The sequence below is a fragment of the Perca flavescens genome, chromosome 2, assembly GCF_004354835.1.
Source record: "Perca flavescens isolate YP-PL-M2 chromosome 2, PFLA_1.0, whole genome shotgun sequence".
Taxonomy (NCBI): domain Eukaryota; kingdom Metazoa; phylum Chordata; class Actinopteri; order Perciformes; family Percidae; genus Perca; species Perca flavescens.
In genome coordinates, this window is record NC_041332.1 from 20,952,635 (window position 1) to 21,020,544 (window position 67,910).

A 67,910-nucleotide genomic window follows, 5' to 3' on the forward strand; every position below is an offset into this window, starting at 1 on the left:
TGATGGAATACCAGAAGTAGCAGATATTAACAGTAGGTGGTCTGTGAATGCAAGCTGCACACACTCATTTTCTGGTGGTATTTTTTATTAAACTTATTGTGATCAATACACATCTGAGTCTCTGGAGGACTGAAGTATGAAGCGATGATAACTGCTTCAAACTCAATATAATTATAATAGATTTTCACTTTGTCGGGTTAGATTTGCTTTTCTGATTAGGGCTGAACGATTAATCGCATTTGCAATAATATCGCAATATGTTAAAACTAGAGATGTCCCGATACCGGTATCGGTATACCGGCTCCGATACTGCCTAAAACGCTGGTATCGGTATCGGGAAGTACTGGAGTTTATGCACCGATCTGATACCACGTAATAAAGCCCTAAAGAAAATCTACGTTAAAGTAGTTCTTTTTCCGTTATAATTGACTGTCAAACTGCATAATTAAAGGAAAGTTCTGTGGCATTCATTGTTGTTCCTGTTTCACAAAGAGTTTAACCTGAGCCAGACCAACAACAAAGATAGAAATAATATCACATACCACTATCCACATACAGGGATAGTGGTATACAGTTGTTAAAACATAATAAAATATATGATACATTGGTATAGGATCGGTACTTGTGTCGGCCGATACGCAAGTTCAGGTATCGGAATCGGTATCGGAGAGCAAAAATGGTATCGGACCATCTCTAGTTAAAAATGTGATTTTCTAATCGCAAAGGCTGCACTCTGCCGAGAAAGCATCAACTTGGCACGCTAACGCTATGCCGTACCTTGACCTGTTGTACAATGGCCTCAGGCTCGACAGAAACTTTAGTCCCAAATAGGAACAGTATGTCACTTGTGTGGGAATATTATGGTTTAAAAAAAAGAAGATGATGCGCAGCTTCAGGTATTGTGCAAAACCTGTCTTGCTAATGTTGCTACCTCACGGGGTAACACTACGAACCTGTATCAGCACTTAAAAAAACAACAACACAAAGCCATCTAAGACAGTTGCATGGCTAAAATGCCAAACACCAGTTTGTCAAGTAAGCAAACTACTACCCGACAGCCATCACTCAACAAAATGTTTGAAAGCATAACGTTAACTCCATATGAATGTACTTTAAAAAGGAACGAGGAAATTACTCAAGCAGTAACAGAGTTTATCGCCAAAGACATGATGCCCCTTAGTACGGTCACCAAGCCTGGGTTCACGGCTACACGGAGCGTATGTTTAGCGCCGGATAGATGGATAGATTTGATCGGAGCGGGGAATTGCTAATGGTGAGAAATTGCTTCCTGTGTGATCAGGATCACTATGGCTGGTAGTGCCATACTCACTGCACTTTAGTCTGCACTGTGTGTTGCTGTTAATGACTAGAGATAATTACGATTCATATTTAGATATTAATGTTCAGACGGTGATTACATTTAACTTTGAGTTACCTAAATATTTCCAAAGAGGTACAGGCAGATATTTCTCTGCTTTTGTTTTCTGCATTTTTGTTTTGTTACTGACTGGAGATCAGTAATATATACTATTTTTACTTAATTAACTGTCTAGTGAAGTTCAAAGACAGTGTTTAAAAAGTGCAACCCACATGTTTACATATGTTTATTACAGTAAATAATAATCTAAATACGGTAAAGCCACATATTTGTTTTTATATTTCTGAATCTGCACTTTAGTTTGTGTTATTTGTTTCTGACTTTTATATGAATGTTTCCACCAGGCTTGGTCAGTGCTCAATATACTACTGTGATTGAAGTAGTTAAATAAAAGATGTCATTCATATAAATTCATGCATCACCTAATTTCATCATCACTTACAGGCCTGGCCTCCAGGAAAGAACAGTTTGTTCAATCTATCTAATCTTGTGTTGTTCATACTATACAATGATTTATTGCTTGTCTTTGTTGAATAATACAGAAGACAAAGAGCTTAAAAGATAATCACATATTAAATCTCAATCACAATATTGGTGAAAAAAAAATTGCAATTAGATTATTTTCCAAACTCATTCAGCCCTATTTCTGATTTGAAATTCATTTTCACATTGAGTTGTCTGAGACACTGCTCTGGAAATAAAGACATCCCTTAATGAGAGCAAGCACACATATAGTGTAATGTAGACTAACAAAACATATCAACTATTATATATTATATTGTACATGCATGAAGGTAGAGGTAAGGATGTTTACTCCCTGTTTTTCGGTGTGTCCATACACTGAGTTGGATCAGAAACCTCCAGTTTGGCAACACTGTCAATGCCAGAGTGCAGAGTGCCTTCTTCACCTGACAATTCTGTGATTGTGAAATTATGGAAATATTTCAGAAACCTTGACAAATCAAACCATGGATTAAAGATGTGTGCTTTATCTGAACATGTGTATAATTACACATATTGAGGAAAATAAGCGCACACTGGTCATGGATAAAAGCTGTATATTAACATTTTTGTAGATTATCTTTGTTCATTTAGTGTGAACTAAATATTTGAGTTAACAAACTTTAAAAATATATTCATTTTTTAACAAGCAAAACATTAATAAACACATTGAACACACACAAAGACAGATAGAAGACAAGATCCTTCCCTAGTCTCTCCTTACAAGTTGGCTACACTATGTTGCTTAGTGTATATGCATATATACAAAATACAAATGGACATACGTATACTGTAAATATGAACAGACATGTAGTGGCAATCTGTCCACAAAAAATGCCACTGCAGGGAATTTGAAGCCATTTCCAACTCTTGCTGTTGCAAAAAATGAGGTCCGCCATCGCCGTGTAGTTAATCCTTTATTGTATAAATGTATTTAAAAACACATACAAAAAACTGACTTGAAAGATTAAAAACGAACAGACGAGATCTAAAACCATCACTATCGCACAGCTGAGTGGCTTCCCAGACTCACCTTGATTCCCTTACTACCCGGGCTAATTAGCACATACACACAGGTGCGCAGGTGACGTAAAGATCAAACCATTCACACAAACCTACCACCCACCCACACACACTATCCATGCACACACACATCCAAATTGGCTACAACAATACATACTTACAATTTTAGACAAAGTTTGACAACTTTCTGCCTTTATTGTTAATCAAATACAATCAATAAAAATATATATGTACATATTCAGGGTTTATACTGAAACTGTATTAAAATGTGCTTATACTTTGTTTAGCATACTGCAAGTTCTTGGTTGTTAAAGTCTGGAGATTAATGCCATATAACTATTTCAAACTAAATGAGATATGTAAGGTAAAATGTTCTTTTCAAATTTGAATCTCTTCATTCCTTATACCTACAGGGAGACACGTCTCTGAATATAACCGACTTTCCTGTAAGAGAGCTGTGGCACACACAAACAAACGTGCTGAAATCACAATGCACTTTTGGTTTATTATTTACACCTGTACTTTATCTGCTGTGACATGTCAAAATGTCCTACATGGAAATTTCTTGAAAACTGACATTTTTTATTAAAATAAATTAAACAAGAAGACTGGTATACTTATTACGGAACTTTGCTTGCTATACAGTATTATCTGCTTAATTGTGACCCTTCACAAAGATTTGTACCTTCCCAGATTGAATTTCATAAGAATATGAAATTATTAGTAAGTTCAGATGAAGCCAATTCACTATAAGGGAAATACTTGAATTTTTCTGTAGTGGTTGCATTAGGCATATTTTATTTTTTTATTATTATATCAAACATATTAACATGAGAGGAAACTCATAGGATGGTGTGTGGAGATAAGAAAATGGTCTTCACATGTGTTTGTAATCAAGTGAATTTATTTAGGATATGTCATTAAGAAAGCCTTATTTTCACATTTATTTAAGAATTTAAAGTTGGTTATTGTAGCTCCCATAGATACGCATGGGGGGATGAACTGATTGTGGATTAACAAGCAGTTAATCTGTCTTTCTGTAAACATGAAACATAATACTGTATGATAAAGACACATTCACTGTTGTACTGCAGGAAGGTTTTTATGATTATTCATGAAATCTCACATTCAATTTTTAACATCTGCCCTAAAGCAGTAACAGACACTGTATACGACATACATGTTATTGACACTGTGAACAGATATCATGTACCAAAGTCTCCTAAGCCTTTGGATCCTCTGTTTTCTCCTCAGTGTCTATCGCTGCTGCAGTGGGATTTGCTTTGGACAAAGCTCCTTGGTAGGATCCATCACAAAAGGTGTCGGCATATTCAGACACTCAACCTGAGCTCTGAACTCCTTCAACTCATTCTGGTCCACCTCCCTTCTTTTGCTGAACAGGCACACCTCCACTGTCTTATGTTTTGGTGTATCCATGACAAGCTTAAGCATCATACAGTCTGAACAGGACGTATTGAAAAGGGTCCCATTGTAGGTAGACATCTGCCCAATCTGAGCGTTAAAGGTAGGGCCTTCTATTGAAATCTCCTTGGACATAGAGTGGCACCGGTCACCATTACGATTGGCTTGGGTGTACGTTGAGTTGTAGAAATCAATTCGTAGACTTTCGGCATAAGGAAGAGAGAAAGTCAATACAAGATTTTCAGGTTTAATGATTTTCAGACTGCTTGCAACCATAGCCCATGTGCCCTCGTAGTGACGAGGATCCGCTTGATCCAAAGGCTGGACCAGGTCTTTACAGTCCAGAGGAGCTGAATGGCTCAGGGACATCAAGCAGAGGAGAGTGATGGCGAACACAGCAGACATGTCTCTTCTTGTCAAAATCATACACCTGTACAGCTGGACTGTGGCACTGCTGCGTCTGTCTGAAAGTACTGCCGGTGTAGATTCTTGTCTGGTTTTATAGCTGCATCAGGAAAAAAAAAGGAGATTTCACAATACTGAGAGCAGAGTCCACCTGTGTTCTCTGTGTTAGGACAATTAGAATCATTAGGGCCTGAGCGCCGACAGCGGCGATAGGCCCTATTGAAACTGAAGGAATTGAATTGAATTGAAAGCAAATGAATTGCCTTTTTGACATATTCAAAAACTCACCAAAATTGGCGGTCGCATCAATCCTGGTGAAAATGTATGCATTTTAAGGGTTTCGGGGATAGGCGCGCAAAAATGGCTCATTAGCACCTCCTACAAAAATTATAGAAATTGAGCCCCTGCAGTACGTTTAACGTAGACTCACAAAACTTGGTACACATATGTATCATGTCAAGATGCACAGAAAACGTCATGGGAGCCATACCCTAAACCCAACAGGAAGTCTGCCATTTTGAATTGAATATTCGAAATTAGTGCGATTTTGGCCATTTCCACATGTTGTACTTTAACGAACTTCTCCTAGAGATTTCATCCGATCAACTTCAAATTTGGTCTGTGCCATCTTCATCTAGAAAAACTTTTTGTCACAGAGCGTGGCCGTGGTGGGGCGTGGTGTGTTTCGCCATCAAAACAGGAAGTGGGTGTAACTTGAGTGTACATTGAATTTTATGAATGTCTGGTCTACATGTGACACTGAGCCGCCCCCTATACTTTAACCACGCCCACTTACTCAGGCCACGTCCCACTTCATAACATTTGAACCGTTTAAGGTAGAGTCTTGTGTTAGGTGTCGTTGAACTCAGCAGAGAGTTTCTTTTGATTGGTGATGGTTTGGACCACCCCCTATGGTCAAGCCACAGCCCCTTTCATAACTGGTGACCCATTTAAGGTAGAGTCTTGTGTGAGGTATCACTGAACTCAACAGAGAGTTTATTTTTGATTGGTGATGGTTCCACCCGTCTCCTATGCTTAAGCCACGCCCCCTTTCATAACTGGTGACCCGTTTAAGGTCTTACTTCCTTTTTTATCGGTAAAGGTTTGCCCTGACCCCTATGCTTAGGCTACACCGCCTTTCACAGCTAATGAACTGTATGACGCAGAGTCTTGTGTGAGGTATCACTGAACTCAGCAGGGAGTTCCCTTTTCATTGGCCCGTCCAACGCTGCTTGTAACTTTAATTTGATTTATAGTTTTCTAACTCTTTTCAAATGTGATTTTTGAGTTCACTGTAACTCAGATATTGTAAATAGCAACCAATCACGTAAACTGTTTCAATGTACAACATCAATAGGTGCTTGTTTGTTGAAATCACTATAAAACCTAATCCACTGCGGGTGCCCGGGAAGCTCAGTTGGTAAAGCGCACGCCCATATATAGAGGTTTACTCCTTGACACAGCGGCCGTGGGTTCAAAAAATAATCTTTAAAAAAAACTAATACACTGTTAAATGTATTGAGGATGTGTCTACCTTAACTCACTTGCACTGAGGTTTTAAAATAAGGTTTATGGTGACAATTGTATAGGAAAGTTCCAGTTCAATCCCAGTCATTGTTTTTGCATTGTTTGTTTATCGGCACCCCCGTGCAAAGGGCAATTTCTAGGAATGTTGTTTTTTAGTGGAATAATTCAGTGAATGTGGGATGTTATTATGCCTTCGCCATCTCAACTGCCAAAACACTAGTATCATCTTTGCAACAGTACACACAATCTTCCCCTTTAGATTCATTGCTTTTATGCTTAGAATTAGACACAATGGATCTACAAAAGTATCATCTGTGAATACAGGCAGCAACATCTGGTTCTTTTGTTCTCATAGTTTGTTGCAAATTGTATTATGAAGAATTGAAAAAAAAAAAAACGTTTTTGCCTTTTTTACTTCACTGAAGAAAATTATCAGTGATGTTCAAAGTCTGCTCATGAGAAAACAAATATGTTTTTTTTTTTTTTTTTATATGAAAAAGGTAGTGGCTCCTCATGCAATGGTTCTCTGAAAAATCCAATTGCTGTTGGGCAGGACCTCCTGGGAGTTCTCAGCTCAGCAGGACTTATTTTCAGAGTTACAGAGCCCATTGCTGCATCCTTTGTAGCAATGGCTTTGGTTTAGACCTTGAGATGGCAGCGTTTTTAGCCATGCAACTACTACAAGGGCAGGTGGAGCCACTGATGGGAGCTCAGGTGGCTTTGATTGACACTTGTGTAAGTGGAGGATTTATGACAAATGCAGAATGTCTCCTAGATATGTCCTGTTAGTTCTCTTCTTCCTTTCAGGGGACATTTACCACAACTAAAGCTGCATGGATAGATACATACCAGTTGTCTGAGGGTAACTGCAGACTCCCACTCCCCTGACAGAGGAAATTACAAATAAATAACATTATGAAATGAATGGTTAAACATTATCCAGTGTGTTTGTTTTTGTATGAAGCAATGTTGTTTTGGGACAAATTGACTGTTTGAAGAACAGATACTAGAGCAAATGAGAATGTGATGCCTTTCACTTAACTCTCAGGTAAGAAAAGTCCCTGTTTGAGAAATGAATTTGAATAATTAAAATTGAAATTCCAAAATACATTTTAATGTTGAGGTCCAGCTCCATCTTAGTTTATTTTGCACGTTTTTTGTTATTCATCGTGTTCAAAGTATCTTCAAATGATCTGAAAAACAAACTCTTTTCAAAAAGTAGCATCTTAAAAATGCATTTATTTCCAGTTTAAAGGTATATATCATATAGATTTGTATAGAAATACAGATGTGATGGTTTCCAATAGGTAATGTCTACTGTATTATGTTAATAACATAACAGAGAATATCTGTCAAATCAAGTCATTGACATTGTTAGATGGTGCCATGTTGTTGTGCATTCAGAAACAAAAGAAAAGGCAATTTAACATCTCCACAAAACATCCACTGATGGTGACATACAGTACATGTTATCAACAATATGGGACTACTGGTCTTTTTAATTGTCTCTCAATTGTTCTGTGCCTCTGTTTCCTCTTCAGTTGGCTGCTGGATCGCCGGCCGTCTCTTGTGGACAGAGCTCCTTGGTAGGATCCATCACAACAGGTGGAGGCATGTTCAGACACTTCACCTGAGCTCTGAACTGCTCCATCTCCTTCTGCTCCAGCTGTCTCCTCCTGCTGAACAGGTAGAAGTGCTGCCGCTTCCCAGACTCAACGTTCAAGCGCATCAGCAAGCAGTCTTGACAGGATGTGTGAACAAAGTTTCCGGTGAGGTTGCTGTTGTCTGTCCCATCATAGGTGAAGCTGCTGCCTTCCAGGGAGATGTTGTATGAATGGTACAGGCACTTGTTATTTAAATGGATGCTGCTAGAGTAGGAAATGTTAGTGTCACTGGTGTTGCTGGAGAAGTTAACGGTGGCACTGTCTCTTTGTTTGAATCGCTCTATGTACGTGAGGTTGTTCAGAGTGCCTGCAACCATAGCCCATCTTCCCTCCAAACGACCCAGATCCAGTTGCACCAAAGGCTGGACCAAGACTTCACAGACCAGGGGAGCTGAACGGCTCACAGACACCAAACAGAGAAGAGTGATGGCACACGCAGCACTAAACATGGTATTGTTTGAGGGAAGTCGCTGTCAGTCACACTGTTGTGTTTAACAGAGAATGTGGCCGGTAAAGAGATCTGGCTTCTTTTATAGTTATATCAGAAAATTCCAGTTCGATAATATGCAGAAAATACTAGAGAGCAGAGTCCCTTTTTTCCCCCTGTGGATTTGATGATTGTGAAATGAATGAATGTTTTGAGTACGGTCTGTCACTATCTTTTGTTTGTAGAGTTTTGTTTTTAGTTGTGGGTACACAGTGAGAAAACCATGAAATCCATTGCTTAGTTCTCTTTACATCTCTTGGATTGAAGTTCTGTAAAATTAATATTTGTGATGGAATACCAGAAGTAGCAGATATTAACAGTAGGTGGTCTGTGAATGCAAGCTGCACACACTCATTTCCTGATGGTATTTTTTATTAAACTTATTGTGATCAATACACATCTGAGTCTCTGGAGGACTGAAGTATGAAGCGATGATAACTGCTTCAAACTCAATAGAATTATAATAGATTTTCACTTTGTCGGCTTAGATTTGTTTTTCTTATTTGAAATTCATTTTCACATTGAGCTGTCTGAGACACTGCTCTGGAAATGAAGACTTCCCTTAATGAGAGCAAGCACACATATAGTGTGTATGTAGACTAACAAAACATATCAACTATTATATATTATATTGTACATGCATGAAGGTAGAGGTAAGGATGTTTACTCCCTGTTTTTCAGTGTGTCCATACACTGAGTTGGATCAGAAACCTCCAGTTTGGCAACACTATCAATGCCAGAGTGCCTTGTGCCTTCTTCACCTGACAATTCTGTGATTGTGAAATTATGGAAATATTTCAGAAACCCTGACAAATCAAACCATGGATTAAAGATGTGTGCTTTATCTGAACATGTGTATAATTACACATATTGAAGAAAATAAGCGCACACTGGTCATGGATAAAAGCTGTATATTAACATTTTTGTAGATTATCTTTGTTCATTTAGTGTGAACTAAATATTTGAGTTAACAAACTTTAAAAATATATTCATTTTTAAACAAACAAAACATTAATAAACACAGTGAACACACACAAAGACAGATAGAAGACAAGATCCTTCCCTAGTCTCTCCTTACAAGTTGGCTACACTATGCTGCTTAGTGTATATGCATATATACAAAATACACATGGACATACGTATACTGTAAATATGAACATACATACTTACAATTTTAGACAAAGTTTGACAACTTTCTGCCTTTATTGTTAATCAAATACAATCAATAAAAAGGGCTGCCTCTTGTACTTTATCTGGATATAAGTTCTGTAGATATTCAGGGTTTATACTGAAACTGTATTAAAATGTGCTTATACTTTGTTTAGCATACTGCAAGTTCTTGGTTGTTAAAGTCTGGAGATTAATGCCATATAACTATTTCAAACTAAATGAGATATGTAAGGTAAACTGTTCTTTTCAAATTTGAATCTCTTCATTCCTTATACCTACAGGGAGACACGTCTCTGAATATAACCGACTTTCCTGTAAGAGAGCTGTGGCACACACAAACAAACGTGCTGAAATCACAATGCACTGTTGGTTTATTATTTACACCTGTACTTTATCTGCTGTGACATGTCAAAATGTCCTACATGGAAATTTCTTGAAAACTGACATTTTTTATTAAGATAAATTAAACAAGAAGACTGGTATGCTTATTACCGGAACTTTGCTTGCTATACAGTATTATCTGCTTAATTGTGACCCCCTCACAAAGAGTGGTGTATTGAAAAGATTTGTACCTTCCCAGATTGAATTTCATAAGAAAATTAAATTATTAGTAAATTCAGATGAAGCCAATTCACTATATGGGAAATACTTTAATTTTTTTTTCATTTGTTTACATTTGTGGTGGTTGTATTATATCAAACATATTAACATGAGAGGAAACTCACAGTGTGTGGAGATAAGAAAATGGTCTTCATGTGTTTAAAGAAAGCCTTATTTTCACATTTATTTATTAAGAATTTAATGTTGGTTATTGTAGCTCCCATAGATACGCATGGAGGGGATGAACTGATTGTGGATTAACAAGCAGTTAATCTGTCTTTCTGTAAACATGAAACATAATACTGTATGATAAAGACACATTCACTGTTGTACTGCAGGAAGGTTTTCATGATTATTCATGAAATCTCACATTCACTTTTTAACATCTGCCCTAAAGCAGTAACAGACACTGTATACGACATACATGTTATTGACACTGTGAACAGATATCATGTACCAAAGTCTCCTAAGCCTTTGGATCCTCTGTTTTCTCCTCAGTGTCTAACACTGGTGTGACGTCTTTGCTCTGAACAAAGCTCCTTGGTAGGATCCATCACAAAAGGTGTCGGCATATTCAGACACTCCACCTGAGCTCTGAACTCCTTCAACTCATTCTGGTCCACCTCCCTCCTTTTGCTGAACAGGCTGTCCACTGTCTTATCTTTTGGTGTATCCATGACGAGCTTAAGCATCATACTGTCTGAACAGGACGTATTGAAGAGGGTCCCGTTGTAGGTAGACACCTGCTCAATCTGTAAATCAGGGCCTTCTATTGACACGTTACTGGAAAAAGAGGTGCACCAGAAACCATAACGATTGGATTGGGTTTATGTTGAGTTGTAGTTCAATCAATTCTTATACTGTCGATGGGTATTACAGGCTGTTCAGTTTCAATGATTTTCAGACTGCTTGCAACCATAGCGCACGTGCCCTCGTAGTGACGAGGATCCGCTTGATCCAAAGGCTGGACCAGGTCTTTACAGTCCAGAGGAGCTGAATGGCTCAGGGACATCAAGCAGAGGAGAGTGATGGCGCACAGAGCAGACATGTCTCTTCTTGTCAAAATCATACACCTGTACAGCTGGACTGTGGCACTGCTGCGTCTGTCTGAAAGTACTGCCGGTGTAGATTCTTGTCTGGTTTTATAGCTGCATCAGGGAAAAATGGTTGAGAGCAGAGTCCACCTGTGTTCTTCTGTGATAGGACAATTAGAATTATTTGATTTCTAGTTTTCTAACTCTTTTCAAATGTAATTTTTTAGTTCACTGTAACTCAGATATTGTAAATAGCAACCAATCATGCAAATTGTTTCAATGTACAACATCAATGGGTTCTTGTTTGTTGAAATCGCTATAAAACCTAATGCACTGCGGGCTTTGGGTAGCTCAGTTGGTAAAGCGCACGCCCACATATAGAGGTTTACTCCTTGACACAGCGGCCGTGGGTTTGACTCTGACCTGCGGCCCTTTTCTGCATGTCGTTCCCCCCTCTCTCCCCTTTCATGTCTTCAGCTGTCCTGTCAAAATAAAGGCCTAAAATGGCCAAAAAATAATCTAAAACAAAAAACAATAACTAATACACTGTTAAATGTATTGAGGATGTGTCTACCTTAACTCACTTACACTTAGGTTTTAAACTAATATAAGGTTCATGGTGACAATTGTATAGGAAAGTTCCAGTTCAATCAAGGTCATTGTTTTTGCATTGTTGGTTTATTGGCACCCCCGTGCAAAGGGCTATTTCTAGAAATGTTGTTTTTTAGTGGAATAATTCAGTGAATGTGGGATGTTATTATGCCTTCGCCATCTGTACACACAATCTTCCCCTTTAGATTCATTGCTTTTATGCTTAGAATTGATTACAAATGTATCATCTGTGAATACATGCAGCAACATCTGGTTCTTTTGTTCTCATAGTTTGTTGCAAATTTTATTATGAATTTACTACTAGAAAAATATTAAACACAATTGAACTTTTTCTTTAATTTACAGTATATATGAAAAAGGTAGTGGCTCCTCATGCAATGGTTCTCTGAAAAATCAAATTGCTGTTGGGCAGGACCTCCTGGGAGTTCTCAGCTCAGCAGGACTTATTTTCAGAGTTACAGAGCCCATTGCTGCATCCCCTTCCCCAGCAAGTCAGGCTTTGGTTTGGTCCTTGAGATGGCTGTGCTGTTAGAAACACAACTACTACAAGGGCAGGTGGAGCCACTGCTGGGAGCTCAGGCGGCTTTGACACTTGTGTAAGTGGAGGATTTATGAGAAATGCAGAATGTCTCCTAGATACGTCCTGTTAGTTCTCTTCTTCCCTTCAGGGGGACATTTACCACAACTAAAGCTGCATGGATAGATACATACCAGTTGTCTGAGGGTAACTGCAGACTCCCACTCCCCTGACAGAGGGAATTACAAATAAATAACATTATGAAATGAATGGTTAAACATTATCCAGTGTGTCTGTTTTTGTATGAAGCAATGTTGTTTTGGGACAAATTGACTGTTTGAAGAACAGATGCTGGCTGAACATCAAGTACATCAAGCAATGTATCACAATGTCAGTTTAATCATTAAACAATTAATCAATCATGTCAAAGCTGACATCTCAGACACTCTCAATTCCACATGTTTTTGTATACAGTTAATACAGCCATGCACACTGGGACCCCACTTTCAAAAGCGCATCTGATAAAAATATCAAATGCATACTTTCAGGCATTTTTAAATATTTTCTCTTTTAAATCTAACAACATCCCACAAAATATTCACTGTGGTTTATAAACAAAGGCCATTTCATACTATCAGTCTGTGTATTGTCAAAACGTGTATTACAGAGTGAATAAAATGTTCAGGCCCTATACTTGGATTAAAAGTATCTTTAACTAAAGTCCAAAATCAAAAATTAATTCAGCGTTATAGTCATTCAATTAGAAGAACATCCTCTCTGAACCTTTCCAGATCTTTGGATGTTGAATCTCATATTAAGATTATGAATATTACCCAATGAATTATACATGTAGATACAACAGTTTAAAATAATAAATCTTTAATATGTGGGTTTTATGATCCTATGTAGATTGGCTGGCTCATCTGCTAACCAGGAAAATTAAATCAAACTCAAACAATGTTAAAAAAAAAAAACAAAACTCATATTTTGGTCCACATTGTGTGAAAAAAGAATTTCAAAGTTTAGTTCTGGGTATAGAGCTCCTCAAGGCACTTAAACACCAACAAGTCCAGTCCATGCCACCCCCCCCGTCTTCATGTTGGAGTCGAGAGCCCACTTCCTCCAAACGAAGTGGGTATCCAAACTTGAGTGGGATTCAGGATGAATACAAGGAATGAGGACAGAAAGTAGGGGAGGAAAATGAAGTCGCTTGAAGACAGAAAAAGGATGGGTGCATAAAACAAAGAGACGAGGGAAGGAGTGTGTTATGAATTGAAGAGCAGAGGGACAGAGTAAAAAGGGAGAGTGGATATGAATGTACAGAGAGGGCATTTACATGACAGAGCAGCACTGGCAGGTTTTGTGTTTGGGTGCCTGGGTCTCCTCTCCCTGGCTAGCCCTGGTCGGGCTGTGTGTCTCTGTGCTGGCAGCTGCTGCTGGCTTTGCTTGGGTGTCGGCGGCTTTGGCCTGTGACAGAAGGGGTTCCCTCTCCTCCGGCCTTGCCTCTGTCCTCTGGATCTCCTGGGGATCGGCCAGGGGCACCTCCTGGAACTGGCTGGGCACGGGGGCAGGGTCTTGGGCTTTTAATGCTGCCTCAGCTTCAGCCTCAGCCTCTAGTTCAAGGGTGAGAGTAGAGGGTTGTACCTTAGAGTAGACTGGCACCAAAACCACTGCAGTGCCATCTGGAGCACTGGCTGGGGACTGCACCTGCACAGAGGTTGGGTCTTCCCATTGTCTGTGCTGTCCTTCAGTTTTCGTCTCTCGATCTCCTTTTTCGTTTGTCTTGGCGCCACGCTGCACGTCTCCATCTCCAGTTGCTGGTGGTGCCTCCGCAATGCGTTCAGTTGCCTCACTCTTCTCTGGTTGTGTGAAAGTTTCTGGAGCGGCTTCGGTTTCTACTACCTCCTCCACATCCTCCCCTCCATCTTGGCCTCCTTCAGGATTCGGCAGAGGGGTTTCCTCTGACTGCATGTTCTCCTGCTGATCTTCCTGTGGTGCAAGATCCTTCGACACATCATCCCCATCATCTGTGATGATCACACATTCTGCTCTCATCACCACGGTCCCTTCTTCCTCCTCCCCATTAACCTTGGCATTTAGAACCCGACCAGGCTCTGCCTCAGAAACACCCAGGCTTAACTCAGGCTCCAATGTCATGCTAGTAACGCCCTCAGAGGATCCAACTGGTCCGTTGGTGGTGGTAGTGTCGTGACTGGGGTCTGCTTCCATGTCTCCTCCGCCATTGGTAAGGACAGCTGCGGTTTCATCCAGTCGTGCGCTTTGGTTTGTCTTTACTTTATCTTAATTTAAAATAAATATCACTGTGAGTAAAGGAGGATATATGTGTAATTGCATTCATTAGAAAATGTAGTGCTGTTCATACATTTAAATGATATTGAGTGAATTTGCAATCAACCTGCCTCACCGTCATTTACACTTATTATTAGCTTTAATTGTAGGTAGTGTCAACGCACCGTAACTTGATTGAAATTATGAAAATTATTGAAATATGTCAGTGCTCAATACAGCTACTTTATGTATTGTAATGCAGTTAAAATGTTCTGCCAGTGATGAATCTTAATGCAATAACAAAGAAAAGTCATTCCCCTCTGCTTTAATATAAAAAGCAGAAGCTAGTAAAAGGGTAACCTGACTCCGCCAGATGGATTGCTTCGCATTTGCTCGGCATATCCATCTGGGAACTTTCCGTTGGAGAACTTTTGGGAAGGGGCAGAATACTGGTTATTTGATTGGATGAACCATCTGTCTATCACCTATGTTGGTGATAGACGGGCCAAATCAACCAATCAGATCCACGAAGCGTATGAAAATACAACCACAAGCCCGCCCCTGCTGCTGCAGGCCAAGCATAGCTCGTAAGCTCAGCATGCAAGCAACATGTCGGTAAAGGATATTTGCCGTTTGTGTAACGAGAATTTAGGAATAAAAGGCACCATTTCAGGTTCCCGGACCATATTCCAAAAGAAGGATCCAAGAGAAAAGAAGCATTAGCGAGCAGCTAACAGAATTAGGCCTACCGCTGGCTGATAATACTGGTTAGCTGATTGGATAAACCATCGGTCTATCACCACCTAACCCACCTCAAAACCAACGCTGATTGGCCCGGTCGTTTGGCTAACGGCTCCAAATTTTCTCTGCCTCAAGACGCCAGACTGATCTGGGAGTGGAAAACTGGAGCTCGCGAGATCAGGACGGTCTCACGAGGCTAGTAAAAGGGTAGCACGGTTTTAAATCCAGGCCATAAAGTGTCTAATAATGAACCAAGGCTTCTATTTGTTACAGAGCAGAATGTAATAACTTAATGTAAGTGGATATTTATTGTACTACAAGAGCAGTCTAAAGTTATAAATGCTAGATGATTTAAATACAAACGGATGGCTCAATTTCCTTTTGAGAACTCTCCTGTCCACCTCAGCAGCTGAGTAGCTGTCCACGTACACGCTGCCCTCTAAGAATGCAAGTTATGCACTTGAGTGCCTATTAGCATACATTTATATGCACAATTTCATTCAATATGGGTAATTATTCATCACAGCATGTATAAACTTTTTGTGAAGTAATAGGTATGCCTGCACCACTCCTGTCTTTATAATGCAAATTTCTTAAGGTCAGTTTATACAATGCATTAAGACACATATTTCTATTAGGGATTTATGATCTTTAAGGGGTTGTGGTAAGATGGTGATTAGAAAGGAACTAAGAGGAAGAATGAAAAGGATGAGATGAGATGTTGACATCAATAAGAATACAGACGTTACTTAATGTGTGCAGGATTCTCTTCAGGTTAATTGGAGCTTTATGAGAATATCGTTGCGAATGTCTGTGTGCATCTTATGACACATGAGTCAATGCCATACCCACCCGAACCTATTGCATTGTTGTCTCCGTTCTGCACAATCATTTCTGAGGAAGAAAAGAAAAAAATGTGTATTTATTGCAGGTAGCAGTGTTTTGCAGTCAGACATGCAGTATAGAAATCATGAAATACTACACGAAGGAGTACAGGTTTCCCTGAAAAGGACACCATTAAGTCTACTGTACCTTTAAATAAAAATATTCAAACTAAGATGTAACTGTATCATGAGGTCTACACTGAAGACAGAATTACAATGTGGCTTAATCAACACACCTGTGCTTCTTTGGAGAACTTCTCTTGTCATGATATCGATGCACAGGTGCAACATTAAAAGCTGACAAAATCCTAACTAAGAACGCGCGTCTTTTTAAAAAAAAAAATTGTCAAAAGCATTAAACAAATTAAATCTACTCTATTTTTAAATAGTTTAGCCAGCTGTGTTTTTTTTTTTGCTGTCTCCAGCTTCTTTTGAAACAAAATGTGTCTTCTGGCTGTGGCAGCAACAACAACAACAACCACACACCTTCGATGTTCTGTGTGTGTGTCGCGTTAGGTCACGGCAGTTTACTGTGGTGCCGCTATGATGACCAGCCACGCTGAGGCGGTACTAAAATCTGCAATGGAAAACGGACGCACAGTGCGTCGAGTCGAGGCGAGTTGAGCAGGTACTAGGTAATGGAAAAACGCCATTAGAAGCGCAGCTGTGGTGGTAGCCAGAAAAGCAGTGGCGTTCAGATCGACGACAGCAAGGCTTCGTTCTGCACTCTTGTCTTACACGGAGCTTGTCAAATTGCTTGAAAATGCTCATGTTAACTCATACAGTGTGCAATTTGCACCGGTGTATTGCTTTCTCTGGTATAAAGCTAATGGAAATCAAATTTTCTAAAACGTCCACTGTTATTTTAACATTTCTCCGTACCAAAAGGTTCATCTGATCTCACTTACCTGCTCCAGCCTCTGCCACTTTCACTGCCTCCTGTTGGGTAAGAGGGACAGTGGAGGGATTTAATTTACTGTGATTCAAAATGGTGAAACTGTGTTGTGTTGCCTAAACATCTAGTGTATTTCAAAGGGAATATAAAAAGACAAACAAAACAATGAAATGCAAATACTGGCACATCCACATCACAGAAGCTTTAAGCTTTAAAAGAATATTTTTCCTCATCTCATCTAAATACATTTCTATCCTACACTCTTAACAGCACAGACTGTACTAAAACAGTTAATGTGTCCACTGTGATAGTGATGAGTTTAGATGTTAAATGACCATGACATGCAGCTTGGTCACAAGGGGGAGTGATTGAGTTGAAAAGCCTGACCTGCCCTCTGAAAAGATGACCCCTTTCCACAGTTTGGTGTAGCACGCACTTAACTACATCAGATCTGTATACAGATAAATAGTGGTCATGTATATGTCTGTACTTTTTACAGTTAAAAGCTAACTTTTCCTGAACATATCATCACATCCCTAATCTTATCAGAAAGGATTAGGCAAACAAGGTGATAAAAAAAAAAAAAGAAAAATCTGTTTGAGTTGCAAGATATTAGCTGTCACTCACTCTCAGTCTGCCCACTAAACCAAAGCTTTGCTGGCAGGGCCTGTTTAGAGTGATGTATTTTCACACCAAGGATAAGGTCATACATTCTCCATCACAGGCTGGTAAAGCTTATAAAAAATAGGATCCTCTGTTTAGGTCTCCAGTGTATGTGAGCTAAACTCAAACAGACAAGATTAAGATGAATATATGACAACGATAAAAAAACTTCACTAAATAGACCCTGTAGTGGACGGCAGGAGAGGAAGGACAACTCTTATGTTCTACTATAAAGAGGTGAAGTAAACATTCTTGCGCTTGGCCTGAGTTGAAACAATAATTCCAGAGTGGATCAAGTGCTGAATTGTTTATGTAACAGGGCTGCTTACATTCACAAAGTTCCTGCTTTTGAACAAGAGGTGCTACATCAAAGGTACATTAAGAGAGGAAATGAATTATTCATGGAAAAAAGCCACAGACAGAAGTCGTGGGAAATTTTGAAAGCTTGTTCAACACATATTCCAAACCCCTTTGTGTCCAAAAGAATGATGGGCAATTTTTTGTGTGTGTGTGTGTGTGTGTGTTCCTCACCGTTTGGCCATGCTTCATCTGTTCCTTCAGCTTCTCTACCTCCTGTTCAAACTGCTGACTCTCTGACTGCAACCTGAGATATATACATACACACAAAAACAAACATCAAATCTATACTAAAAAATGCACTCTTAGTTTGTTTTAAAGTGATGCTTAAATATGATTATAGTCTTATTTTAGGATCTAACTAACACTACAGCAGGCACATGTTTAAATTCCCCTAGAGGCCATGTGCAGTGTGTGTGAGGAGTCTTCTTGGAAAGACGAGCAGAGCCTCGGACCTTTGCAATAATAAGATTGGGATCTTGGAGTGTAGACCTCAGGGACTAGACAACATTGTCCACTGCAATAAAGAAAAGTCTAGCCCTGTCTGGCAAGTGTGCAGGTAGGATCACCCTCTCACTCTCTGCCTGCGTTCAGTTGAGTACTGGCGGAATTAAAATTCTACTTTGCCAAAGCATACATATACATAATGTACAACAACAACAACAATTAGAAGAAAACAAAAATAGAAAAGGGAATGCTGCAACTATCAATTATACATGTTTCAACTATTCAAATACAACAAATATGTGTCAGTATTCTCCAGCTCTGTCAGCTCACAAACTGTGTTCACACACACACACACACACACACACACACACACACACACACTGTACTTGTCAATGCGCGTTTCAATCTCCTGGGCGCCCCAAAGAGGGGAGCGGGGGCTCTGGGAGGTTGGGGACAAGGGAGCTCCCTCCATCAGCCACTGGTCCCTCAGAGACTTCCTCTGGAGTAAGAAAGAGGAGGTGAGGAAGATGAACATGATGTTGAGTTATACAAGCAAATTGTAATTCATACTCTGAGGCAATATACATTTGTTGAGCGTCACAGATTTAGCTATACAGTTCCGTTTTACCACAGTAGATATACCTCTAATATCTCTGGTCGTATCAGAACATTGTGAGCAGCACTGCAAATCAATGAGCAAAAGGGCTTATTGGCAATATGGGATTTTTATGTTATTATCATCACTGTGATGGACTTTTTTAATTTGGTGCTTAATTTACTGGATAAGCCAAAACAGACAGACCTGGTTGGTGATTTTATTCATAAACTGTTGAATCAACTGAATTTTCTGAAAACCTATTATATCAAGATACACATATCAATATCAAGGTATAAAATTGCATATGAAAAGCATCCGGATTTTGATTTTACCAGAATATCCTCCATTATTGTGCCATGCACTTGACTAGGATTTATTTAATTTAATAAAATCTGTGAATGTAAAAACTTCAGTTATTATCCTAATTTTCCAGAGTACACCAGCACCATTTCCAACACTGGATATATCTATTTAAGGGTTAATGCTCGACGAGGTGTCCATTAGTTGGATCATCTATAGCAGTACCGTGACCGTGGAGAGGAAAGGTTTGTTTCTCACTGGATTTGTCATCTATGAAGGTTAAAAAAAGAAATTAGCCGAGGTGCCCCTCTCAAAAATGTGGGGAAATTTTTTGGGAGCCCTATATCCAAAATGGCTGCCGTCAGCCTAGCTGGAAATGAACTTTTTAATGGTTTTGCCCACAGTACTATATAATACATGGTTTCTGAGTCTATTTGGGTCAAGAAATTCATAAATGATAAAGATTTATTGATTTGACCTATTTTTGACCTTCAAATTCAAGATGGCCGCTAATTTTTGGCTCTATGTCATTTTTTCAAAATAGTCATAGAGCCTTAATATTAGGCTCAAATGAAAGCTCTGCTCATACTGAGTGCAGTTATGGACAGTGTAGAAGGGTCAATGACGTGACGCACATTTTTTTTGTGTCTATAAGGTTAAATTAAATTTAAATACATTTAATTTAAAAAAAAGACAAAAAAATTACATTAATACCTACTTTTTTAGAGGCCATATTTTAAAGAGTTTGGTTTTAATTAATTTTAAGAGAATAATTGGCGATTAATGGCAAAAATGTCTAAGTGGTGTAACCGTCAAAACTTTGTACCAAAATTTTTATCTTGCTTAAAAAGGTCAAATTTCTTAATAAAAGATCCCATTAACTACTTGGGCATTAACGTAAATTAAAGGTTATTATACATATTTACAATATATTTTAAAATTATGCTGATATTTATTTTAATAATTTAGGGAATCCTGTCAGTCATGCTAGCTTCCTGAAATGTCAAGTGGTGTAACCACCATTTAAGGTGCCATTTTGTTAAAATCAGCAAGAAGACCACATGACAGGAAGTTACATCAGAGAAAAGGACCCCTGATCAGCATAACTGCTGCATCACAAGGTTAATAACTCTCTGATAAATATAAGTTAATAAGACATTTTTAGGTTAAGTTCAGTTCTTTGGTTCACATGTCAAATGGTATGACCCAAGTAAAACATAGAAAAAAATTATTTTGAATAAATATTTGTATTTAGTGTAAAAACAGTGTTTTGATTATTTACACCAAGGCCATATGCTGATATATGTGTCCATTATAATGCCTGACTAATTTGATTTTACATTGAAATGTCAAATGGTGTAACCGGTTACACCATTTGACTCCTATTCTAAACCTCTCAATTTTTGGCCAATCTTTTCAAAATTTAACTAGTTCAGTTACTGGTCCAAGAGGTTATCTGAACTTAATTACTATTTAGAACTATTAGTATGTGTTCTTTGTTTGAATTTTTTAAAAGTGGTGGTAATTTATCCAACACTTAATTAAGATAACTTATTTAGCTTGGCTACGCTAAATCATTATAGTGCAAGGCCTTAGTGTTTAAAAAAAGTTTTACCCTTAAATTAAAATTTCCATATCATTCCATTGCAATGTTACAATAATTTCTTAACAATTTAATAACACAGAATGAGGCAGTTGAACTGTGACCTCTAATGTGTTACAAGAACAGCAGCTTTAAAATACCTAAAAAATTCAAGGATTATTTAATAGGGGTGGGGGAAAAAATCGATACAGCATAGTATCGCGATATTTCTCGTGGCAATACTGTATCGATACACAGGCGCCAAGTATCGATCTTTTATTATTTAAATTGCACATCAGAATTTAACTTTTTGGTAGTATAATAATAATAAAATCAATGGCTTATTCAGTCCACCAGATGGCGCTGTTTGTTTTCTGGTGAGGTCAGCGGGGTGACTGTCAGCGTGCAGGAGGATGTAGATAAAATAAACATGGCAGCGTCAGAGAAAGAAATCAGAAATGCACCATCTGCGTTTAAATCAAGTGTTTGGACTTTTTCGGATTTTTTTTTAACAAGGAGGGGACAACTGAGATGGACATGAGACATGGGATTTGCAAGGAGTGTCGTATGCAAATAAAATACTCAGGGAATACCACAAACATGAGGGCTCATCTCACACGCCACCATCCAGAGTTAGCGTTAGCCGAGGACGGTAAAGCTAATGCTAAACCAGCTCCGCCCGAAAAACCAACCAACACTGGACACACTTAGCTTGACAAAGCTACCTCCCAATTCAGAGCGAGCTAAGAAAATAACTCAAGCCATCGCCTACTTCATGTGCAAAGACCTGCGTCCATACAACGTTGTGGAAAATGAAGGATTTTGTCACTTGCTAAAAAACACGGAACCAAGGTACGTGACTCCGTCGCGCCGTTTTTGTACTCATTTTAATTGTAAAAATACCTGTAGTAGCACAGCAGTGCATACCTGTTGGTATTACAGTCTAGTCCACCTTAATTAAAAATGCAAACAGGTCAGTTTGCCAGGTGTATACAACATTTATAACATATTCATTAAAGTGCTGGTTAGTTAGTTAGCTTGACAGTCACATTTTACAGCAATAAAATTCATGTGAGATGAACAAACAGATGTTGACAAAGTTTTCCTTTGGGGACATAATAATGAAGTTGGGAAAAAAGGTAATAAATTGCAATATATTGCAGAATATCGCAATATGTTTAAAATCGCAATAATATCGTATCGTGACCTAAGTATCGTGATAATATCGTATCGTGGTACCTCTGGTGATTCCCACCCCTATTATTTAAGTATAAAATGTTACTTAAATATTAAAAATGCCATTGAAAAAATGCAGTTTATCAAATTGAATTCCGATAAATGCACCAGAATAAGTTAAAGAGGTCATATTATGCTCATTTTCAGGTTAATAATTGCATTTAGAGGTTGTACCAGAATAGTTTAACATGGTTTAATTTTCAAAAAATACCATATTTTTGTTGTACTGCACATTGCTGCAGCTCCTATTTTCACCCTGTGTGTTTAGCTCTCTGTTTTAGCTACAGAATAAGATCTCACTTCTATTCCATCTTTGTTGGGAGTCGCACATGCGCAGTAGCTAGGTAAGGGCTACTAGCCAGTCAGAAGCAGACTATGAGGGCGTGCCACGCTAGCAGCTAGACAAGCATTATAACGTGTGTTACAAAGTGACCACGTTTGTCTCTGAAGTAAAGGCTGGACTAAAATAGAGCTGTTTGGAGCAGTTTGTGAACAGTGTTTTCTGTTGGAGATGGTAAGTCCCTTTGGGGAGGACTTTGGGCTTTTTCACTTTGTACACCTATGACATCCCAAAAAGCATAATATGAGCTCTTTACCTGTAAACATGTTAAAGGGCATGCACAACCCTAAACAGACTTGCTTCTCCCTCTCTCTTTCATCTATCTACCTCTTTCTCACACACAAATACTGTTCACACACAATTTGTTAAGATGTTAGTTGTTTAATTTAATCTAATGAGTTATAATATATTTAAATATTTGTCATTGAAATGAAATTAAACGCCAAGTTCAGTAGTTTAGTTTCACTTACAAGCATCACGTCAGGTGGTGTAACTGGTTTGTGTCAAATGGGGTAACCAGTATTTTTCTTGAAAAAATGATAATGTGCACGTAAATTTATGTTTGATAAAATGTAATACTCTACTCCACTGTAGAAACACAATTTTAAGACTTTTTACACAATTTGTCCAAGATTATTTAGAAAACAAATGTTTCCAGCACGTCTTCCACTTGATATTGCAATAACAAATATAATTTAAATTTAGAAGTAATCCTAATCAAATCTATTTTTGGCTGAAATTTGGAAATAGGTAATAGTTTTATTTGTATGAGTGCACTCACAAACAATGTAGTGGATGAAATATTAAATATTAATCATTCCTTTTCATTTTAGGTCCATTTGGTCCTACCTTTGTTAAAAAAAATGGTGAAAATCCTATTTCAAATGAAATAAAATGTACAATAACACAAAATATACATTTTAACGAAACTCAAGGATGCCTTCAAAAAATCTTTTTCAAAGTTTTTTCATTTTTTCATCTGCCCAACCCTTATTTGTCACTGACCCAGAAAAGCAAAATTAAAACATACAAATATGTCATCAGATGTCTGGGTTGGAACCAATGAAAGAGAGGAGATTATTAGGGCCCGAGCGCCGAAGGCTCTATTGAAACCGAAGGAATTATTATTATTTTCTGCAAATTTATCGCCTTTTTGAGGGGCTTAACATATTCAAAAACTCACCAAAATTGGCGGTCTCATTAAGTCTGGTGAAAATGTATGTATTTTAAGAGTTTCAGGGAATAGGTGCGCAAAAATGGCTCACTAGCGCCCCCTACAAAGTTAAACAAAATGGAGCCCCTGCAGTGTGTTTAATGTAGACTCACGAAACTTGGTGCACATATGTAACATGTCAAGATGTACAAAAAGCTTCATTGGAGCCATACCCTAAACCCAACAGGAAGTCCGCCATTTTGATTTCAAAGTTTGAAATTAGTGCAATTTTGGCGATTTCCACATGTCGTACTTTAACGAACTCCTCCTAGAGATTCCATCCGATCAACTTCAAATTCGGTCTGTGCCATCTTAAGACCTTAAAGGGGTGATAGAATGATTATATAGGGTATTTCACACTGTTCCTTATGGTCTCCTAATGGGGTATGTAACATTGGTTGGGCTGAAAATGGCCTGGGTGATATTTTATGGGCCCTTAGAGCTTTTCTTCCAAATATGGTATGCTCATGAATATTTAGATAAGCTGCGTGTTGATTGGTTGAGCAAATCGCCATACACACACATTAGAGACGAGACAGCAGGTCTCACATTCCAGACACTGCAATGTTTCGTTACCAAATTCATTCCTGAGACTTTTTTATGCGAGAAAAACAACTATATTAAGCTCAAATATGGGCCGTATCACAAAAACTGATGGCCATTTGCAAATTTGGTAAGACGTGTCGGACTTTAGGAGCTCCACACAGTCTGATGAGAAAGTGGCAGCCTGCTGGGCTCCATACCCAGGGCAAAGCCACCCTTTGTGGATTACTGCAGTACCGACTATTACAGTTATGCCGGCCGGCTGGCGGCATAACTTTAATATATTTACAGTTTCTGTCACAGCACTTATATCACAGCTACCCCAAGGTCTTACAAAGCTAACAGTCTGATTTGAATTTAAGGCATTTTTATGAACGTGAGGGGTCTTGTTAGGAGGAGCAGCTAGCTAGCTAGCTATATGTCCCATTCAATACAATTGGAAAAGGGTGCGGCTAGCTAGCTACACTTTAATAACTATGGTATATTTACAGTTTGAATTTCGTCACGGCACTTATATTACAGGTTCCCCAAGGTCTAATAAAGCTAACAGTTGTGTCTGATTTCAATTTAAGGCATTTTTGTGAACGTCAGGGTCTTGTTATGAGGAGCAGCTAGCTAGCTAGCTAGCTACAGTACAGGCCAAAAGTTTGGACACACCTTCTCATTCAAGTGCGTCGCACAAAGACACCATGGTTGGAACCAAAGATCTAAAATTTGGACTATCAGACCAAAGCACAGATTTCCACTGGTCTAATGTCCATTCCTAGTATTTCTTGGCCCAAACAAATCTCTTCCGCTTGTTGCCTCTCCTTAGCAGTGGTTTCCTAGCAGCTACTTGACCATGAAGGCCTGATTTGAGCAATCTCCTCTTAACAGTTGTTCTAGAGATGTGTCTGCTGCTAGAACTCTGTGTGGCATTCATCTGGTCTCTAATCTGAGCTGCTGTTAACTTGCGATTTCTGAGGCTGGTGACTCGGATGAACTTATCCTCAGCAGCAGAGGTGACTCTTGGTCTTCCTTTCCTGGGGCGGTCCTCATGTGAGCCAGTTTCGTTGTAGCGCTTGGTGGTTTTTGCGACTGCATTTGGGACACATTTAAGGTTTTTGCAATTTTCCGGACTGACTGACCTTCATTTGTTAAAGTAATGATGGCCACTCGTTTCTGTTTACTTAGCTGATTGGTTCATTGCCATAATATGAATTCTAACAGTTGTCCAATAGGGCTGTCGGCTGTGTATCAACCTGACTTCTGCACAACACAACTGATGGTCCCAACCCCATTAATAAGGGAAAAATTTCACTAATTAACCCTGACAAGGCACACCTGTGAAGTGAAAACCATTTCAGGTGACTACCTCATGAAGCTCATTGAGAGAACACCAAGGGTTTGCAGCGCTATCAAAAAAGCAAAGGGTGGCTACTTTGAGGAATCCATAAAGGCTGACGTTGCCCTGGGTATGGAGCCCAGGCTGCCGTTTTCTCATCAGACTGTGTGGAGCTCCTAAAGTCCGACACGTCTTACCAAATTTGCAAATGGCCATCAATTTTTGTGAAACGGCCCATTTGAGCTTAATATATAGTTGATTTCTCGCATAAAAAAGTCTCAGAAGTGAATTTGGTAACGAAACATTGCAGTGCCTGGAATATGAGACCTGCGGTCTTGTCTCTAATATATGTGTATGGCGATTCGCTCAACCAATCAGTGGGGAGATTATCTAAATATTCATGAGCATACCATATTTGGAAGAAAAGCTCTTGTTACAAATAGGGCCAAAACACAGGGATGCATAAGAGCCAATAAAATATCAACCAGGCCATTTTCAGCCCAACCAATGTTACATACCCCATTAGGAGACCATAAGGAACAGTGTGAAATACCCTAATCATTCTATCACCCCTTTAAGGTCTTAAGATGGCACAGACCGAATATGAATAGATGACCCAACTACATTGTCAGGTATTAATGAACGACGGCGAGGCGTGCTGCACGAAGGACGGTTGCCTCCGCCGAAGTCCATTAATACGCGACAATGGACACCTCGAAGGGCATTAACCCGCTTAAACCATGGTCACTTGCCAAATAACATATTTTTAATACATTAGTTTATATTTAAATTAGTTTTACACTCGAAATCTAAAGTTTTTACAAACAATGCATCCTTGGTTACGCCTGACGGTTTGACTAATACCTGGAACAATCGTTCTTATGCAATGCAAACGTTGTTCACTCCTCCAGGAAATAGGAAGGACCTAGATACGACTTGCCTCCCTTAGCAACGGAAGATAATTAGTCCACTCAGCTACGAGCCAGAAAGCTAACGCTATGCTAGCAAGTCACTAACATTGTGTACAGCTGGCAATCAGTAAAGATTATTTGACAGTATGTTGAACAACAAGACAAGCTAGCTAGCTATTCAGCCATGTCATTGTCCCCAAAACAATATAACGACTTTTACGAACAATTTTATCCGCGATGTGTAGCGACCGCAATATGAGATAATGTTATTCGCCGTGAAACAAAGTCAGTTCTCTATGGTCAGTTCAGGGGAACAGTATAACTTACTTCTTGCAGTTTGTGTGTTAGCGCCATCCTGTGTTGAGAGGGCGAGTTGGAAATAACAGATCCACAAGATAGCGCATTCATTTAAAACAGTAAACAGTCAGTTTCACTGAAACTCCTTTAGTAGCTGGGTGTCCTACATCACTGCCGATTTACAGATCAAGCTCTAGCTATCTAGCTAGTTACAAATCAGAAACAAAGTATTACCTCAAGCTATCAACAGTAAATTAACATTAACCAAACTAGAATGTTGAGGCAATGGCCAGCTAACGCTAGCTTAGTACGTATGATATGGTTAGCCTGGTATAAGCACTTATAGCTAGCTAGCTAGCTAGTTGAACAGAAAAACATCCTTTAACATCTAGAATTACATAGCTACACGTGAAACAACTGTCATAAAAAAGCTGTAATACATGGATTACCTACAAGTAATGGTCCAAAAAGCGTATTTTTTCAGTAGATAGCTAAAAGATGCCTGTCAATATTTGCTTGTTCACAGAGTGGTAGATGAAGCTAAAAATCTCAGTTTAACTCCCAACTGCTATACAACTGTGCCAGTACTGTTCTCTTAATACATCCACGGTTGCTACTAGCAACAGAATGTTCAACTGAAACTAACTGCTGGTGGCAGAATGGTGAGAAGAGAGAGGCTGTGTCCATTATCACTCCTGATTTGTTAACTAGCTATGTGTATGCTTCGCGTCGGGGTCCTGCATCACCATGTCATGGTCACTATAATGAGAGCCTTGCTCTACATTTAATCCCGCTTATTACAATAGTTAGCCTACAATGTAAGCTAATTGTCCCTATGGCTGAAGTTACTGTGTAGACTGTAAATATGTAGCGATAGGCACTTTATTTACCTTCCACCATATTATTTAAGTGTCCAAAGTGTAAAATAAATGCATTTATTGTCCTCAAGAAAATACACAATAAAATGAAAAAACTAGTTCCCATACCATGACAACACCACTGTGTCCAAAGTTCATACCACATACTAACTATTTACACTATGTACTGTATAGCTACTAATCTTTATACTGTAGTACCGTTTTTGCAGTTATTATAATACAAGTCAACATTTATACAAGTCAACAATTCACGTTATCAACATCTGCCCCTGCCATTAAACTAAAGGATAAATCTAAATGTTTTTCCAGCTTTAAAGCTGCTGCTTAAATAAGCAGGTCTTTAATTGTTTTTGTACACGGGTCACTATGGGAAAATCATGTATATCAGCAGCAAACTCAAAAAAAAGAAGTTTTTTGTATGAACTGTGACTGTTTTGAATATATATATATATATATATATATATATATATATATATATATATATATATATATATATATATATATATATATATATATATATATTTATTATTATATAATTGTCACTTTTCTAATGTAAACTCACTACGTAAATTGCTTAGAATTTGTACGTAGTATGGAATAAGGACACAGCTTTCTGTGTCCTTATTTGCTGCATAGATACAAAAATTACAGTAATGCCACATTACAGTTATTGTTACAAGGCAAAAATGATGATGACTCAAAAATGTAAATCTCAATTACTCACTATAGAGTAAAATACAGGCCATTTATTTTGTGAGGAATAGTAAATGATTATCCAACAAGGAAAGCGTTGGAAAGTTATTTGCCCTTCAACAAAAGTTGGACATATTTCATGCTATATCGAGAAATCAAAACAAACGTGGTCGTATACTACTGCACAATCAGAAAGAGAACCCTGGTGATGAAAGTGACATGAAAATTATGTTATGATGATAGGGTTTACAGTGCCATTTGTCAGGCTTTTCAAACCAAGCCTGCCATTATTTACTCCACAAATTACATTGCTACTTGCATAACTTCTTCACAGACAAATAAATTCCACTTTTAAAGATGATCTGCTAAAAATTAATGGAAACTATTCAATGGTTGCACAAGGGAAGATATTAAACACTTCATTAACATAGTTGTAAGCAGGACACCGTCAAGGAGACACATTTTTCACTCAAACATAATAAACTATTTGTGTTCCCCTGTATGTCAGGACTAATAACCGGGGCTGCAGGGTCACTTAGTAGGTATGACAGCCGTGTTGCAAACAGTTGACCTTGGTTCAACAGCTTGTTTCAGCAAGCATCTGCACAGCTAAAGTGCCCTTGAGCCAGACAGTAAATTCTTGCCAGCTCTAGAAACGTCTGCAACTGACCCTGACAAGCGGAAATAAGTTTGTCTCCAGTGAACTTTTACTGTAGTAAATCTAATCTATAAAATTACCAAGATTATCATTCTTATTATAAGTGGCTATATGCAATAAAATCCAGTACAAAGTACTCACAGCAGCTATACTTTCTTTTACTGTGTAAAACCAGGTGGTGTCTGTAAGCTTCTCATTACTACAGAGGTGAAAACTGAAAAATCTGAAAACCCATACTCCCCTCCAGCCTATGGCCCAATGTTTCCAATATCTGGCAAGTGTTAGCCAGTAGCTACCTACTTTATAAGCGTCACAAAACCATCTCTGTGTTTTTTTTCTGCAGTGCAGAACAAGTCCTGCTCTGTTTCCCTCCCTGCGCCTTTGGCTGACTGGACACAGCCCTCTCTAAACTTCCGTGCAGGTCAGGAGCTGTGTATAAGCTGCTGCTCCCACCTATCACATCCTTATATCTACCCTGGGGTTAGAGGCAATGTCAAAGCTAATGAATGTTCTGAAAGCTATGATGATATCATGGAGCAAGCCTCGATATAATGGTTTTAAATTCTTCTATGAAGCCTCTTGCAAAATGATTATATAGATGCAAGTCATGTTTGGAGCACAATGCACAAACACACAAATAAGGTCAGCATATGCTAAATATTCTCCTGCATGACCACACCGGCACACATGCGTACCCGCTTGCACACAAACACACGCTGCACAGATTTCACACAATTTGAGGAATGTGCCCCAGGCCAGCGAGGCAGTGCAACAGTGGAGTAGGAAGTGGGAATGCTAGTCTGGAAATTATGTGAAAACAATAGAGCAGCTCTGTGACATGCAGTGTGTGTAAACACTCACATAAAAACTGATTTCAGCAAAGGAAGGCTTGCCTCTAACCTTGCTAGACACTAGCAGAATCAGGAAGTGTGGAAGGTTGTATTGTGTGTGTGTGTGTGTGTGTGTGTGTGTGTGTGTACAAAACACATTTTGGGGCTATCCTGCTATCAAACTGAAATGAGTCTCCAGAGGATTTTGGCTGAGTGAAATTAAGACTGCATGTGTGTGTTTGTGAACTAATGAGACGAGTTAGATCATCCTGTGTATGTGTGTCAGACCTTGAGCTGCTGTAGTCTGAGCTTCTCATCCTCCATGTCTCTCCTGGCTCTGTCCTGCTCCTCCTGCAGCCGACGCTTCTCCTGACGGAGGAAACGAACGATGGTAGGAGAGAAATTGTAAAAAAAAAAGAGAATGAACATATTGATAGTTTAGGTAGAGAGGAAATGAGAGCAAGGGGAGTACAATGTTATTCAAATGAAGAGAAAGATGGAGAAACTCAGCAGATCAGTAGTCATATACATATAAACAAACTGTTATGTAAATTAATGAACAGAAACAAAGAAAGGGAAGGGACGGCAGTGAATAAAACATCACTGGGAAAGAGTAAAATGGGGACACCTGGTCAACCATCTGTCACAAGGACACCGTCACCATAGACATCAGGTATACTCTATATCCCATAATGCTCAGAGCAGCTGTCCCCATGGCAACCTGGTGTTGTTTTCGTGGAACCAGGGACATCCTGGCTCACCACATTGAACACTCAATATATTATTTAGGAGTTACGGACAGCTCAGAGAACTAACTCTCTTTATCGTCTCCTTCTCTGTGTAGTCAAATCTGAAGTAGAAAGTAGTAGATACCTCGCTTGATGATTTCACTTTTTTGTTTTGTTGGCAAGAGACTGACCAGGATATCATGTAGAAATGGTTATATGTTAAAAATGTAGTGAACAAATTACATTAAAATGAAGGTTATACTAAAACTTAAACTTTTTAAACAGTTTTAACAGACAGCTGAGCGTCTTTTCTGTGCTGTATTATCAGTGGCTTTAATGGAATGTAAAAGACACAAGCCATTGCTCTATGAAGTGAATTTTACTTTCATAAATCTCCATTAAATTCTCATTTTATTTTTTGCATTCTGAGCAGCTTGCCGAAAAAGCACAGACCAGAACTGAGACTGAAACAAAGACCTGCCTACCCCAGGCCAATGGTGAACCATCACACCACTATGTTGGTACTATGTTTCGCAGCTGAAATATGACTTTAACGCTATTGCATGTTTTTGATTAAATTATGCATTTCTTCAGATTTCAATGCAAGAAATCATGGAAGTTGATGATTTCAATCATAAGCTAATAAGAAATTTCTGCTGGAATTAATCAGCTACTCCACACACAACTTTCACATTCAGACTAATCTTATTTTCTAACAATTTCGTCTATACAGATTCATCTATACACGGATAAATGTGTGTGGACTCACAGCAATGGCCTTCAGTCGCTGATTGTACTTCTCCGTCTCATCCATCCCGGCACCTGTGACACAACAAGACAGGGTTGAAGGTTAGAGGTCAGAGGTTAATAAATATGAGTACAAGAATCGGATCCATTTATTCCCAGGCCATTATTTCAGATACACCCTCTGCAATTCTCATAAAACCCTATTTAGCACTTTCTTATGTTGAGATATTCATTCAGAGTGTGTGAAAAAGAGAATCAAACAGCATTTCTCCTGGAGTCCCACCTGTGCTACATCAGACGATATAGAGGCAGCTGATTAGTGGTGACACAAGATCAGACACAGCACTTCAGCCTTTGCAATTTGTGAAGCATGCAACTGGACAAGCATCATGGCAGTACGTGCCTTCGTGAATCATGACCCACAATCCTTCACACCATTCCCACCCTTACCAAAACCTTTTCCCCCACACCCCCATTAAGCCTTCTGTTTTGGGCATCACACAGCCTATGGCATCTTGAAGAAAATAAACACAAGCAATATTTGTTTTCCCCTGCAGCTGAGACTAAATGGGACAATATTTGAGCTCCCAAAAGGCACATGAGAGAGCATAGACAAGAGTCATACATAGCAACCAGCTCATAGCAACTCATTCATTAGTGAATTCCTGCCATCACAAGCCATAACTCTGCTTTAGTAAACTTCCCAGTAGAGAAACAACACTTATTTTTAGCACACATGGAATTCTGCACTGGGTGGGTTTCATAAATGAAAAAAGACTTCATGTGATAAGAATAATTAAAGTGAAAACACTGTTATTGGAAATTGTAGCCTTAAACGCAATGGCAGCAATAATCTTCCAGTCAGTATCAATCCGGTGTGGTGTGTAAAGAGATCTGTCCAACACCAAAAAACACACTTTGCCATCACAGCAACTGGGGGAGACCTGAGAAATACGGTGCCAGCCTATTTCTGTAAGAAATACCACACTGTCACAATTGTTGTTCCTTAATCTCCATCACAGAGTTTTTAGTACTTGAACACTAGGCCTGTAACAATTATTAAATAGCCTAATTGTCTAACCGCAATTATTTTACACAATCACGGTTATTTTGTATAACCACAATTAAAGCATTTTTTTTTTATAAGATTGGTCACACTATTGTTTGGATCCATCAAACGCGTTTGCAATACCGGCGTAGCATCACCTAACAGTAACGTTAGCTAGCCTATGATAGGATTCCTACCAGATGACGCCCCACCCGCAGTTGCAAGTCTAGTCTAAATCCACCAAAGCACCTTTACATAAAATTTTCAATTCAATTTTATTTATAGTATCAATTCATAACAAGAGTTATCTCGAGACACTTTACAGATAGAGTAGGTCTGGACCACACTCTATAATTTACAAAGCCCCAACAATTCTAATAATACATGTGTTTAAGTAGTGTAGTTAGTTCGTCTGTGGTGTTTAATCTACTATGGTGCTTTGTTTAATTAGTAACGTTACGGTAAATGACGACACTGTAGCGGAAATGGCCGTCATTAATTAACGTTATGCTAATGTAGCTAGTTCCACGGAGATTTGTGCTTTTATTTTTCTAATCTGTACAGAACAACTTGTTTGCTAACTTTTGCTAAGGTCCTAAGGGTTATGACTGTTGATGGTAATTGTTGATTTTGTTTAAATGTGCCAAATTGTAATTATATAAGTGATTATTAGTCGGACTATTTGGCTAAAGCTATGCCATCGGCAGCTGTCACTCAAATATCCTGGGCTGTAGCTGTCTAAAGCCAGAGAAATTAAACAATTTTCTATTTTGTTTCTATATGTTCTAATTTCAATTTTTTGTTAATTTAAGCAAAAAATACAATGTTTTATGACAATAAAGAGGCGTGGTTTACTTTGTAGGCTGTGGACGATTCATCGGCGTAGTCAACGTAAATCGATTACATAAATGCGTCGACACAAATAACTTACGTCGACGCGTAAAGCATAGAAATCTATAAATAACCGTCTGCCTCCAGCAACTGCGCAAGTATGGATTCGTCGCAAGTTCAAAAACACATTGAGAAAAAGGCTCACACATGGTCTTCTAAAGTGTGGGAGTATTTGACTCTTAATGCCAACAACAACGTGATAGTCTGCAGACTTTGTAAAATGCCTCCCTGAGTCAGGATAACAGCAGCAAAACACCCTAAATTCTGCTCACCTTTTTGTCCCTTTCACTCACAAGTAGAGTTTAGATTCTCTGCCCGAGCCCAAACTTGACCCACGGGCCGGGTCGGGCCCACATGTCCCGCCACTATCCTCGGGCCGGGCCCTTCATCAAGTATTTGTGTTTTTTTAATCATTACTTTATTACCCCAATTGGGTGGGGAGGAAGCTATGCCTCTCCAGCTTCTCCCGTAGCTCTGGGTAGATGTCCTGCACTGACTTGAGTGCGAGATAAACTGTGCTAAATCGTGTCTCCCCCATCTGTAGCACTGTCTTCGATAATTGCGCAACCAGGCCAGATTGTTTCAGATATCTCACGAGTCCTTTATAATGTCGGTTATAACGGCCCATGTATTAAAAAATTGTCTGGTTAAAATCAGGCTCGGACTCCTAATTCCAGTTAATGTGTCGGGCCGGGCCGGGCTCGGACACAACGTGCACTGTAGACGTGTGCGATTATCAACATATTGACATGGAATGTGTTCCCAGTAGTAGCCCAACGGTACGTTAGTCCGTTGATTCGTTTTAATGCCTCGCTATGACTTAACATTAAGCATCATCAATCGCTGTCAGTCTGCAGTGTTATTTTTTTGGTTTACCGTCATCATGAGTGACCCAATCGATTACAGACGGTGGATGGTATTACCCTCTGGATGGTATTACCCTGGCCTCCAGCACTACTGTCAGAAATCTAGGAGTTATTTTTGATCAGGATATATCCTTCAACGCCCACTTAAAACAAACCTCAAGAATAGCGTTTTTCCATCTTCGTAACATTGCCAAAATTAGGAATATCCTGTCTCAAAACGATGCTGAAAAACTAGTCCATGCATTCGTTACTTCTAGACTAGATTACTGCAATTCTTTATTATCAGGTTGCCCAAATAAGTCCATTAAGACTCTCCAACTGATCCAGAATGCTGCAGCACGTGTTCTGACGAGAACTAAGAGAAGAGATCATATTTCTCCTGTATTAGCTTCTCTGCATTGGCTTCCAGTGAAATATAGGATTGAATTTAAAATCCTCCTCCTGACTTACAAAGCTCTAAATGGTCAAGCACCATCATACTTAGAAGAGCTCATAGTACCTTATTGTCCCACTAGAGCACTGCGCTCCCAGAATGGGGCTACTTATGGTTCCTAGAGTCTCTGGAAGTAGACTGGGGCCAGGGCCTTCAGCTATCAGGCTCCAGTATTATGGAACCAGCTCCCAGTCGGGGTTCGAGAGGCAGACACCGTTACAACATTTAGGAGTAAACTGAAAACCCTCCTCTTTGATAAAGCTTATAGTTAGGGACGAGGAGTTGAAGCGTCCACCTAACCCAGCCCACTGCTTCTCCTCGTAGTCATCAGTTTTTTTTTTTTTCTATACTGTATAATTAATAATCGAGCGAGAGTAGAGGGAGGCGGTCCAGTACAGCCCGACCCGGTTGGGGGGAGTTCTAGCCCGACCAGGCACCTCTCTTTAACCTGCCTCTCTTAAATTATGCTATTACAATTCTAGACTGCCAGGGAGGCTGTTCCTCCCTAAGACACACTGAGCTGCTCTCTCATCTCTACTTGTTACTTTTGTATGCATCCTGTCCCAGAAATGCTTGTTACTAATCTAGCTCTGGGGAGTTTACTCCCCGGAGTCCTTATGTTTCTGCAGAGAATGCAGGCTCACACATGGTCTTCTAAAGTGTGGGAATGCAGAGAATCGCAGAGCATAGCTCTGCGATTCTCTGCATTTCCCGGCTGCATCCTGCTGCGTCCTGCTGCATCCGCAGCCTCCCCCCGTGCTCTGCAGCGCCACGTTACATCCCGCAACGCCCTGCTGTGATGTTCATACGCACAGAGTAGTCAGGATCCGGTATAGGAGACTGCACTACTCAGTATGACACGATGTGCCCTGCTATGACATGAACTTCCACGATAACCTTCAAAGTCAATGTGACTTCTAATGTGACTGTTATCACCACTGTTCATCACCCCCAACCGGCCCGTCAGACACCGCCTACCAAGAGTCTGGGTCTGCCGAGGTTTCTTCCTAAAAGGGAGTTTTTTCTTGCCACTGTCGCAATAGCCACTGCTAATGCTTGCTCTTGAGGGAATTACTGTAATTGTTGGGCTTTTGGAATTTATAGAGTGTGGTCTAGACCTACTCTATCTGTAAAGTGTCTCGAGATAACTTTTGTTATGATTTGATACTATAAATAAAATTGAATTGAATTGAAAAATTATATTAGACACTCTGCAACTTGCCTTATGTTGGATTTATTTGATACATCTGATTTCATAGGTTGCTAAAATTGCACTTTTTTTACTGTAAGATTAAAGCAAATACAGGCTACTTTTTTTGCACTTGCTCAGTTTACTTTAAGTTTTTATTTTGTATTCCTCCTGAAAGTGACTTTGATGTTGGATTGATAGCCTACATCTGGCTTCAGGTTGCACTACAAATTCATTTTACATGTGCAGTGTTAAACAATTTTAATAAATAGAGACTTGAACCTTATTGAAATTTGTTTTGTGTAAATTGTTAATAATTGAGCAAGGGGAAAATAATTGCTAATTGAAAAATTAATCGTTCGTTAATTGTTTAAAAAAATAATCGTTTGGGACAGCCCTAGTCACATAACAGTGATATATAACAAAAGATATATCATGGGATTCATTTAAACTTTAATTTGTTTGAAAAAGTAATAACTAAATAAAAGATGTATTATTTCACTGGAAGATCCAATTATATTGTTAATCACAATTATTTCTGAGACAATTAATTGACCAGCAAAAGCATGTACAAGTGCGAATGAGGTTTCTCATTTCTCCTCAGAAGGCAACTCGGTAGAGCTGATACTATATTTGCTCTTCAAACATGGTAGATCTTTCAGGGCCTTAGGGGGTGATAGTTAGCACAGTGAGAAACTTCTCCTTATCAGACTCCTTCGGCACCATCAAGGTGTGGGGTAGTTGGCCATGTCGTAGGGCAAAAAGGCTTACATAAAACAATATAAATATGTAGGTGTAATGTGTAAGGAGTGGAAAACAGAAGGATGAAAGGAAGGGAACACATCTGGATGGGGAAAGAACCTAGCATGCCTTTTATTACACTGAAAGCCTCTCAAGAACTGGAGGTGGCGAGACAGGGGGGAGCAGAAAGACATGAGAATATGCATACGCAATATATATATACATAGATTGAGAGACAAGAGATACCCTTCAAGAGCAACAGAGGTAGAAAGAGACAAAATCTCATTTTGGCAGTGTTTTGAATGACTGGAGGTGCAGTGACAGCTTACAGTAAGCCTCCATAGGGAGTGAAGGCTTGTGTCTCATCAGGGCTCCAGGAGAGCGCCTAGAATAGCAGCCAGAGATAAACAAGCAAACACAAACAGAGGCTTTGATGAGGAGGTATTGAGGAGCTCCCCGTAGACACGCGCTGACTCCGATAATTAGAGATGATACAGGAGGGTAGAGAAGGAAAGGCTGACAAAGTCAAAAAGTTAAGAGGCAGAGAAAGTCAAGATGGTTGGAGAGAAGAGCGGCAGAGAAAGAGAAGATGAGGGGGGGATGGTAAATGTAGCAACTGGTTTGGGATTCAGATTCTCTTTATGTCCACAAACTGGGACGACCTGTGACAGGCAGACAGAAGAAAAAAAAAAGAGATTGTTCAAGAACTGGAAGAATAGAGACATTTTATATTAAGTCTACTCAGTTTCCCATAACACCCTGATCATTATCAAGCAAACTCAAGTCAACCTGCTCCCAGCCAGACCAAATTTTGCAATCTTGGATACTTTCATTTAAAGGGATTTTCAGCATGGCCGTATTCACCAGAGATCACCGAGGTCCGGATCGCTGCATTTTTTCGAGGTGAATTGTCTAAAAATAACTTTACTTTGGTGCAGCAAAATTTAGGGCTGGGCGATAAAACGATAACGATATGTTTCGTGATAGACACTTAATCAGTATCAATAAAAAATGTGTTCAATAAAACGTTTGATCATTTCTTCGTCGGAAAAGAAACCATTGACATATAGAAAATGGACCAACAGATCCTATTGCTCTGGATGGAGACCAGTGAAGGCTATTAGAAGCACTTTTCCAGTGATGGCTGAGCGTTACTGCACAGCCTCCAACTCAGCTCGAAGACTGATATGACGTGAGCGACCGGTCTGAAAGTCTTCTGGTAGCTGTGCCAAGAGAAATCTCAATCACTCCCAATCTTGCAGAGACGGAGAGCGTTGGTATATGTAAAGAGATAACATGGGCACAGGCTAATTATTGCTAACTAAAATGCTAGTTGACATTAGTAATTAAACTTAAACAGCTAATATGAGTCAAAACTGCCTGTGAGCTTCTCCTGTACTGTACGGTAATTTCTAAGTAAGTTGCATGGTTATGACACAATCGTTAGCCTATTTTTACAAAAACGTCTGCTACGGAGCCATAACGTGAGGTACAAGGTAATGGAGCCTTTCATAAATTGTCGTGTTTCTTTAGAAATAAACAATGGACAAATAGAATCTTTAAACGCTTCAGATGTAAAGTTATTTGCTGCCAAAGTGGCGCCAATGAATGGCAGTCAATGGAATGCTAACGGGAGGTGATGGCTTGTTAGCATCAAAATGGCGCCATAGGAGGTATGCTTTGCGGAGGCTCGCTTACCCCCTTGGAAGAAACCAGAGGTTGCGAAGCAAGTTTGGTTGCATGAACAAAAGGCACTCACTCTCTGGTAACCTAGCAACGTAAGGAGTGACACTCCCTCACAATCATGTAACAGTATCAAGTTTGGTTGCACCATATCGTTGTCTCGTGTTAGATTCTTCAATAACAGAACTGGCGTGGAGTGATAAGTTGAAAATGAGTGCTGCAGCGAGCGAGGAAATTGTTGATAAAACAGGAAAAGTCAGATCGCCAGTATGGTTTTTTGGAGTCTGACCGTAGTCAGACCAATGTCGTCTGCAAATTATGCAAGACCGTCGTCCCCACCAAGACTGGTAATACCACAAACTTGTTTGACCACCTTAGCCGCGCTTACCCTTTGGAGCACAGCCGTATTCGCCAGCAACGTCCAACAACATCGGCAGCTGCAACACCACGCAAGCAGCAGACCACCATGAAGACGTACTCTGCATCAGTGCCTTATGACAAAGCATCAAATGGTACAAAGAAATAACGTAGGCAGTGACATATCATATAGCCAAAGACATGCTTCCGCTGAGCACTGTCGAGAAGCCAGGTTACCACCCCCCAACCATGTACGGTTTAGGCTGTAGCGTGACTTTTAGACGGAGAAAAATAATAACTGTTACTGTACTGTATCAGGTTTGTTTTTTATGTTACAGATGTAAAGTCTACCTAAGTTTTATTTGAAATTTCTCCTATGTTAATGTAAGGAAGTGTTCTATATTGGTCAGCAGATGCGACCCTTGTTTTATTTTGAGTGCTCCTTTTCTGTTTGGCTTGCCTTAACAGAGTATCAGAGCACTGTATGACTGAAATGATTTAAATTATAAATAGGTTGGTTGGTGCAACGATTTTGTATATTACACCCCTTTGAAGTTTCACTGTGTAGATGGTTGAGCAGAATATGTGGACAGTGTGAGTCAATGTTTAAGAAATCCACAGCTAATGCTAGTTGCTAACTAAGTGTATGTGTGTGGCAAGCTAGCTTAATAACTAGTGCTTACTGCCAAGAGGGGCAGCTAAGGTTTATTTTATACTGTATGTGATTTATGGGCCAAATTCTAAACTGGTTGTGTCATATTCTCTTTTGTTTTCCGAAAGCTCAATAAATGAGGAGTTTTGCTTGTCTCAACCACCATTTGGACTCCTGTTTTCCTGTCCCTGCCACGTGCCCTGGTATATCCAACATCCTAAATAAACACAACGCAGAGTCAGACTTTGCTGGGGCTTGCGGCCTGACAGATAGGGTTACATTTACAAAACACTGCACATATTTTAAAACACTTTATTCACCAGAAGGTGAATCAGCTTGTGAACTTCCTAGCACTAAACTTGCAGAAAATAGTTCTTCTCAGGTCTCAGGCTTCTCTGTGTTTATATTTAACACTTTGCACTATTTTATTACACTTTATTAAGCATTTCTTACGTATTCTTTCATTTTGCACCTTAATGTTAAAGGAACACGCCGACTTATTGGGAATTTAGCTTATTCACCGTAACCCCCAGAGTTAGACAAGTCCATACATACCCTTCTCATCTCCGTGCGTGCTGTTACGCTGTCTGACGGCTCCAGCGGCATCAGGCCAGCACAGAACATGCAGGTGACTGGTTCCAGCAATCCTACTGCTCCGAATAAGTGACAAAATAACGCCAACATGTTCCTATTTACATGTTGTGATTTATAGAGTCACAGCTTGTACAAAAAACAACGTAACATGAGACACAGCCGTCTTCTAACTGTAAACAAACCGGGAACTATATTCTCAGGCGGAAGAATATAGTACTTGGGCGGAGTGATATGCTCGCAGCAAGCCTGTCTGAGAATATAGTTCCCGGTTTGTTTACGGTTAGAAGATGGCTGTGTCTCATGTTACGTTGTTTTTTTTACACGCTGTGACTATACAAATCACAACATGTAAATAGGAACATGTTGGCGTTATTTTGTCACTTTTGTCACAATAAGGAGCAGTAGGCTAGTTGGAACCAGTTACCTGCAGGATCTGTGCTGGGCTAAGCTAATGCTGGAACTGTCAGACAGCGTTACAGCACGCACGGAGATGAGAAGGGTATGTATCGACTTGTCTTACTCTGGGGGTTACGGTGAATAACCTTAATTCCCAATAAGTCGGCGTGTTCCTTTAAGAGATAATTGTTAAGTGTTCATTGTGATTTTAGACTTATGTTTACATTTGAATTATTTGAGTGTTTTCCATGGTTGTGTTGACATTTCTGCCTTTATAACCGAGGGGATTATTATCAAAGGAAGGTTAAGTTTAAAATAAAAAATGTTTAAATGTGATATATTTTTCTCCTGGTCCTTATTTTAAATAAGTCATAAAATATTATATAAATATATTATATTATAAATAATTAGCGATATTGACCGATATGAAACACTTATATCGTGATACAGTTTTCAGCCATATCGCCCAGCCCTAGCAAAGATATTGTACAATTGATCACAGTCACTGCTGCCAGAGACAAACCAGATCCTCCCCCCTGAAGCGTTAACCTCATGGCTAGTTAATATGCACATAATTTATACTGTTTATCGTTTGTTGTATTTATGAATGACGTCACCGGATCGTGCCGGTGATATATGCATTCTTTATTCTTTCTCCTCACTCAGTATTAGCCTTCTTAAAATGTGTCCCCCTGAACAGTGTAGTTGAATAGCTCTGATGTAAGCTTTGTACAGTCACCTAACAGTTACCTGAGCTTAGTGAACAGCTCTTTTGCATATCCAGTGTAAAGAGCCAGAGGCAAGAAGGGGAAGAGGGCGAAAAAGATTTACATTTGGGCCACCAACATTTTTTTTGCTTTTTCTATATTTACTATTGCTGTTTACTACAAAGCAAAAGTATTTCTTATCCGATTACTCAATTAACGAAGAAATAATCGGTAGAATACTAGATTACTAAAATAAGAGACTAGGAGTCAGAGAAAGAGACAGTGAATACAGAGGGTGAGAGAGAACAAAGTGGAGGGCAGAGAGAAATAATGTAATGTTGAAGGCAGAGAGATAAGAGGATATGAAAGAGAGAGGGAGTGTCTAAAAATGCATATCTTCAGATCAGGGAAATCAAAAATGGGATAAATCCCCCTAGCAAGCTCAGTTTTTGGACCTCAGTATTTCCAAAACCTTGCGTACGGCCCTGATTGTCAGTGGCCCAAATAGGTGAACATATTCAGCTTTTCACAATTCTGAAATGTAGGGGGACAATATTATAGATACTTAAAATCCTTCAGGATTTGCTATAAACCATGCCTGTTTATTGGGAAGTGTCCACATTATAAAACCAATTTTTGCACCTAACTGTGAATTTTCACACAACTCCCACAACCCTCTTGTGGTATTGTGGTAAGCACAGCAACTAACAAATGTGATGTGGGACTGGTTTCCTGCACCCTTGCCTCTGTTAATGCACACTACTGTACATCCAATATCTCAGCTATATCTTGTATCTCAGAACCAAACAGCAGCAGTAAAACACCAATATGGCAAATGGCCACAACCCTAGATGACTAAAATCAGCTTCACTTCCATTAAAAACATACTTACTGATTTTTGGTTTTCAAGGCAATAACTTTATGTCCAACACACAGTTGGGTCCGTGTGGCGGGCGCATGCTTCAAAAAGGTATTTAGTGTCTTCATTAATTCATAGGTGTGTTGGGCGTAACCAATCAGTGTCATCTCCCATTCCTTTTAATAGCCAGGCATGTTTGTACCTTGGCGCATTGCTATAATGATGGTGGATTTGCACAGTAATATTTTTATTTGTAATCTTTTGCATGTTTGTGTGCTGCTGCGCTTCCATGTGTGTGTGTAACAAACATAGTGTGCGCGCGCTGTGCATAAGCCTAGGTGCATTTTACTCATGCGTTGTTAAAATAACAAATGAAATGCTATTGACTTTAGACCAGGTTTTTGTTGGTCAATGGCGCGATCACTTCCCGCTGCCTCAAGATAGCAATACGCCAAGAATTCACCTGAACACACCTCCCTGTAAGACCATCACGCCCATGGGCGCAAAGATGGGCACAAGTGCATTTGCTATTTAAACGACGTGGGTGCTAGACGGTCTTAAATTAGCAAAGACACTTTGCGCCACGCTGCGCCAGGTGCAAGATGGGGCCCTTAGTTACACAGCTCCAACCGACAGACTCAGATGACATCATTTGAGGAACTACTGTATGTGCAACCACAAAAGGCTTTATACACTTCTCTACACCTGTAAACAGACTTTGATGTATACAATTGGTGGTTTCCCTTTAAGAAGCTGGAACTAGGGAATCTTTCGCATTTTTGCATAAAAATGATGTAAACAATTATCAAAACAGTTACCAATCAATGTTCTGTCATTAATTTATTTGATTAATCCAACAACTATCACAGCTCTATTATCTATAATCAAAAATAACAGATGGATGACCTGAAAATAATCAGATTTTTTTTTATTTTAAATTCCGGGAGCTCAACAGTATAGGAAGGTCCAGGAATTTCCTAAGTCCAGCTGCCTCTCAGTCTTCCTGCAAACTTTCACCATGAAACATTCCTCCAGCCCTGGTGCAAAAGAATGTATATTTGCCTTCAGTGTATGTGTCCATGTTTATATAACAATGTATATTTGCCTAGTGGGGTGCCATGAAGTCTGTATGCCGAGTGCTGGTGTAGTGACATCAGCTCTGTGTGAACAGATGGAAAAACAGTGGGGTGTCTGGAATGAAAAACTATAAGAATCATTTAGTATCACAGCTCACTGATCTTTGATTTCTCTGAGACATTCACAGACCGCGCACAACTGAGTGCATATAAGAATGACAATTTTAAGCTATACTACTCCAACAAGGCAAGTGGCTGCAGTCTTTTTTTGTTGTCGTTTTTAAATAAAATGATCATCAGCCCTTCTCCACAAACTATGCTGGTGTTCAGATAAATTCAAATTACAGTGCATGTAACGAAAAGTATTCATTATTTTCAAAATGAGCAAAACAAAGCATTAGCATGTCATTTTGGTTAAAAGACCGTACCTACAAGCCTCATGTTGCTCTGTATTAACTGGCATGTGCAGTATAACATCAGATACAGGAGCTATGCCAGATAAAATGTAGATAAGTTGTCTATGAAAAGCATGTTTCAGGAAGTCAAATCCCATTTCATGATATGTGACACTATGGAATCATGGACTAGCTTATATTCAAATTCGATACACCACTCTAACATAGTTATGGATGCACTTATTAGAAAGGTAAAATTGCAGGGCTGTTGACTTTGACTTGACAGGGATAGACATGGGCTGCAGTGGAACACGAAAGTTGTGACCTTTCGGTCATGAGACTCTAGTCTGCGGCACAGAGGAATCTGTCAATCCTGGCACTGCTTGCCAAACTCTGATGGAGAATCTTTAACAGAGCAGTCATTATATCATGAATGCAAGATCAATCTGCAGATTAGGCTAATCAGTTCCCTGTTCTGTCCATAAAATGTCAGAAAGTGACAATGTTTTAATTTCCGTCAACCCAAGGAGATGTATTCAAATTGCCGGTTTGATTCAGTACAAAACCCCAAGATATTGGGGTTTACTATCATACAGTATATGATGCATTTAATGTCAGGAAGGTATGTAGAAACATCAAAGAGCAACAGTATCCTGAATTGGCTGATTCTGTAAATAATGGCCCCTGAACACACAGTGTACAACCAGTTGCTGAAAGCTTTAGGTCTATAGGTCTATAGGGGTTGGGGGAGAAGGCGCAGGGAGTCATTAAAAGGCCACCCAATGACATTTTGTTTTTGTGTAATGATGAAATTACACTGTTTTTAGACCGCTGGCCACCCTGCTTCTCTGCACTTTGAAGTTTCTGCTCCATTTCTTGGAGAAATTAGGGGATGGAGGTTGGAAACGATTGTAGTGAAGACAGAGGAGAGAAAGAGAGTGGGAGGCAGCGGTAAGGTTGGAGTTTTAGATTGTATGCCCTAAATCACATACAGTGATGTAAGCGCATTTGAGTACTAACTAGGGATGCAAGGATGCATCGTGAATCGGTTAAAAATCTATTTAAATGTTTAAAGATTACAACTGGTTGAGATTTTAAAAAAAAAAATCGCAATGCAATTTTAATACGTCTTAGGGCATGACGCTAGTTAACATACAGCAGGTAATGTTAGCATATCATTAGCGTACCGCTAGTAACGTTAGCTGGCTTAAACACAGTTAAGATGCTGACAGCTAAACAGTTTAAAGTGTGACTGTATTCCACTATAAAGGATTCCAACAACGGAATGTACAACAGTCTGCAGCTGAGAGAAAAGCATGGACACTGCCACAGTTGGATAAACAGTGACGGGACTTAGTGGGCAAGCACACCAAGGAAAAGTGATCCGGCAATTTGCCGCAGGGTGGTGCGGCTGGGGGCCCATTTGTGTGGCGTTGTGTTGTGTTCTTAAACCCCCAACAAAGCACAAGTATACTTTATATTTCACAAATCGTTTTCCGTCAGATCGAACATTTGAAGGCAGCTTATTTCACAGGTGGAGAGAGAGAAAGAAAAGGGACGAGCGAGACATAGCGAGTGCTTTGTTGTTGCAGGAAACATGCAGCTATTACACAAACTCAGTACTTGTGTTTAATTTTTTAGACCTCATAGTGTTTTTCTTGTGGCAGCGACAAAGGAAGTGAGGTTTCCTGTTTACTGTACGGGATTCTCACACTGCCTCAAAACATAGCTCAAAACACTGACAAGTTGGGTTACATGATTGGCATGCAGTGGGGTTGCATTTCAACTTTTTGCCGCAGGCAACCCCCGCCGCAGCCTAAACACACTACCCCCATTCAAAATGAATGGAAAGACCTGCGTTTTTGCAGGACGTCGGACGGCCGACGCAGGCGGTGTAAACGCAGCCTTTGTGTTACGTTTGGGTCCGGCTCTGTAAGCTTGTGTTGCATTCAATATTGTTGTAAAATACCCTTCTGCCATCTAGGATTTCTTAGCAGTAAACCTAGCAATAGCCGTCTTTAATCTTTAATTTATTTTTTGTTTTTTTGTTATTTAAGATAAAATACTATTTCAGTTGCACTTCTGATAAGAGGACACATAATGCTATTTTGCACAGTTTTTATACATAAAGGAATATTTTTTTTTGTCATTTCATTCTGTTAAAAATCATGAGAAAACTGTATTGTGAACTTAAAATTGTGAATCGTATTGTGTTGTGAGTTGACTGTATTGTTACATCCCTAGTACAATCTTTAATAGTTTTATTAATTTCTAATACCAGTATTAGTGATGCCACACTGGAATCATCTTTACTTTGAACTGGAGTTCATCTGCTAGATGCTCATTTACAGCGCTGCTTCTACGTGTCCTATTATCCTGCTTCTATTCAAAATTACTGTCTTTTCAACTCTTTGGGATTACAGTACTAGAATGTAGGATGTAAACTGCAGAACTAAAAAGAGCCAACTGAACAAGATAAGAGCTGAACTGACTGAAGGACAGTTTCAGGCCTGTAAGACCGAGAGAGAGATAGAGAGTATTCCAAGGCCAATGCAAATTGAAAATATCCTTCCACCCATGTGTCTGGGAACAGGATGAGTACAAACATCGCCGTCCTGCAGACGATTAGAGACCATTAATGCAATCGCAACAACCCTGATCTCTGAACTTTCGCATTCTCTGCTGTCGTCACTGGCCATCGCTCAGGACGAGTCTGACAACAGAAGAGGATGCACATTTGTAAAACAAATTCCTAGATATAACTTTTCTTTGGAGACGGGGCACTCAAAGTGTGCGTGTGTGTGTGTGTGTGTGTGTGTGTGTGTGTGTGTGTGTGTGTGTGTGTGTGTGTGTATAATTTGTGGATGGTGCTGCTGCTACAGCATACAGCCAAGTTCCTCTGATTGACAGTCCAGGTCAGAGGAATGAAAACTCATGCATTACACTGCTGTGTGTGTGTGTGTGTGTGTGTGTTGATTATCATTGAAAGATGGAAGGTTAATGTGTGATATGTGTGCAACTCCTACGTCACAGAGCTAACAGTGTAGTCGGTTTTGGAGCGTGTTGGGGATAACCAAAGTCAACAACATACATCACAGTTATTTATCACTTCTGCCCTTCACAGGCATGACAGTCCTACTTCAGTCTAACCTAGGTTCAAGTAATGCGTGCAATTCAAAGCATAAAAATGGCATTATCCTACCACGTAGTAGTAAATGTGCAGATATGTACAGTAAGCTTGCACAAATGATCACAACGAGACACATGCGCTCGGGAGCATCAAAGGCATTGCTGCAATGGAATATCAAAAGAAATCTTCCAACAGTGTTCAGACTAAAGCAAGTTTAACGTGCTGACAATTTGACTAAATCGTGTTGAGAGAGGAGAGACTATGATGAAACAATAGCGTCTCAAAGGAGCAAATTCCTTTGCTCTCATTTTGTCTCTACGCTAGACAGCCATAAAAAAAGGATTGAGAGGGGATCAGTGGGGTTCTGTGAGATACCACACACACATCCACTACAATAGAATCTCTCTGTTCATCGGGAGGTAGGCTGGTCTTAACCTGGCTCTGCCTACAGTATCCTATAGTGTGTAAAAGAACACTTATGAGCTCTGTTCATGTTGCTTTCACACATGCAGTTTGGCCCATTTCTTTCCTTTTAGTTCTGGTCCATTGTGTGTTCACGCTGACTGAATAAACCAGGAGGTGTGAAATTGATGTATGGACGGACAGGGAAAGCATTCATTGGACAGTTATCTGCATCATTACCGCTACATGGATTCACGTGCGGAAATGCAAGGGGCTGCTTGGGTGGGGGAGTGTTGCATCAGGTACATGTACCAGTGAAACATGACATATGATACATGAAGTCCAGTTTCGGTAAGAGATCACTGATTTTGGAGGCAATTCAGATGCCAAAAACACTGCTCAGGATTTTCTAATACTTTGGGACAGGATTGTACAACTCCACAGTAATTATTTTAGCTTTTGTTGCGATGATCACCAAGTAAACAGTGGAAATAATTAGGGCTGCAACAACAAATCGATAAAATTGATCAAATTTGAATAAAAAAGTTGTCAACGAATTTCGTTATCGATTCGTTGTGTTGTGCAACTATTACGCCACTCAGTAATAGATAAAAAAAAAAAATTTAGTCGAGCGCAGAGCGGAGCAGCGCAGCGCAAAAGAAAAGAAAAAAGAGCAGAGCGGGGGTAGAGGAAATACGGAGAGAGACCCGTAACGTTCTGAAACAAACGGCGGAGGCAGAGAAATCAGTACGACCTAAGTCATCCAAGGTGTGGGAGCATTTCACACTAAATAAATCGAAAACAAGATAAGCAAAAGCGACATGGCATGGCACGGGCGCACCACGGTGATGATTCAGCACATAAAACGTAAACATGTTGGAGTCCTTGATGAGGAGGAAGGGAGTTCAACAGCAGGGTAAAGTCACTACACAATCCTACTTTTGTTCCGTTTTGAAGTGAGGAACGTACCGTCCCTTCAGTAGCTCTTCTGGTGCTGCCGTTTACTCGTTATCCAGCTTCACAAGCATGACAAGCTAGCGTTAGCTCCTTAATAACAGTAATAAAGCAGGGGTGGTATAAATTGCAAGACTAAAGACACGTTTTTATTCACTCCCCTTTTGTGGTCCATTCATTTTTCAATCTGTTGTCATGTATATATTCTGTACTTTGTCCCGTATCAGGTTATTTTTGACAAATATGTGTGTGTGTTGTACTTTTTAGTTTCATTTTAAAGTTCTTTTATAGCACTTGGTCATCTTAAGCGGTGTTTAAATGCGGTGTATAAATGAACTTAACTTGCACTTACTACAATGATGGTAATAATTTAATGAATAAGCTTCAAGTGAACGTGTGTGTGTGTGTGTGTGTGTGTGTGTGTGTGTGTGTGTGTGTGGTCTGTATCTGCTCTTTGGGTTACTTACCTTTACACAACTATTAACTAAAACAACAAGTATGTATGTAAGTATGTATTGAGTTGATGTAAATTAATGCTTTTGTTTTTTTATCCAATTCATCGATTAATCGAAAAAATAATCGACAAATTAATCGATTATTAAAATAATCGTTAGTTGCAGCCCTAGAAATAATCTGTTCATGTTGCATACAATTACAAAGTGTTTGACTGACAGTTTTCTGACTAGCCAAAAAGAACTGACCCAAACAAGCAAATGCACCAGAGCTTTTGTTGAACCGAACCAAAAAGGTTAGGTGTAAAAGTAGCCAAGACAAAGACTTAATATGGTCACCTTCTATCCACTAGGTTTGTCTTACTGTGCCCATTGACATATTCTACGCTGTCAGCCATTATTTCATCAGCCAAACACAATTGGTTGACGTAAAGTTAAATATTGTTTATGGCTGCCTACAGCTTGATATTGTCCTCTGCGTGGTTCCCAATATGGGCAAGATTCTGATCACTAGCCATGTCAAAATCACCATCTGCTGCACACATTTAGAATATTAAGTCTGGAAGGATTTGGGGTGAGAAAATCAGTTCCGCAGCCATTAAACTAAGCCTCAGATCAAAAGTGACAGCATGGTGAAGCCTTTGTGAAACCTTGTCATCCAACCATCAAATCAGCAGAGGGCTACAGAGATTAACATGGTCATCCGGAACATACATATGCCCGGTGAAGCTGAAGAATAACGTGCTATGCACCTTGCATGAGTCATCTTGCCTCACAGAGTATGATTAACATGCAGGCTTATCTATTCAATCAGACTGTGAAGAAGTCACATTGCTGAATTGGTCTAAGTGTATGCATTTCCTAGAATGGCTCAATTTTGGATGTGTCAATCAGTTAAATGACATCAGCTTTGTGAACAGTGAAGTTGCTCTGCTTCTGTAAAAAGGTGTGTATGCAGTCGATTTAGGGAATCTTTAGAGTAAAAATTCAAAGGGATAATTTGACTGGATGTACAAATACTCACGATGTTAACAGATTATTTCAAACAAAAAACAATGGCTGATATGTGATGAGAAATTAATATCATTATAATCTTATATATGAAATTACATATAATGCTACATTTTATTGTTCAACCAAATTTTTGACTTGCACATATTTACATTATAACATAACAACCAGACCTGGGGGATTAAATGTACAAACATGATAGTATTAGTGAAGTGTTGGTGTACTGCCACTCTTAAAAGCAGGAGACAAAGGGTTATCAACTGTCACCCTTATGCTGCAAGACATACTGAATCACTGTGGTCTTAATGTTTTGGCATTCATGAACTCTTCTATCCACAGCTTCATCTCAAACATTGTGCACAGGCAGTTGAGGCACATATTAGCGCTTATGATAAGATGGGAAACACGGTTTTTAACCCTGACTTGGAATGCAGAGTATGCGTGGGTGTTTAATGCTTTGCAAAGGAGTGAAGATTACAGGCTAGCTGACGCTTCACTGGAAACATAGACAGCATGACTGAGGGCAAAGCTGACCTAAGCGACTAACTGATGTCAAAATTTGTCTTTTTACAATGTATTTGACTTCAGTAAATAGTGCCAGTGTCATGCATGACATATGCTATGTATATACACAATGTCTCAAGCAGCGTACGTGTACCTGTAATTTTAGGGAATCTCAAGACAGTTTGAATTAAGTCAAGTCACCATGTGATGGCATCAAATGGCGAGGTAACTGGATGGGGAGAGAAAAAACAAACCGATAAGGTGTAAGTAAAAGGTCACCACTGTAGACTTTCAGAGTCTCTGTTCAAACAAAACCCAGTGCAAGAACCTGTACTGACACAAGACAGAGTCCTCATAACCTGCCTCAGCTGCCACCTACAGCTGACAAGCCATGAAGAGAAGTGAGAAAATATAAATCATCATATAAATGGAAGATCCTGCAATGAACCAGAGGTTTAAAAAAAAAAAGAGAGAGCTTGAACTAATGGAACCGGTGGGAAGAAGGGGATCAGAGTTTGAGACACCTGTTCTGACAAGTCCTGATGAGACACTTGAGGCTGCGACACAGCATAAACATTCTGCCCGCATCTCCACCAAAAGCCAGCTCAAAGACTAAGCCACCGAGACGCTTTACAATATGTGCCAGTCTCCATTTTGTCAGTATCTCACATTAGGGTACGATTATGGCCAAATTGATAATCACGATTACTTTGATCAATATTGACCTCAAGATTATTCATTGATTTTAGGGACAACATATTTTAATTGCACTTTCACATTTAAATAAACGAGAGCACTGCTTTCCATCCATGTTGAGCTATTTTTGTTTAACATTTTTATATGCTACACAACGCATCAAACAAGACTAAAATAATCAACATATTAATGGATTATGAAAATGATTGAGCTGATGTGACCGGAAGGATCCAACAGATCCCCTTCAAGTAAACATGGTTGTTACAGCAGCACTTTAGAGGCATAGTGCACCTGCAAAATGCCACAAAAAAAAAAAAAAAAAAAAAAAAAAAGCAAAGCGACCTTTTTTTAAAGCCAAAGTGGCTCTGCCTCCTCTGCTTAGTGACGCACTCTGTCAGTGTCGGTCTTCATTGAAACTGCTGGCTGCAGGTTATTCGTCCGTGCTGCTTTGTGGTTTAATCACTCACCATGCTGTGCACGAGGAAGGGGTTCAACTGTGTTAATGGAAAACAGGTTTTGACGGGTTCCCACAGTGCAATGGCTTACAATAAACAAAGGGTGTGAATTGGATCTGGCTTAAACAGCAGTCAATTAAAAAAATGCCTTGTTTGACAATACTGTGAATGCAGATTGGCTTAGGAATGATTTTTTTTTTTACTCATTAAGTTAGCACACAACAGTGCCATAGCAGATATTTTTCAATGATTTGGTCCACTTTTGATAGAACTATTCTAGTTTTTTTTTTTTTACTAATATGTTTTCTGATTCCCCATGTCCAAACAAGCAGTTAGTAATTTTTCTCTTTGCACTTTCAGAAAGTGTGTGTAAGACATGTATTGACTTGCTTCGGTGATTTTTCTGTCTGTGTACACAGGATAAGTGTGTGTGTGTGTGTGTGTGTGTATGTAGCCGGTTTGGAGAGGAATGCAGGACTGGTGTAATCCAGTCTCGGTTCATTTTCGCTATTGTCATGGAGTCAAAAGCCTGAAGGCCTGTGTGCCTCTGGGCCTCACAGCTCAGTCACAAATACACCCATATCGGCTAAAACACAGTGCAGCCTAAATCCGAATCAAACCACATCACAACAACGCAGTACATTACAAACACATCTGTAGGTCATTTGCTACCAGCTGATAAGACCTTGCAACGTCGAGCTATAGAGTTTGTGTCAATTTGCGATGCAAGAGTGCTCAGCCACCTTCTGAATGTTTAGTCGGGCCACCTAATGTTTAACTTTCCTACAAACAAACTGAATTCCAGCCCATCATTGAAGAAATTATAGAGGCAATACACTTGTCTTTCAACCCACAAATGTTCACCATCTCCGAGATTCCAGTTGTGAAGGCGATGTAGGATGAATTCACAAAATGATTTGTGAAATATAAATGTAGAAAATGTTTATTTCAGCGCTGATTGAGGAGTATTGATTTAAGAGACATGATCAAAATCCCATTCATAGTGGCCTAATGTAAACAGGATCAGACCCAATCTCAGCTGTGCATTGATTTGACTTCACCTTTGGGAGTACTGTAGATTAATATTAGACATCTCTTCCTTAGGTGGCAAACCTAGACTTGTTGTTACCATATAAATGAGAATGTAAAATGATGTAAAAAAAAAAAAAAAAAAAAAAAAAGAATCTCGACTGCTCTCTTTGTTTTATATCTCACTTGGAGCTGGTATCTCGTTGGCAATTTCCCACCGAGTTATATTCCATTTCAACAGAATTGATGATCTCTTTATATTCACAAAGGTTTTATTGAGATTCTTGGTACGCACTTAGATTTACATTATTTTCAGGTTTCCCCTCTTCCTCTGCTCTTGACTTTTTCATTTTTCTCTCACTTACTTCTCCTCTCATCCACTTCTCAGTCTCCCATTTTTTCTTTGATATAACCAAGGTTGTGCCTTTATTTTGTAACAGCTCTTTCTGCAACTTTCCGATTTTCTATTAATTTTATTTGATCTTAATAAAAACAAGGAGTTGGAATATTTTGTTTAACCGAACACCAGAGAAAAAGAATGCCTCTGATGATGAAAAGAAAAGGTTTATACTGTACATGTGGCGTGCTTTTCAAAACCACAGCTACCAAAACCACACAGAAAAATCGGGTTGTCAAATTAGTTTGTTTCAGTGTGGGATGCGGATCTGTCGTTGGCATTTGGAGCAATTCAGCAACAGGTGAATGTCTTCCAAATTAGTTGTGAATTGGCAGTGATTTTTTTTTACCATTTAACTGACAAGACAACAACATTACAAATTAGCTGCAGCTTTGGAAGAACGTGTAACATTAGACAGCTTGCTGGCATCGCTAAATTGTGACAACACACACACACACACACACACACACACACACACACACACACACACACACACACACACACACACACACACACACACACACACACACACACACACACACACACACACACACACACACACACACACACACACACACACACACACACACACACACACACACACACACACACACACACACACACACACACGGCCTAATCCTGCCATCCATTAATTTGTTCTGTTCAATCAATATGGTGCATGAACCCAAAGCATGTCTAAAGTGCACTCATACTTTGCCAGCAAAATACATTTTAGTAAACAAACATCATTCAGGTAATTGTTGGTCACTGTGCACGGAACCTCTACGGCTAACCAGACATTGTAACCTAGTAACCACAGCCATGCGTATTTGTTTTTGTGTGGCGTCTTGAGGTTGCATTATTTACAGTAGGTGGTCTTCATTCATAATCACAAGCCACTGAAGTGCAGGGTAAAGCTTCCTTAATGGAGACTGCAATCTTAGACTTTCATGAGAAAAGGTAAATGCTGGGAAGCTGAGAAGCTAAAATACTGTGCTGTCAGACAGAGCTCAAGTTATCTCCATAGACCATTACCTTCACAGCCACAACACATTACTTAACTGTATAATCCTTGTCTGCTTGATTAATACATTGTTGCCGGTGTCAAAAGAAGGGCATGCGTACTGTGTACAACAGACATAAGTAAACTGAAGATGGAAAATGTTTGTTTTTTTCTATCCTACTTCTCTCACTAACTGTTGGCCAGGATTACGTAGGCTTTGAGTCAACAGATTATTGCAAATGAAAAGGAATACCACACACAGACAAACACAAGCAGAATGATTTAAAGAGCGGCGTCTCTGAAAACAGCCTCCTGTGCCTAAACAAGACACAAGAAGGAAAAGAGGACAGACAAAAAGGACGAGTCTGTGACTATAGTTCACACTTGAATGTTGGGGCATAGCTGGTATTTTAGGTATGTTAAGACTGACATGGTGACATAATGCAGAAACATGCTGTGGTTCAGAGGGGCTCACTGGGGAGCAATTTATGTCTCAACGTCAATATTTCTCACAAAAAAAATAAAATGAACCCGTCGCACATGTCGCTAACACACACTGCAATATTCTTACACATGAATATCAGTACACTCATCATTGTGAGTACTACGCAGCCAAATAAAGAAGCTTCCTCAAGTCTGAGAAAATAACGCTGGTGATGTAATAGTGCAGCCCCGTCCCCTAAAAATGATATTCCCTTACTGCATTCACAATTATGTTTCGAGGGGAACGTATTTTGTCCCGAATTACGTTTGCTTTTGACGTATCATAAATGCAGTTCTAATCAACAAAGTAAATGTAGGGAGGAGGTCGGGGTGGATGGGAGGGTCAAACACACCCAGGACTTTCATCCAGGAGACCACTGCTCGTGTCCCGTGTGAAACCAAAAGTCAACGTTGACTTATTTTTACTTCCGTATGTAAATTAAATTAAAATAATCTCTGCCAAGATATCTCTGCCTCTAGTACATTTTGAGCTTTCTTTTTGAATTTCTCTCTTCACAAGTCTTCCAATTTGATAGAAGTGAAATACAAAATTGATGGAGTAGCACTTTCAGATAGAAACTCCAGTATAAATAGCATCTCATCTTAACACCAGAGCAAAGTCATAGTTGGAAGAAGCCTAACAGTGTTGCAGATTACTCCACTGTCAGCTGCATTAACAAAAAGCATGCTGCATAATGTAGTCTATGTACTGTACTGTATATACATCAAACCATGACTAGTGTGAGTTTTCTTAGCATTTTTGTGCCAAAGTTGATCCACTGAGAACAAATTATTATATATAATTATTACTTCCATTGTTCCATTTCTTTACCACTAAAAACAAAATAACCTTGCGGCCTGTGTCTTCCTGATCTCTTGTTTCCAGGTGAACCATCTGTGTCTGAGTCTAATCTCTTGTATAGCCATAATAATAACAGCCTGAAGCACAGTCCCAGACAGTCAGAGTACTGTCATGTTCACAGGGCATCATTAATCAGGCTATGCTTCTTAACCCATGTAAACAACTTGGTTGAAACATGGAAATGTACCAACAGTCACAGTTGAGTGTGTTTCTGATGACAATGCTGAACAATGTTAAAGGTAAAAAGAGATGTGAAAATGAAAGACCACTTCAACTGAGAATGGACAGATAGAAATGCTGGGGGCAATGTGGCAGTGAGGAATTTCCCTCCTGCTAAAAATCCATCCATCACCAGTTTAGCACACGTGTAAAGAAGTGGTGGATTCCATCTCTCCCAGCAACTCTTTTGTCTCCTCCTCTTTATCTTGTTGATTTTTAATCTCCCTTCACCTTGTTAAAGTCCAACTAGTCTGTCTCCTGCTCCCTTCAACACAATTTAAAAAGATAAAACTCTCTGCTGATTGGTGGTGCAGACGACCACACAGTTTCTCCTGCCCTTTTATCTGTCTTTAACCGCTATCTCACCCACTCTACCAGTCTCTCTTCCTCTGTACATTTGAGTAGATTTCGGCAGATTCAAAACCAAACTGCTTTGCAAGTGACTGGCACGTCGGCCCGGGCTCTACGCTATATTTTGCATGCATCAAAGAGGAAAACATTTCCGCTGAACAGCAACAAACAGGCCAGCAGATCAGACAGGGAAATCACTCTGAATTTGGCTTTATGCGCAAAGCAACAACAACAGTGTTAGTTACACAAGCAATATCTTATTTGATTGATGCACAATACAATACAATACAAGAGAGGTATGAGGTATGACAACATCGGCAGTATTGACGGCAAAATAGGCTACAGAATATTTCGTTCTGTATTGACAGGTGCAATATTAGAAAAATCTGTTGTTTTTTTTTAAATTACATTTATATCTGCATTTATATAAAAACCTAGAGAATTTCAAACATCAACATGTCATTTATTAATATGTATTTGTCTCAAAATGATATATAAACATCTTTTTGTATTCTAGTTTGCCTGGAAACACTTCCAACACGCTTGCGTGAAAAAATAGGCGTCGGTTGTATTTCTAGCAGGCACATGTTTTCGGCACAAAGACGCGCGTGTCACGCAGGCAGTGTGTAAGCTCTAACCTGTTAACACGGGAGCCGAAATATAAACGGACAGGCCGCGCAGCTGACACGCTCGTGCGACGCATCCAGTGTGTAACCGGCCTAAGTCATTCAACATGAAAAAAGCATACATGACTGATCAACTAAAGAAATCTTAGTCGACTAAGACCAAAACGAGCGATAAGTCAACTAATCGACTGAGATGGGACAGCCGTAATGGTAACGCTGATATCATTACGACATCTCTGCACGGCTGTTGTGACGATACATTTTTTTTAATAAATCCAGCGTTCTAGAACAGGAGTGCTTGTCTGAGGCTGACACTAACTGAAGTTTATTCCATATGTCATATAGCCTATTCATTATCCTATTTATTCAGTCATTAAACAGCAGTGCTGATCTGTAATCAGTTTGCTTCTTTGGCTACTGTGACATTTATATATATTCATGTATCCTGTGCAGTGATCCTTTATGTGCAGCTTTTCTTTGAACCCTCAAGCATAAGTATGCTTGTTAACAAACCCTCAAGAAAGTAACTGTATCCTGAAAGTCAAATTAAGCCAGAGGTGAGTAACATCCCCCCTGATATGGCCCCAAGGCCCTCAGTTCTTCAGCCTGACAGAAGAAGAGCCGTGTCAGGATCTCCTGCTGGGATCTCTGCTTGTAAATCAGTATACTCAGCTGCATGTTAAGCATCATTTGTTTGATGGCCTGTAAGGCAGAAATGTTTTTTTTTTTTAGCTATAGCACAGCATAGCTGTGGTTGAAAGTGATGAAACAGCGGTGCCTTTTGCCGTAAAATAGGTGAGTCATACATATATGCAAATCAGACAAAAAATGTGTGGTTAATCTGATGTGCAGAATTTGACATCTTGACTGCATGGTGCATGTTTTGTATTTGTGTTGGTAGGGAGGTGCAGCTGCAACAGCAGCTAGGAAAGTGTCAAAAGATTGCCCCACTATCTTAACCACTGCATCATAAAACTGCTGTAAATGCCCTGTAGACTTGAGGCTTTTGGACTTAATTACTCATAAAACTGACGAAAATACTTGCAGAAAAGAGCCACAGCTAGTCTTACACTTATGCTGAAAGAAATGTAAGATGTGTGCTACTGTACACACACCACGGCATATCTTTTAAGATAAAAACTACAATAACTATGATAAGGTGGCCACTGTAAACTCACAACTGTGCACAATGAAAGTTGTTCTTGTACCAAGGGCAAAATGCACTTTTTTAGTGAAATTAAGGTCAGCTTTAAAGAAGCCAAAGAGTGTCAGAAAACATCCCTTGTGATATTTGAACTGCCACATGATATCTCAAAGGGTTTATTAATCAATACAGGACTCTTTGGTTTGCAATGCTTAACAGAGGTCAGACAAGTCAACAGCTGCTGGGGCTGTCCAACACTGGCTGGGCTCACTTCCACCTATTGGCCCCGTTTCAAAAGGTGTCAACCGACCCCGTAGGCACCACCAAACGTGTTAAAATTCATGCAGAAAAATGTTGGCCGAAGATCGGCTACACTTACCTGTTCAAACTTGGCTACTTGATATTTTAAGTCCAATAAGCAGAAGGAGGAAAACGAAACCAAGTAGAAAACTGGAGATATTGGACACGACAAAAAAGACGGAGAGGAGTTTTGCTTCTAACGTTAGCGTAATTAGTAATTAGTTAGCAAGAAAGCTAAAATACGACACAAAAAAATTCTCCGTGAAGTTGAACACCTGAGTAGCCTCTGCGCTGAGCTCACTCCTAACAATGTTAAGCTCGTGGACGTAAACACCCGGACGACGCGTTGTTAAGTTTATCAAAGTTTTACAATAGAGTAAAGTTTATTTTAAAAGAGAAGTTCGCGGGATTGATTAAAAAAAAAAGTGAAACCGTCCCGGCAAGCGGCTCTCACACCGCCTCCCTTCGTGTATAAACCCGTCTGTGTGGAGGAATAGAGAGTGTGTCTGTCCGGTGGTTACCTGACTCCAGTTATTACCGTGAGGCCAGCCCTCCAGACAGCAGCAGCAGCAGCCTCATGTTTCCTGTTGTTGTCTCTCTGAATAACTGCAGAGCAGATAAAAAGCTTTTACTCGAATGTCGATGCTTTCTGCTTTTCCTTAACGACCAATATGACATCTGGTGATTGAAACCAATTTTGTAGAGAGACATTTAAAAGTCACTGTACTGACTTATTTTTGGCTCCGTCAAGCTGTAAAACAAAGTACGGTAAGCTATATACAAATTAACTTCATTTTTGTTTTAATTTGAGCCGTTAATTTAAGTGTCAACATGATTTAGCATAGTCTTGTGTAGCCTACATTTTAATAATGTTTATATATTTTATTTTTATTGATAGACATCACATTCAGTGCATGTTTGGGTGCAACTACTCAAACTTAAAATTCAACATCAGCCTCACCATGTGGTCTGTTTCTTGCAGGTGGTCAAGGCCATTTCATGTTATCAGAAGTGATTTTGATGAAATGAGGCATCTGTGCAAAAGCGACTGTTTTCATGGGAACCTGTTAAACTCAACAGAAACCGCTCTTCTTAGAGTGTCCAACGATTTATTAATGTCCTCTCACATGGGTGAATGCTCGGTTTTGGTACTGCTGGACCTTAGCTTTTGATACAGTGGATCACAACATCTAGCTTGAAAGACTTAAAGGAACACACGACTTATTGGGACTTTAGCTTATTCACCGTATCCCCCAGAGTTAGATAAGTCCATATATCCTTCTCATCTCCGTGCATGTCGTAACTCTGTCTGACGCCCCCCACCGCTAGCCTTGCTTTGCACAGATCCAGGGAGTAACTGGCTCCATCTAGCCTACTGCTCCCAATAAGTGACAAAATAATGCCAGTATTTTCCTATTTACATGTTGTGATTTGTATAGTCACAACATGTACAAATAACAAGGTCACATGAGACACAGCCATCTAACCATATACAAACTGGGAACTATATTCTCAGAAGGCGAAGCACTGCTACTTCTGCTACTTGGGCGGAGTGATTTGCACACAGCACCTGAGAAGCGCTGTGGTGAGGAGCAGAGAGTAACAACGGTGTTTTTCAGGTGTTGCGTATACGCTGTGACTATACAAATCCCAACATGTAAATAGGAAAATGTTGGTGTTATTTTGTCACTTATTGGGAGCAGTAGGCTAGATGGAGCCGGTTACCTCCAGGGTCTGTGCTAAGCAAGGCTAGCGGTGGGGGCGTCAGACAGAGTTACAACATGCACAGAGATGAGAAGGGTATGTATAGACTTATCTAACACTGGGGGATACGGTGAATAAGCTAAAGTTCCAATAAGTCGGTGTGTTCCTTTAAGTACTGGGTTGGTATCTCAGTGAGGGCCCTGGATTGGTTTAGCCCCTATCTTTCAGATAGAAGTTTTTCTGTGTCACTTGGTCCCTATTGTTTAGAAACTGCTGCCCTTTCCTGTGGGGTGCCTCAGGGTTCTGTGTTAGGTCGGATTTTATTTGCATTGTATATGCTTCCACTGGGACATATAATTAGCCAATTTGGACATATCCGTTATCACGTCTATACAGATGACATCCAGCTGTATGTCTCTTTTACCCCGGAAGAGACAAAGTGTTGGAATTGCTTAAATGTTTGACTTCCATCAAGGATTGGCTGGCAAACAAATTCCTACAGTTAAATGAAGATAAGACCGAAGTCCTTATTGTTGCTCCGGACTGTACAGCTTCCAAAGTTATTCAGCTTTTGGAGTCCCTTTCTTCAGCAGTACAGTCCAAACTGAGAAATCTTGGTGTTATATTTGATCATAACATGTATTTTGATCAACATATCAAATCACTGACCCGCACATGTTTCTTTCAATTAAGATCAATGCCAAACTTAGAACTGTTGTTTCGCATTCTGAGCTTCAGATGGTCATTCATGGTTTTATATCATCCCAGCTTGATTACTGCAACTCCATTTTCACCTGTCTCAGCAAGTTGTCCCAGGACCGTCTACAACTGGTGCAGAACTCTGCTTCAAGGCTGTTGACCAGGTCCAGCAGGACTCCAATTTTATACTCATTACATTGGCTTCCGATCGAGTTCAGGATCCAATTTAAAGTTCTTGTTCTGACTTATAAAGTTTTGCATGGTCAGGCACCTCTTTATATCTTGGACCTGCTCCATCCGTACACTACTAACAGGTCCCTCAGGTCTTTTAACCAGGGATTAATGGTGGTCCCACGCACTCGCTTAAAAACTAAAGGTGAAGCGGTGGCTCCAAACCTGTGTAACGCCCTTCCTATTGTCTTATGTTCTGCAGTCTCTGTTAAAGCTTTTAAAAAGCTTGTTTAAATTCGCTTTGACTCATGTTTGTAACTTTAGGTTTTAATCCTTTAAATGATTTTCATTGGTCTTTCAATAATTTTTTCCTTGCTTATTTTCTGTTGGATCTTACTGTATTTTTACAAATATTTATCATGTGAAGCACTTTGTGACTTTGTCTGTAAAAGGTGCTATATCAAATAAACTTATTGTTATATTATTAGTATTATACTGTATATCCAATGAATAAAAGTCTAACCAGAATATGGCACTAAAAGAAACTACTTGCATGTAATGAAAAACGCTTCTCTGAATGAAAGCTGTGCCTCAAAAGTGTAAAATCCCTTTCAGCTCAGATTAAGGATTCCAAAATATTAAAATGAAAATGATTGCCCTACTTTTTTAATAATCCAGTGCTTTTGGGGGGATCGCTCTTGTGTGTATTCAGAGGTGAATTCTGGATACAATTCTAACAATTTTACCCATTTTAAAAACAGAACTGCAATAACAAGCACTGGTAGTTCACCATCCATTTATTTTCATCGAAGATTAGGAATTAAAAATGTCAGAAACCTCAAAAATATAACACTTTAGAGGACAACAAAACATTAGAGAGGATATTAGTTATTGATTGTAGGGTTGAACGATATGGCCAAAATCTTCTATCATCATCATCAGATCATTTCATGTCTCGATAACAATATATATCGCAAAGGATTTAGCATGTTTTCTGGTAATTCAATAAATAAATTGTCCATATGAAATAACCACTTATTTATGTATTATGTATATTCCTGTGTGAATTAAATACTGCTGCTAAAAGTCTTATTCTTTATTGTATAAAGGACAACACACATTAATCAACGTGTCTGTAAATGTGCCAGTGTTAGCCAGCCGGCTAATTTTCAACTGTAGTCCTTTGGCCAGATGATTTTAGACCAGAGCAACAGGAAACGGCAATACATTAGTACAGGTTAAACTATACAGACAGAAGTCAACAAGACACTAGAGCAACAAATAAGCTTTCTCAGTAAGCTATCCACATTCAATATAAGAAGCCATGCGAGCATCAAAACACAGCAACACAAACCCAAGCCATCTTCTTGCACCGTTCAACCATGCAAAGCAGTAACAAGCAGTAATAAAAAGATGAAATAGGCTGCATCACTCATGAGGGAGGCGTTAATATAGCACAGGTTAATAAGATGGTAAAATAGTTAAAATACAAATACATTTTTCATACATACCCAAGAAAAGCAGGGCGGGCTAAATTTGATACCGGGCAAGATATCAAACATGTTAGTAGCAGGTCAGCAGTGATAACAACAATAATATAAAAGTACCAGGAGATTAAAAATGTTCACAAGGGTCTAACAGAAAAGCATGATTGACTAAATGAACTGGACCTGTAAGGGGTCACACAGTCCCCTCTCAGAACAGACCTAGAGGTTCTATTGTTAGAATTTTTTTGCTTAATGAAAGTATTGAGTGGTGGAGGAGCTTTGCCATTCAGGATCTTGAACATTAGGCAGGTGTTATTGTATTTGATTAGATTTTCCTAACTAAGGATGGCATATTTGTTAAGAATTTTACAATGGTGATAAGTATTGTGTTTTCTGTCTAACACTTTGAGGGCCTGTTTATACAGAGAGGCTTAAGGGTTGTATCTTTTGCTTGCGTCCAGCCTTTCATACAATATAGTAGATGGGGGATGATCATTGAATCCAAAAATAATTTTGCTGCTGAAGTTCTTAGGCAGCTTCTTATATACTTTAAATTGGCTAGATTGTATTTAGTTATTCGCATTACTTTTTTCACTTGTTTTTTGAAAGACAAGGTGGAGTCAAGGATAATACCGAGATATTTGACATGAAACTTGAATATTCTCACCAGACACAGACTTTGTGATCACAGTCAGATGCGGAGTGTGTCTTTGTAAAGAACATGCAAACAGTTTTATTTACATTTAGACCTAGGTGAGAATTTTCAAGCCATGTCGTTACATTTGCCATTGCTGTGTTAAGTTTAAAAGCTGCTTCTTTTTTGTTTTTTGCATGCACATATAGTATCATCTGCATACATCTGAACTTCACACCCTTTACAAATTGATGGCAAGTCATTTACGTATAAGGTAAACAATAGAGGTCCTAAGCTTGAACCCTGGGGCACACCCATCTCATTGATCATAAAGGGTGATGTTTCACTACCCGGGTGACCCCGAATAGTCGAAGATTCGATGCATCGATATGCGGAGCCTGATTCGACCACCAATCTCACAGTCGGATCTTCGCTGGTGTTGTTATGAAACGAGGATCATACCATTTTGGCAATATGGGGGTGCTCAATGTCTAATTTCACACAGAACTACTGGTTTTGTACAGTTATATTAAGTTATATACAGCCTTTAATTATGATAATGCTGTAAAAAAAAAAAAACGTGAAAAGAAAGAAAGAAAAGTTCAATAAATATTTTTTACGTGTGTGTGTGTGTAAATCCAACCACCCCTGTGAAAGATTTAAGTTTCACTTTCCCTGATCCGCGACAGACGAGGAGCATCAGACGAGGAGATTAACGTTACTTAACAATGTCTGGAAAAAGAAAATCTAAAGTGTGGATGCACTTTCAAATGGTAAAAGATCCAAAAAAAGTAAAATGCAAGTTGTGTCAACAGCTCATGTCCTACCACTCGTCAACAACAAACATGGCTTTCCACTTAAAACGGGTAATTTTATTACCAATAAAGACGTTTCACTTTTTCATATATAATGGCGCTTTTAATTTACGAATAGCAATATTATATGTTAGGACTTAAAATATGTTAGTCTTTTTTCTAGATCCACCCACAGTATCAGACTGACGACAGCAGTTCATCTAGTAGTAGTATTAGTAGTAGTAGTAGTAGTAGTAGTACCGGAGCTGCGCCAAAACTAACTCAAAGAAAGCTAGATTTGAGACCGCCGTTGCCCGAGAAAAGGAAAAGAGAAATCCCGGACAAAATTGCAGAGTTTATTTCGCTTCACAATGAGGCCAGTGAATGTTGTGGACGGTAAAGGTTATAAAGAATTAATGCGCACACTTGAGCCAGGATACACAGTTCCCAAAATAGAGACGGTTATGCATGCGGCGGATGCGGAATACGCGTCCATACGCGCCTGCGGTTTACATGTTACCCTCCTGCTGACTAGTGTCGTGCCCCTCCCAACCCATTCACACACACACACACACACACACACACAGATGAGTAGACTATAGAAAGATTCATCAATTCTGATTCGAATGTGTAAATCCTTAGTCTGGGACACCCCTACACTACCCATCTTTACACACTGAACCCTATCTTCAAGATAGGACTTCATCCAATTCAGCATGTTAGAGTATTTTCTAATTTTATTAAAAACTGCAAGGATCAGAACGTAAAGCATCTTCCAAATAACCTAAATATTGTCATAACACAGTTTTGTTTTTAACACTGCGATAGAAATTATATTAAAAAAATATATACGCCCCGCCCTAATTAGTTGTATCTGTTTATAGCTGGATTAAACGTATTTTGAAATTGACATTGAGTGAATGTGTCAAAGTTGACTTAAATCTGTGCATATGTATCTGTGTTTTGGCATATCTAATGAAAATATGAGTGACTGGAAAATACAGAGCTTATGAACTGACAGACAAGAAGTAGTGGATTATGTTGCAGGTGTGGTTTGAAAGACGACTTCTTTTGATAATTTTTTCCCTTTTGTGATACAGGGTCAATGTGGGAATCCATTATAATCCAAGTTGCTGCGGTTGTCCTATGTAAAGGGGCGAGCCCTAAACCTTTTCAGTGCCTTCAAGCTACTGGGTAAACGTGTGTCATATTCGCAATTATTTTATCAGTCTTAACACTAAAACTATGCGTCAGATTTCATCTTCATATCCAATCAGTTCAATGTGCCGTTTCAGGTTTGCTGTGGATGTGACTAATTTCTTTTTGAAAGCCGGCGGGCAAAGTTTGCACAGAAATGTAAGTTTTTTCGCATCCTCACCAGCTGTGTTTTTTTCAGTAGGCTGAACTTGTATTCCTTGTGTGAATTGTGTTATACGGTTTAGTTTTGTGAGTGTAGTTAGGTACAAACCAAAACAATTCCTTGAAGTGTCCTGTATTACATCATGTCACATAATACCTACGTTGACCCTGGAATGGGAAAGATAAAAAGTTTTGTTCATGAGTGACAACAAGGACAGGCCAAAGGCACCATTCAACTACTCTATAGCTCCATGAAATACAACTAGGTCAAGCTATTTTTATGTATATTTTATTATAACTTACTCGTTTTTAATTTATACTTTAATATAATTCATGCTCATTTTATCAACATTAATTGCTTTTTTAATTTGTTCAAATCTAGGGTGGAAACGCCTGAAGTACTATCAAAACAGTCTTTAGATGGTCAGTGTTTTAGTCATATGAATTACAGCTTAGCTGACCTGTGCTGTATCTTCTTTATACATCCCATTTTGCAAAAACTCTGATTAATTCTTTATGGCTAAAATTCCCCAGCATGGCAATTTGAAACGAGAATGTCCTTGGCTCTGATCCACAGCAATAGTGTATGAAATGAGCACATCCACTGACTCGGCCTACTTCTGATTCTCCAAGACGAGAGAGTCTTCACATGAACAGCCAGATAGTGGGAGCACACAGGCTTATATCACACAGCATCCCCTAAACAATATGGCAAAACTGTGTGTGTGTGTGTGTGTGTGTGTGTGTGTGTTTGTGGGGGGACGGTGTTTGTCAGTATAGCAACCTTTCCTTACAATATGCATGCATGTGCTTTTGTCCCTGTGTGTTCATTCATATGAGTACCAGCACCTTCTAAACACTGCTCTTTGTTTGCTTGTATGTGCTTTTGTAGCATACTGTAGAAACAGCACCGTTTGTGTCCGTGAGTTTGTGTTTGTATGCATACAATACAAATGTAAAAAAAAGACAATGATCCGAGGTTTACAATGTGAGGTTCCATGTGGGTTGCTAGATTTCATGAAAACCAGGACAGGACAGATGCTTGTCGAAACGAGCTGAAGGTCAGTTTGTCTAACTCAGGGGTCGGCAACCTTAGGCACGCGTGCCACCATGGGCATGCGGGACCTTAACCAATGGCATGCTGGCAATATGTGTGCAAGAGAGTTATTGATGTGTTGAAATCATGGTTGAAATGCTGAAGCACTCTCTCATCCGCATGCCAAATTACAACGTTCACAGTTGCGCGACCTGTTATTTACATTAGTTTGATTGACTCATATCTCTGACTGGTAACAATACAAAGAGGATTACCAACGGCCGCTGGGGCAGATGAACTAACGCTAGTCTTGTTACTGTAAGTAGGCTACATTAAAACCTTCGTGAGTTAAAAGCCAATACTTATCAATGCACTCACCTGTGTAGACCGGCATAAACATGTAGAAAGCGATATTTCAATCTGCTCTGTCTGCTCAGTACACTCTTGTCCGCTGCGCTGTTTTACGCAAACACAGCTCTACTCTGCAAATAGCAAATTTTTACAAAACAAGCTAAAACAAAAGCTGTTGGTTTGTAGTCTGTTTATCTTAGTTTGCAGGGAATCTTGAAATTTGGACAAATTCTTATAAACTTAAGCTGTCTGAAGAAACCATCCTCTCCGCTGGAGCGGTAAACATGGATGCATTATAAGACCAAAACAAATACATGTGGCTACTTAATATGCACGTGAATGACGAAATCGTTATGTTTGTGTTTTTCATTCTTGATAATGATGCTGGTTGTGTTTATTATTATTTTGGCACAGCATCGTTTCATTGAAAATGAGGCATTTAGGCCCTGCTTATCAGTCCATTTATCATTAAAGCTGGGCTTTTCCACGTCAACTTTCCGTTTCAGGCTCTTTGACAGTGATATTTTTGTCAGCCCATTTTCCACCAATCAAGACGCTGCATACTAAAACCATGTTTCCATAATCATAATAATAATATACAATAATAATAATTACAAGGTCCTGATTATGAGAAATACATGTTATCAAATGTTGCTGTGGAATAAAATTACAGATTCCCTGGATATTACATTTTGATGTGATGTCATAATTAAACTTAATGTTGACATGGCACACTAATAAACAAGAAATTTTGAAAAGGGCACTTCATATCAAAAAGGTTGCCGACCCCTGGTCTAACCACTCAGCCACTCTAGTGCCATATACAGTGAGTGAGTGTGAAAATACCTAATGTGAAGACTTGTTTGTGCATGGTTATGTACGTATGCGAAGGAGGGCTGCAACCATTTGACCAGTCAATTATGTCAATATTGGAAACTGGACTTTGATTTTACAAGACTCTCACTTATGCAATACCTGCATATAGCAACTATGGTATGGTTAAGATTAGAGAAAAATCGTGGCAATTGCAATTTAAGAGGTGTGGTTATGGTTTGGGTTAGATAACTTAAACAAGCTACAGAAACAAATGCACAAACAGATGCTGTGCACGTAGCGTACAGTGGTATTTAACATTTTTGTTGCTGAAAACAGATGCTAATCAGTCCTTCCAGAAAATTGTGGAGTTTTTTTGTGATTGTTGCTGGCAAAAATCCTTGATTAAATAAAAAATGCAATGGAATATGCGGGATATTTATGCAATTTTATGCAATGAAATTGCGGGAACTTGCAAAAACTGCGGTTTGATGAAAAAGAGAGAAAAAAGTGATTCCCCCAACACCCTGCTTTTTGATGATGTTCACGTCGCGTAATTACGTCACTTCATAACGTTGCCATGGCAACAGGGGAAAAAGGCTGCTCTTGTGTGAAGTAAACACAACATTTTTCAATTTTCTGTTAAGATATATGTGACTTTTTTGCAACGAAAATGCTGGGATTATGAAATCATGCAAGCCCCACATATTTTGCGCGGAAATCGGCTATTTATGCGGCGAAAGTGCGGCGTATTTGAAAAAATGCGGCCCCCGCATAAATATGCAGACTTTGGCTGATTATGCATTGAATTATGCGATCACATAATCGCGTTTTCTGGCGAACCAAAACTTTACTGTTGTGGGCTGGAAAAAAAAACAAGCAAACAAAAAGTACAAGCAGTCACGTAATCCAATTTTGACATGGCAGTATTGATTATAGCCACTTTAATGTTAAGTTAGGGTTCTACAACTAAAACACTTTGATTGTGTTGGACAAATTGTGTTGTTAAAGGTGCTCTAAGTGATGTGACACGTTTTTTAGGATACAACATTTTTCGTCACATACAGCAAACATCTCCTCACTATCCGCTAGCTGCCTGTCCCCTGAACACACTGTAAAAAATCGTGGTCTCTGAAGACAGCCCAGGCTCCACAAACGCCAACAAAAACAAACTGCGCCAACCTGCACCACGAACCATAACAAACAAGAAGGAGCTGGTTGAGCCATCACTGCAGCAGCGTTAGCACGTAGGCTACTTCCACAATGTGTATTCACGACTCAACCAGCTCCTTCTTGTCGGTTATTGACTGGAACACCGTTTGTTATGGTTCGTGGGGCAGGTTGCCGCAGTTTGTTTTTGTTGGTGTTTGTGGAGCCTGGGCTGTCTTCAGAGATCACAATTTTTTACAGTGTGTTCAGGGGACAGGCAGCTATATGTATGTGACAAAAAATGTTGTAGCCTA

At 39.4% G+C, this 67,910-nt stretch overlaps 1 protein-coding gene across 6 annotated transcripts; it reads right to left on the minus strand.

Moving 5' to 3' along the window:
• Nucleotides 1–13,421: 13,421 nt before the first annotated feature.
• Nucleotides 13,422–58,125, minus strand: palm3 (paralemmin 3). 6 transcript variants are annotated; one of them, XM_028598293.1, is made up of 8 exons: nucleotides 57,921–58,125; nucleotides 31,517–31,569; nucleotides 30,308–30,388; nucleotides 19,003–19,115; nucleotides 18,344–18,416; nucleotides 17,163–17,193; nucleotides 16,223–16,264; nucleotides 13,422–14,640 (listed from the first exon to the last, which is right to left on the minus strand). In XM_028598293.1, exons 2-8 carry the CDS (start codon nucleotides 31,559–31,561, stop codon nucleotides 13,673–13,675), a joined length of 1,353 nt encoding a protein of 450 aa, XP_028454094.1. In that variant the 5' UTR covers nucleotides 31,562–31,569; nucleotides 57,921–58,125; the 3' UTR covers nucleotides 13,422–13,672. The 6 variants fall into 6 exon arrangements, with proteins under 6 accessions (XP_028454094.1, XP_028454086.1, XP_028454104.1 ...); XM_028598285.1 differs by lacking the exon at nucleotides 57,921–58,125 and adding an exon at nucleotides 57,479–57,912; XM_028598303.1 differs by lacking the exons at nucleotides 30,308–30,388; nucleotides 31,517–31,569; nucleotides 57,921–58,125 and adding exons at nucleotides 26,991–27,018; nucleotides 27,414–28,204.
• Between the last annotated feature and the right edge of the window lie 9,785 nt (nucleotides 58,126–67,910).

Bases quoted from the DNA above. Each gene is read 5' to 3' on its own strand.
- palm3 (XM_028598293.1), bottom strand. From the start codon at position 31,561: ATGGATGAGACGGAGAAGTACAATCAGCGACTGAAGGCCATTGCT. The intron at 18,417-19,002 runs GTACAGTGTGTG...TATATATCTCAG, and splicing joins ATTGAAACGCGCATTGACAA to GTTGCAGTCAGAGAGTCAGC. The intron at 14,641-16,222 runs GTGGGTATGGCA...TTTTAAATTAAG, and splicing joins CAACAATGCAATAGGTTCGG to ATAAAGTAAAGACAAACCAA.